The 60,948-nt window shown below is 30.7% G+C and overlaps 4 protein-coding genes across 25 annotated transcripts; 2 read left to right on the top strand and 2 right to left on the bottom strand.

Annotated features, from left to right (window-relative positions):
• The first annotated feature begins 16,456 nt into the window (after positions 1-16,456).
• Positions 16,457-18,838, top strand: LOC114318749 (transcription factor MYB3). 2 transcript variants are annotated; one of them, XM_028265693.2, is made up of 3 exons: positions 16,457-16,919; positions 17,067-17,196; positions 18,443-18,838. In XM_028265693.2, the coding sequence occupies exons 1-3, from the start codon at positions 16,781-16,783 to the stop codon at positions 18,753-18,755; spliced, it is 582 nt and encodes a 193-aa protein (XP_028121494.2). In that variant the 5' UTR covers positions 16,457-16,780; the 3' UTR covers positions 18,756-18,838. The 2 variants fall into 2 exon arrangements, with proteins under 2 accessions (XP_028121494.2, XP_028121495.2); XM_028265694.2 differs by having other exon boundaries at positions 16,634-16,919; positions 18,521-18,838.
• Positions 18,839-19,099: 261 nt separating this feature from the next.
• Positions 19,100-30,256, bottom strand: LOC114318750 (putative glycosyltransferase At5g03795). 21 transcript variants are annotated; one of them, XM_082902303.1, is made up of 10 exons: positions 30,023-30,227; positions 29,079-29,154; positions 28,853-28,968; positions 28,487-28,764; positions 28,250-28,386; positions 26,794-27,142; positions 24,266-25,202; positions 23,990-24,022; positions 23,440-23,540; positions 19,100-19,403 (listed from the first exon to the last, which is right to left on the bottom strand). In XM_082902303.1, the coding sequence occupies exons 4-7, from the start codon at positions 28,727-28,729 to the stop codon at positions 24,513-24,515; spliced, it is 1,419 nt and encodes a 472-aa protein (XP_082758429.1). In that variant the 5' UTR covers positions 28,730-28,764; positions 28,853-28,968; positions 29,079-29,154; positions 30,023-30,227; the 3' UTR covers positions 19,100-19,403; positions 23,440-23,540; positions 23,990-24,022; positions 24,266-24,512. The 21 variants fall into 21 exon arrangements, with proteins under 21 accessions (XP_082758429.1, XP_082758426.1, XP_082758425.1 ...); XM_082902300.1 differs by having other exon boundaries at positions 23,440-23,549; XM_082902302.1 differs by lacking the exon at positions 19,100-19,403 and adding an exon at positions 22,854-23,303.
• Positions 30,257-53,197: 22,941 nt separating this feature from the next.
• LOC114318752 (Tryptophan RNA-binding attenuator protein-like protein) lies at positions 53,198-58,648 on the top strand. Its single transcript, XM_028265706.2, has 10 exons — positions 53,198-53,390; positions 54,929-54,988; positions 55,110-55,149; positions 56,054-56,232; positions 56,401-56,439; positions 56,641-56,727; positions 56,852-56,912; positions 57,393-57,517; positions 58,167-58,258; positions 58,368-58,648. The coding sequence occupies exons 1-10, from the start codon at positions 53,343-53,345 to the stop codon at positions 58,480-58,482; spliced, it is 846 nt and encodes a 281-aa protein (XP_028121507.1). The 5' UTR covers positions 53,198-53,342; the 3' UTR covers positions 58,483-58,648.
• Positions 58,649-59,660: 1,012 nt separating this feature from the next.
• LOC145805418 (uncharacterized) lies at positions 59,661-60,116 on the bottom strand. Its single transcript, XM_082900551.1, has one exon. It carries the CDS (start codon positions 60,114-60,116, stop codon positions 59,661-59,663), a length of 456 nt encoding a protein of 151 aa, XP_082756677.1.
• Positions 60,117-60,948: the final 832 nt, after the last annotated feature.

Genomic DNA, 60,948 nt, shown 5'->3' on the forward strand with positions numbered 1-60,948 from the left:
TGACTGTCCTCGCTCGAGCGGACTGCAAAAGTACTTGATGCATGAAATTCACACTTGACGGATGCTCGACCCCCGCTCGAGCGTGAGACACAAGTCCTCGCTCGAGCGTGCATTCCCTCGCTCGAGCGAACTGTAAACACATGCAAAGTACTAGATACACGCATTTCAAGCTCGAGCGTCACTTTACTCGCTCAAGCGGACTGCATGAACTCAGAGTATACGCTCGAGCGTGGAGTTCCTCGCTCGAGCGTGGATCCAAAATCTGGAATTTCCAGATTTGTCTCCAAGCATGAAACTCAACATTCAACACATCAAAACTCAACCTCTTGGGCCCTTTTCTAGAAAAAATACTTTAAACCCATAATATAACATGTTTTGAAGATCAATTTGTAAAAGCAAAGCCCAAGGGTGAGTCAATTGAACCCATTTTCAACCAAAACTTCAAGAACATGATGTACATGTAACATGCATGAATTCAATTGAAATCAAAGCTTCCAATACAAAAACAAATGAGTCAATACTTCCAAAAACATGATGAATTCATGAACTATAGCTAGAATATAGACATGTATGTGAAGATTTTCATGAAATCAACCTCAAAACTCAACAATGTGTATATGTATGCATGAATTCTTACTCAATTCAACATATTAAGCTAATTCATGCCTTAAATCACTATCCTTACCATGAATTATGCAAGAACAACTCAAACTCACAATTAAAATGGTGAGTCTCCTACCTCAAGTCCTCAATTTCAAGAATGGAAGCTCAAATGTGCAATCTACTCTTCAATTCTTCTAATTTTCCTAGCCAAAACTTGTTGAAATCAATTCTCTCCTAACTCTCTCTCTCTCTAGTCGGTTTTGTCTCCAAAATGATGAAAGATACAATGCCAAATGTGTATTAATCAAGTCCAAACAAGTACTGACAAGGTGGCCCACTAACATGGCAAAAGGGTAATTAACACAACTAATGTAATTTAGCTTATTTAACCCAATTTAATCATACCAAATCAAATTTCATTTAAACATACCATAAAATCACGTAAATTCTAATTAGCATGAAACACTAATCAATTTCGGATTCGGCCACCAATAAGGCCTTCAATTTGCAGTTTAAAACATAAAATATGAACAGATCATTTAGCAGTCAAATAGATAGATTTGCATTTAAACTAATACACTCAATCAATCAGTTCAGAATTTTAGTCAATCAGTCACTTGACATGCTTAATCATAGATTAGCACTAATCAGTGGTGAGAGTTGTCACATGGACTCAATGAGATTTTTCCCACTCCTCTTTTCAGCCTTTCGGTTATCTTCCTCAATTCTCAGTCTTATAATAAGCTCATCCATGGTCATCTCTTTGCGTTTATGTTTTAAATAATTTTTGAAATCTTTCCAAGCCGGTGGTAACTTTTCCACCAAAGTAGCGACATGGATTGACTCGCTCAGAGACATACCCTCATAATGAATATCATGTAAAATTAATTGAAAACTTTGAACTTGAGAAATTACCGATTGAGAGTCTACCATAACTAAGTCTAGAAATTTACCGACAACAAATTTCTTCGTGCCGGCATCCTCTGTCTTGTCTTTCTTATCCAAAGAATCCCACAATTCTTTTGCTGACTTCAAAGGACTGTAAACATTATACAGTATGTTGTCAAGGCCATTGAGGATGTAGTTTCTGCACAGGAAATCTGAATGTTTCCAAGCATCTACAACGGCAACAACTTGCCGATCACTTTCACCCTCTTTAAGTGCTGGAGCCTCTTCATGGAGAAACCGGGCCAAATTTAGAGTTGTAAGATAGAACAACATTTTCTGCTGCCATCTCTTAAACTCAGTACTGTTAAACTTTTTCGGTTTTTCTCCATGATTTATTAGTACATGAACATGGTTCTGGATAGGGACCGGTGTTGGTGTACCAATCGGAGTACCACTACCAGATTCAGTTTCAGTTGTAGTAGCCATAATCTCTAATTACAAAAATCAGAAAAAATTAAAACACAAATTAATTTTTTAATTACTAAAACCAGAAAATAAATTATAACACAAAATAATTTTATTTTCCTTGTTACTAAAAGTAGAAAAATAAAATGCCACAATAATTTTCTGTAACACAAATTAATATTCTACAATTGTTAATGACACCAGTATATTACTACGAGTTGTCAAAGAAAATATACAGTATATTACTACTATCTGTCAAATAGCATAAACCATTATTTGTTTTTCCAACCAGAATATGTCTTTATGAAATTACAAAAAATTAAATACAATGAAGATACCAAAATAAATCTGTCTTAAGATTGTTGAACAATCTTCACTGTATTTAAATAGATTAATTATGTTGTGTACTTAACAACAACTAGAATATAAAAGAAATAACGGAAAGGAGAGAATTTGTTTGATTATAAAAATCAAACTAGAAATAAAATAAATAAATAAAAACATATTTTATTTTGTTACAAAAATAAAATTAAAATCTAATTTAAATAAATAATAATAACACCGAAAATAAATTAAGTAACTTACTCGATTAATTCTTGAATAATAATTTGATCAAGTCCAATGTTTGGCACTGTGTCTTTAAGACAGATTCGGCCTCTCCACGGTGCTTTCAGAATGTGGACATCTATCTCTCAAGATGAAATGATCAACTACAAACAATAACAGTACTACAAATTGTTTGTCTAACGAACACACTAAGTGTTTATACTCTTTCTTACAAAAATTAAATGCAGCAAAATGAAGAATAAATTTGCAGAGGTGAAGTACAAATTTTCTGAATGTCTAAACATCAAATGAGGGCTGTCTTATTTATAGATGGATTGGTGGCTGCAGGTTTTGAATTAAACAGGTGCAAACCTGTTGGAACAGGAATGATACCTGTTCATTTTGAATAAACAGACACAAGTCTGTTGGGTTCAAAATTTGAACAGATAAAAACGGGAAAGACCCTGTTTGGGTGTACAGTAAAAACCGGACCAGTTTATTTCCGAAATTAATTTGAATTCTGGATTTTATTTTTAAAAAAAATAAAATTTAATTCAAATATTTTTTACCCAAAAAATTAGTATTAGGCCGAACAAGCCCAACCCAACCTCACACCTAGGCAAAGCCCGCCCGCTTGGGCATGCGTGTGTGGTGATTTTTGGGTCCAATGGGTCTAGCCCATTTTGCCCATAACTTCCCTCTCTAAAACACTTGGGTACCCCTTGGGCACACCCCAAGTTCCAATCTCATGCCTTATAAATTCATTCAAAACTTCTCACCAAATCAATGTGAGACAAGCCTTATTCAAACCTTTAAGGATTTTTCACCAAAACTCCATTTCCATGGAGCATACTTTGGCTTCAATTTCTCATTCACTCGGTAATGGTTTTGAGCAACTAAATATACCGCGTGAATCACAATGCGGCATAAAACGCGTTACCACTTTGACCCGCGAAAATCGACGCTCGGGTCTCACCTAAAAAGTAGACCAAACTTAGAAAAAAATTCTAATTTATCCAGAATTTTCCAACCATTTCCAACAATTTTTTCGTCTTGCCTTTTTTTTTTTGATTTTGTGACTTTGGTTTGTTGTAAATCCAACAAATTTACCCTTCCATTCACTCTTTTGATAATTTTCTTTTAAGACTTTTCTTACCTGTTTTGCATTAAATTTCATAATCTCTCTCTCTTTGTTGTTGTGGGTTGACCCATACATGCTTTGCTAGATAAAAAATTCATCGTCTTGCTTTTTTTTGCCTTGTGACACAGTTTATTATAAATCCAATAAGTTAACTCTTCCATTAACTTCTTTAATGGTTTTTCCTTTCAAGATTTTATTTGAATTTTTTGTTTTAAATTTCATTTTATATTGCTCCCCTTTGTTGCCACGGTTTCAACCATACATACTTTGCTACCTGATGAGCTTTTTAAATTCTTCGTTAAAGATTAAGTCTTCCTTCTGCTCTTTTGATGATTTTGCATTTAAGAATATGTTTGAATTTTTTTGTATTAAATTTCATAATATATATATATATTTTTTTGCTGTCATGATTCAAACCAAATGCGTTTTGCTAGCTGGTTTATTTATTTATTTATTTATTTTGTGACTTGGTTTGTTGCAAGTCAACAAATTCATATTGTGGAGTTTGGAAATTAATTCTTCAATTCGCTCTTTTATTTATTTTTCTTCTAAGATTTGCTTGAATTTTTTGTTTTAAATTTTAGCCACATCACAAGCAATCAGTCATCACATCGGATGGTTGATAATCGCTTTTGACAACTGCTGACCACCTTTTATCAACATAACTACCTTTTCCTTATCTAACTTGTTTTCAAAATAAATTTTTTTTGAAAAAAATAAAACATGCATATACCGTAAGAGTTTATTTTATTTTATTTTTTAAGAAATAAAAAATTATAAATGTTAAAATGATCACTTGCAGTAATCACATTTGATGGTTAACAATCACTTTTAACCACTACTAACCACCTTTTACCGATAATTATTTTTCCTTCTCTAACTTGTTTTTAAAATAATTTTTTTTATAAAAAAAATGTATATATTAGATGAGTTTATTACCTTTTATTTTTTAAGAAATAAAAAATTATAAATGTTAAAACGATATTTATTTTTACTTTTATTTTTAAAAGAAAAATAATACGTCGGTCTGAAGGGTAGCAGGAGAGCAGGGTGGCGGGGCACTATCAAGTGATAATTGCCAATTTTTGCGAGGAAATGTTGTTTTCATTTTTTTGACAAATAGTGATAAATTAATGTAGAAGATTAAGATTACTACAGAATCCACTGATGAGTTTACATCATGAACAAAGAAATTTGACTTTTGCTGCTCTGTTGTTTTTACTTTTTGCTTCTGTGTTTCTTTGGACGGATGAGGAAATTAAAGGGAAGAGTGACAGAAAAGCAAAACATGTCGAGTTGGGAGGTACTTCTATAGCAATAAAGGCTCACGTGCCTCTCGCTTCTCCATTTTGGTCACTACCTTATTGCATCCACATGCGACAGCAGGTGTATTCCAAAGGCTTTAATATTATATATATACGGTATTCTTCTGTCCAGTTCGGATCGGATTGGACCGTATTATTAAGCTTATGGAGGTTCATTATGGGTTTCGTTTTGATAATCTGAACCGTCCAAGGTGTAGAACTCGTCGAGTACTATATGCCTATAAAAAATCACCTCGATCGGATATCGATGGCTACATAATCAAATCAGTTTCGTATTAAAAAAATTGGACGGTAAACAAATTAACGGTTGACAAAAAACTGTTTTGATCACATAACTATTGATATCCGATCAACGTGATTTTTAACAGGCATATAGTACTCGACGATTTCTACACATTGAACGATTCAGATTATCAAAACGGGACCCGTAGTGGGTCTCCACAGATCCAACAACACGGTCCAGTCCGATCCCAGACTAGACAGAAGCCCTACCCATATATATATATATATATATGGGTAATTTGATTTACATATCACCAAATTTTTTAATATACACTATTTTTTAATACACACTACACACATTTTCAATTATTTGATTTCTTCTCACTTTACACTACTAATTTTAAAAAAATCTTAAATTGCCCTCATTCTCTTCAACTCTCCATCCCAAACCCTAACCTAACACTAACCCTAATCATCACTGTCGGTCACCACTCTCTCTACAACCACCTACCCTTCTCGTATTGTCGAACACTGGCCACCACCCTCCTTAGTCCATCACTTCTAACAACCTCCTTAAGGGGCTTTTCCCGAATTAAGCTAAATTAATAACTTAATTCCCAAACTAGGCCTAGTTTGGACAGAATTCTCAAACTAAGCTAAAACGCTATTACAAATCACGCTTTCACTGTTTCTAAGACCCTCCCGCGAAAAATTGGTGAAATAGTAAAAGCGTAGTTACAAACCACACTTTTAATTAAGAAAGCGTAGTTACAAACCACGCTTTTAAAAAGAAAAAAAAAATTCATAAAACGTGATTCCAAACTACGCTTTATAAATTTTTTGAGAAAACGTGATTTGGAATCACGTTTTCAATGCAGCACCCACTCTTCTCTTCTTATGCTCTTCTCTCTCTCTCTCTCTCTCACACACACACAAACACTCATCACACACACACACACCCACACCAAACCCCCCACACACCAAACCAATATAATATTTATATATAAATTTTATTTTATAAAATTAAGATCAATATTAAATATATATATATATATATAATAATTTATAATAGCGAATAATAATCAACTATATGAAATGAAAACCAATATTTTTAAATAATTTTTTTTTTCAATTAATCTTTTATTTCAATTAAATTTTTTTCAAATATTTTTTTTCCCAATTAAAAATTTTTTCAAATAATTTTTTTTAAATTAATTTTTTTTCAATTATAATATGTGTGATCCCATTGTTATAAATAATAAAAAAAAATATAAATATTTTAGGCCTGAACAAATATATTTTTTATTTTATGTTTTTAAAATTTTTTAAACATTTTGTTCAAACCAAACGCGTTTGTAATTTATGTTTTTCTAAAAATAAACAAAAACCAGTTTATAAATATTTTGTAAACTTAAACCAAAAACGTAAACGTTACCAAACGCTACCTTAGTGTTTAGGGATAAAATTTATTTTTTTTTATTTTAGGGTTTAGGGTTTAATTCTTAAAATTTATTTATTTTTATTTTAGGGTTTAGGATTTATAGTTTAATTCTTAAAATTTATTTTAACTTCAATTTTATAAAATAAATAAATTTTATCCCTAAACACTAAGGTAACGTTTGGTATCGTTTACATTTTTTGTTTATGTTTACAAAAATTTTATAAACTGATTTTTGTTTATTTTTAGAAAAACATAAATTATAAACGCTTTTGGTTTAAACAAAATGTTTAAAAAAATTTAAAAATATAAAATAAAAAATATGTTTATTCAGGCCTAAAATATTTATATTTATTTTTATTATTTATGACAATGGGATCGCACATATTATAATTGAAAAAAAATAATTAAAAAAATAATTGAAAATAATTTAATTTAAAAAAAATTAATTAAAAAAAAATTATTTCAAAAAAAATTTAATTGGGAAAAAAAATTGAAAAAAAATTAATTGAAATAAAAGATTAATTGAAAAAAAAATAATAGAAAAAAAATTAATTGAAAAAAATAATTGAAAAAAAATTAATTGGGAAAAAAAATATTTGAAAAAAATTTAATTGAAATAAAAGATTAATTGAAAAAAAATTAATAGAAAAAAAAATAATTGAAAAAAAAATTATTTGAAAATATTGGTCTTAATTTCATATAGTTGATTATTATTTGCTATTATAAATTATTATATATATATATATATATATTTAATATTGGTCTTAATTTTATAAAATAAAATTTATATATATATTAAATATTATATTGGTTTGGTGTGTGTGTGTGGTATGAGTGTTTGTGCGTGAGAGAGAAAGAGAGAGAGAAAGAGAAGAGCATAAGAAGAGAAGAGTGACTGCTGCATTGAAAGCGTGATTCCAAATCACGTTTTCTCAAAAAATTTATAAGGCGTGGTTTGGAACCACGTTTTATGAAGAAAAAAAAATTCTTTAAAAGCGTGGTTTGTAACCACGCTTTTACTATTTCACAAATTTTTCGCAGGAGAGCCCTAAAAACAGTGAAAGCGTGATTTGTAATAGCGCTTTAGCCTAGTTTGAGAATTCCGTCCAAACCAGGCCTAGTTTGGGAATTAACTTACTAATTTAACTTAATTTGGGAAAAGCCCCCCTCCTCAATCCTCATTTCCTTCCGGCAAATCTCCATCACCACCGTTGCTCTTCGCCGTTGCCCTCTTTCCTAACCCCGTTGTTCATCGTCACCAGCTTCCTCACCACCACCAACCTTCACCTCTTGATCCCCAACTATAGCCGCCATCCCCAGCCACCATCGTGAACAACCCCGCTTCCCTATCTCCATTCCCAACAACTCTGTCCTCGCACCTTCGCCATTGTCATTGCCATTGCGATTTGTCTCCTTATACCCTCCATCACAACCCACACTACATGGAGAGAGAGAGAGAGAGGGGGGGAAAAGAGAGATAAAAGCCTAGGGTTTTCAAATCTCGGACGAAGGTGTCAGTTGCAGAGAGACAGAGAGGCAACAAAGATGAAGGCTGGAAGAAGAAGAAGAAAAAGAAGAGAGAGAGAGAGAGAGATGCGACAAAAAGGAGAGAGAATTGCCGGAGAAGAAGGAGTTGGCACGACGGGGCTGGTAAAGATACTAGAGGTGGTGTGGCTAGAAGGGTCTGTTGGTGGATTTGATTTTAGGATTTTTGTCCAAAATGGTAATTTCATGCAAGGACACAATGGTAATTAAAATAAAAAATAAAAATAGAACAATGGTGTGTACTGAAAATAATGATGGTGTGTAAATAGAATTACCCAAAATATATATATATATATATATGATATAGTTAGGAGACATGCAAGTTTATTCCCTCTGAACCCTCTCAATTTTTTCTATTTGAACCCCCTATTTCAAACTCTTCTTTATGTTCTTTAGTTTATAAGATCGTGTTTGATTTAAGAATTTGGGGAAGGATTTGAAAAAATGAAAGAAAAAGGTAAGCGAAATGTGAATAAAATATACATATATTTCACCTGATTTTACACATATTTTTTCATTCCCTTTCCAAATTTCTTTCCAAATTTATGAACCAAACAAGCCTAAGGAAGAAAAGTAAACAAGGCCCAAAAATATATAATGTATGTATATTTATTATCTTTTTAAATTATATTTCATGTATCATTTCAAGTGTTAATAGTGAATTAATTTAATAAATTTCCCTATTTGTATATATTATCATATGAAGTGATGACAATAAAATGATAAACAAAATATGATAGTACAGCGTGTTTCAGATGGAATGGGTCGGACTGATCCACGCTTTCCAAACCAATGTCCGAGGTACCAAGTCCACAGTGGAACCTGCACAAGAGTTCAACGGGGAACGGGGAGTCCCCTAGCGAACCCTCTGACGAACAAGTTAGAAAGAGAGATGGAATGTAAAGATATATTAGAGGTGAAAAAGCTTAACCTTCTTCTTGTTTTCGACGTCTGCTTATATCCTCTGGTAATCATTTCGTTGTCCCTTCCGACCTGTCATCTTGGCCAAAAGTCTATGCTCTAACTTGCCTTGTTAATGGTGAGGCCGTTCTGCCTCGACAGGGAGGGGTTATGGCAATAAATGCTGTAAGGGGTTTCATTAATGGCTGATTTGCAGTGCAATAACTTTGCAGGATCTTTGTCTACTCATGTGGCTTGTCCTTCTCTTACCACGTGTTTAGATGTTATTGGTTCTTAATGCCATGTTGAGTTCCAGCAACGTTGAGTTTTAGTAGTTGAATTATGTATTGGGCCCTAAATGATGGGCTATAACATTTATAGGCTTACCCATGCCAAAATAACATATAAAAATGTGATAATCATAATATTATTATTAAAAGAAAGATTTTTACAACTATCGTTTAATGGGTATTGATAAAAATTCAAATAATGCAAAAAATATATAATAATAATAATTTTTTCTTACAATTATACATATAAATATATATATTTCATACTTTTTAATATATATTTTATAATGCCAACCAATGATCATTAATTAGACTAACTTAGTTGACAACCCTTTTTTTTTATTTGATATTCTTTATCAAAAATATTTCATACCCCCTTTGACCCCCTCTCTTTCATTGGTTACATTTTCTTTTTCTTTTTTCTTTTTTTCCTGCTCCTCCAATCACCACCCGCCACGTGTTTGTGGGAGTTGTGGGGGTGATGATTAGAGGGGGTGGTGATTAGAGGGGTTCTCTATCATGGCTCATTTTTTATTCAAACCACACTTGCACCTCTCACTTATGAAGTTGCAAGGAGAGAACCTTGGCTCATCACTTATGAGCCACTAGAGATATCAACTACTTCAATCCTTACCCAGCCTAATTACTTATTTAAACCCATTAAACTTTTTTTTCTGGAGTTGTCACTGATTGCATCTTATTAGCTTTCAGTAACACTACAGCCTCATTGACAGCACTATAATAAGTTGTTTATTAATTTATTTGGATTATATTATTTCTATAAATTTTTATATAATTTTTTGTAATAAGTAAAAAAAAAAATCAGTTTATTAGTTATATCCAAAACAACTTGTACTTATAATTAACTATCCAGAAATTACTCAGATTTATAATATTTTATGATTTAAATTTATTCTACACAAATCTCGCACAACTTTCATTCGGGATAAATTCGGAACACTTAAATGAGATTCATAATATTTTTCATTAACTATAGCTTTCTCAACATAATATAAAATAATAAATTAATTAATTAATTAAATTAATGATCTGATAATCACATTCTTTCAATTTATAATTATCAATCACAATAATATATATATATATATATATATAGGGCTATTTTACTAATAGTTAAAATGGTCACACAACACACAAAAAGTCAATAAAAAAAATTAACTCTCCTTTCTACTTTTGTATACGTCGTTTCATAAAAAAAATAAAAATAAAAATAAACTAAAATAATTATTTTTCAAAACAACTTGTATTATAAATTGAATTGAATTAACTATAAATAATTAAGTTATTTTATATGAATTTTTTGTATAAAATTATAATTATATCTTACGTACATAAAAGATTTTCACAAAATAAAATATAGATGCGAAACAAGTGAAATGCTGGTGCCCCTCATAGATAAGAAGAAATTGGCGCTGTTTGGGAAGCGCAGGTTGGGGCTATTATAGCCTGAAAATGAAAATTAGCCCAAAAGCCTAACTGTAGCAACCTTTTTTATTGATTTTCAAAAAAAAAAAAATTAATTTGACTTTTGACCAGCTGCACCAACCGTGTAGGCTGCAGGTTTGTTAAATTACAACATTACCCCTATACATCAATTTTGGAAAAAATAAAGTCAAGGGTAAATTTGTCATTTCAATTTAAATTATCATTTCAACACATTTTTCAATACAACAACCCAATTAAAAATCCATCTCATCTTTCCAAACACAAAAACTAAAATAGCTTACTAAAATAGTTAAAAAGTCAAAAAATTTCTAAAATAGTCACTTTCCAAACAAGGCCAATATTTGGTTGTTGAAAATCATGGTGAAGTTGTGTAGGAATGCGTAAGAAACATAAATTAATTAATTTCAATTTTATGAAATTCATATAAATAATAATTGAGATTTGCAATGTCACACATTATATTGTATCATCATGTCTCAAACAAATAGTTAAAATTCATTTGAAACAATAGAATACTACATGTGACATTGAATAATTTTTTTGTACATAAAAAATTCATAATATTCAGGCTTTTTTTGAAAATAAGTTATTTTACTAATTTTAATTTTTTAACTAAAATATGAAATAAAAAAACTACTATATTTAGAAATAATTTTTTAACTTTTTTAAAATAAAAAAAAAAAAACATAAAATGAAATAATTTATAAAATAAAGAAATAGGTTTATTGACAGTTTGGCCTTTTGCAATTCTCCGTGAATTTGTACTCACCTGACCTTTTGTCAGGTGAATTGATCGCTGATGGTAAATCACGGTTCCTGTTTGGCTGTGGGAGTCAGTGGGTTGTCGAGACTAGACCATGTGGGACTTGGCTATTTTTTTATTTGAAAAAAATCCTCATCAGTATTGGTTAGTGTTTTTTGCTATTTTAATCTAAGGCTAAAAAATTTAATTTGAAATTTTTTTTTGATTTTTTTGAATTTTTTGTAAGAGAAAAAGTGTGATAATTATATGTTAGATATGATTGGATTAAAAAAATTATTTTACTTTTTGTAATTATTTTAACAAAAAAAACTCTAAACCCATCCTGCCAAACGTAGGCATTATTATTTTTAGGCTAAAATCATGGATGGTAGGATTTTATCACACCCACGTGATTTCAAATTATAAATACAACAATGCTAAAGGGTCATAATTTTTGCAGTCACAATGGCTTAAAACTGTCAAAACGATGTCATTTTTACATGTTTTGCATCCAAAACGACGTCGTTTTGACAGTTTTAAGTCATTGTGGCCACAAAAATTATGACCCTCAAATAGTTTCCTTATAAATAAGTTTGTAGGATAAAATGATAAATTTTTTAATGACTTTTTAGTTTTTAAGTTAAAATTATGAAATGCCAAACGAGATCTTAAATCCCTAAAATACCCCTAACTCCGCTACATCAGACAGGAAGATAAGATTTTTGGGGTGAATAGAAAGATAAGATTTGTATGGCAAAAACATCAAGTCTGACAAAACCTTCGTTGTTTCAAAAGACGACCACATATTTGTTTTTTATTTTTTTCCTCTCTCTCTCTCTCTCTCTCTCTCTCTCTCTCTCTCTCTCTCTCTATGTATATTTTGGGACCATTAAGGGTTGGTTTGGGATGTCCTAAAAAAGTGCACTTTTTGACTTATTTGTGGGTTTGGATTGAGTTTGGGTTGTGTTTGATGTGATGTGTTAGAGAGGTGATGTGATTTAAATAAGATGATGTGACTTAAATAAGATAGTGACTTTTTGACTTTTTGACTTTTTGACTTATTTAGTACATGCCAAACTAGCCCTAAGAATTTGATGTTATCTTTTGTCTATTCACCCCAAAATTTCTAGAATATTATGAGACGAAATATAATTGAGTGACATCATAATCCTTGTTCACGTTTTAAGGCCTCGTTTGGGAACAGGCTAATTTAGTAACTTTTTGGTTATTTGGCTAAAAAGGTAGGTAAAAAAAACTTGTATGTTTGGGATGACTTTTTGGCTAATTACGAAAAGATGTGCAAAAAGTAGAGAGAAAAGAGAATCTTTGACTTTTTGGTATGAGTTGTTGGCTTTTTTGGCTAATTTAGTAACTTTTTGGCTAATTGGCTAAAAAAGTAAGTCCCCAAACGAGGCCTAAGTATTGCTCAATTTTTTTTAATTTTTTTTTTTTTCATTTTTTGGAGTGTTCTCACATGTTATAAAATAAAATCATCTTTAACGTTGTATTTGATTTGAGGATTTAAACAGAGATTTAAAATAAAAAAGAAAAAATATGTATGAAATTAGGTGAAATGTAGGTATATTTTATTTACATTTCACCTACTTTTTTCATTTCTCTTTTTGAATTCATTCTCAAATCCCTCAACCAAACACAATATAAGTAAATCACTTCTTTTTTCTTTTTCTTTTTCTTTTTCAAATTTTGGAGATTTGAACTGTTCTATTATGGCTCCATTTGGGAAGAGCTAAATTGGGCTTTTTTGGCTATTTTAGCCACAAAAGACAAAATATGTTATTTTAGTCACAAAAAACAAAACATTACATCTAACCCATAATCATTACACTCTTTTCTCACAAAAAAAGTCAAAAAAGCTAAAAAGTCAAAAAGTCCTTCCCAAATCAAGTTTTTTAGTCCAGGCTAAAATAGTAAAAAAAAAATTAAAAAATCAAAAAGTCAACCCACTTCTATTAGTATTTAAAAAAACAATTTAAAGATTATGTTCATGACCCACTTGCGGAAGCTAAGCTTGAACTTTTTTATTTTGGGGGATTCAAGAGGGGAAGTTGTCCCCATTCATAAGTCTGAAATTTAGATTTTTAGTTTTTTATTTTGCCCCTCTAAAATTTCATACATCTTCTTTTCTTAACAAAATCTCTACAAATTATCCTTTAAATGTTTGTTTTACTAAAAATTCTCACTGTATATTCTCTATCTAAATTTTATGGTACGATTCAGGTGCTAAGAAAAAATAATTTATCATACTTCCCATAATAGAGTATATTTAACATCTTGTAATGTTTTCTGATTCTAACAGAGTATATTTAACATCTTTTAATGTTTTTTTAAATCATGATCATGTGTGACAGCAGGTTCATCTTTAATTCCACTCTCGTTTCATACTAGTTTTGAATTTCTTTTTTAGATTTTCTAATTCCTGGTTACATGCACATTAACCTTAATAAGAACTTATGAAGTAACTCTAGGTGGTCAATCATGTGAACTAGGAGGCCATTTTCATGTTATTTTGGAGAAATTTTCACAAGATTAAACATGCTTGTAAGTCGTTCCTCAATAGTTAAGTTTTGTGCATCAATTTGGCAAAAGTCAAAATTACCTTGACTAGATTGGTAGCATTTTGTTTAAAAAATTATTCTAGGCATTTCTCATATTATAAAAGTAGATAAGGAAAAAAAATATTAAGTGAAAGAATTATATATTTTCATATTTTTACACTTTTATGTATTACTATACACAATTTTCAACCTTTGCTACCTTATTTTCCAACCTTAACCACCTTCCCTTGAAGGATATGGTTAATATTCTCCTTTTAAGTAGTAAGATTTTTCCTCTAAATAATTAAATAATTATGCTTTGAATATGATATTTTTTAACTTAAAGCTAAAAAATTTATTTTATCTTTTTATAACTATTTTAATCCTAATAAAGTTAATATTATATAAATAAAAAATTTATAAACAAAATGATATTCGTTGCATGTGCATTTATTATTATCGGTTATTTACTTTCATTCAATACCTACATTACAAATCATGAATTTATGATTTAAGCAATTCCTGCTATTATTGTTATGAGAAAGAGAATTTTCAATTTAAATAATATATACATCGGAAATACTCATGTCATTTTTTTATTTTTTTTTATTTTCTTTTTTCACATCCCATGTAAATGGGATTTAGAGAAATTAGAGTGATGCTGTTCTGTCAGAATTACACACCTCAAAAAAATAATAATGATTAATAATAATAAGAAGAAAAGAAGTCCTCCAAAAGTAACAACACGATACAAAGGAACTTTTTAAAAATGACATTGCGAGTCCCTTCTCTCATGATTTGTCTTTCATGGGTAGACATAATGGGTCAAAGAAATGCTATTTTTTATTATTCAGAGTCAAAACAACAAGAAACTGAGGCACTCCGCAATGTCGGTGTTATCATCTCCCAATAAATTAATTAGGGCAAATTACATATACACCCCTCGAGGTTTGGCTAAATTACGGATGCCCCCCTGAGGTTTGAGAAATTACGAATTCCCCCTGAATGCTATATTTGCATAAGAAATTAGGGGGTAATTTGTTATGAAATATAAACCTTAGGGGGCAAATTGTTATGAAAATACAAACCTCAGGGGGCGGGATGTAATTTCCGAAACCTCAGGGGGTATCTGTAATTTAGCCAAACCTCGAGGGGTGTATATGTAATTTGCCCAATTAATTAATACCTAAAAGTTATTTTAAAGAAAAAAGAAAAAGAAAAGATGTTCAAAAAATTAAATAACACAAAAAAAAAATTAAAAAAAAAAACATTGAGAATACTCGCATGAAACCCATGAGTGTGTGGTTGTTTTCTTTTTTGGTGGTAACAACTGTGTACTTGAAGTGTTATTTTTTAACAGCTTTATGAGAGGGAAAAAGTTGGGAAGTTTTAAAAAATAGTTTGAAAAGAAACTAGGAAATGAAGATCTTGTCTGGTTTAACTCTTAAAATATAATTTTTTAAAAGAAAATTTAAAATTTTGTTTGATTGGAAATTAATTACTTTTTTTATCCTACACATCAATCAATCAATCATTTTTTCTCTCTCATTTTTTATTCTCAATCACTTTTTCTCTTATACACCTGTTCAACTATAACAAAATATCATATCATCTCAAACTCTCGTACTTCAAAATTATTTCCAAAATATACAATCAAACAAACTAAAAAAATTTCTAAACTCTTTTTCTAAGATTTTTTTTGAAAATTTATCTCTCAAAAATAAACCAAGATGTTTAGTGCAAACTTAGGGTTGGTTTGGCATAACCTATATAATTCATCTTTTTATCTTTTTATCTTTTTTCCATCACATCACATCTCTACTTTTCTGCACATCTTTTCGTAAAAAGACAAAAAGTGCATTTTTTTAGGACACCTAACCCTTAAACTTGGTGTGATGTAGATCACTTTTTAAATAAATATGATTCATGCACTTAATTTTTTGGTTAAATTTTCAAGCAATAATTCTACAGGCTATATTTAGGTCAAGTTTGGCATGATTGAAAAAAGACAAAAAGTCAAAAAGTCACTATTCTATTTAAGTCACATCATCTTATTTAAGTCACATCACCTCTCTAACACATCACTTCAAACTCAACCCAAATCCAACCCATATTTCATAAAAAAGTCAAAAAATACACTTATTTAGTGTTCCCAAACTAGGCCTTAGACTATGGATTTATTCTATATCTAGTGCCGTGTATTTTTAAACTTTTTCTATGAAAAGGGATTGGTTCGGAAGCAAAAAGGAAAAAAATTGCACGTTGACTAAAAAACTACTAATATAAATCATACTTTTGGAAATCAATTTCTACCAAATTGAAACACATGTTCTTTTAGATCCAAGTTGATTCAGTGATTTAAATTATTAATGACATATAACCAACCTCTTTTTTTCAATGAGTACACACAACATACGTTCTATTCCACTTCCCTTTCTTGCACACAATCTCTATAACTGGTAGCTGGGGTTGATTTTCACTCTTCATTTTCTCTTTTCCCAAAAGGAAAGGTAGATAGAACAATTGACTGTCACATTCCACCCCCTAACTGACAAACACCCCCTCCCTTCACTCACCGTTCCTTCATTTTTAAGCCTCTCTTCACTCCCTCACTTCCCCATTACTCTCTCTCTCTCTCTCTCTCTCTGATATGGCTCCGAAGAGCAGTGAGGGACTGGCTAAAAAAGTTTACAATAAAGGAGCATGGACATCTGAGGAGGATAGAAAGCTGGCTCAGTATGTTGAAGTTCATGGAGCAAAGAAGTGGAAGACTATCGCTACCAAGTCAGGTTATCGACAGTACTACATGCACAGAATTAAAATACAGAAAAATGAGCAGAAAATTTTATCATTTCTCATAACCCAATTCATGGGCTACACATTTTGCTTATTTTGATCTCCTTAGGATTGATGGGTTTTTTATATTGATCTTGTAGGTTTGAACCGATGCGGGAAGAGTTGTAGATTGAGATGGTTGAATTATCTTAGACCGAATATCAAGCGAGGCAACATTACTGATGAAGAAGAGGACTTGATACTTAGGCTTCATAAGCTATTAGGGAACAGGTTAGTAGTAATTATGATTTTAAATAATGATATCAGGTAATGTATCAACCGATTATCAAAAATTCAAAATCTCAGTACATATTGACAGATAATTAAAAGTCAACTCTAATAGCAAGTAATTATAGTAACTTCGGTCCAAAAAAAAAGATTATAGTCACTTGTGAACACTATAAAGCAGTCAATTTGAGTTTGATTATAAAAGAAGCTGTAGTCCTATACCAGCATTGTTAAAATAAGGAGAAATATCCACATACACAAAAGTGGAAAGTAAAAAATAATTTCAATCTTGTGAAAGTACAAATAATTTATGCACTAAGACCTCGTTTGACAAATGATTTTTTTAGTCAAAAAGTCAAAAAGTTACTTAAAAAAATTAAAAAACTAACAACCTAAATTAAAAAGTCAAAGATTTCATTCTCTCTACTTTTTGCACATCTTTTCGTAAAAAGTCAAAAAGTCATCCCAAACATACTATTTTTTTTACATTACATTTTAGCCAAAAAGTTAAAAAGTTACTAAAAAAGCATGTTCCCAAACGAATCCTAAATCATGAGTTTGTAATTATTTTTTTAACTTCTCAATTTTTCTCTTCCTTAAAATAAAGAAAACTAAGAAGTTGTTTGGGATGATCTAAATAAATGTACTTTTAAACTTCTTATGAAATATGGGTTGAGTATGTGCTAGGTTTGAAGTGATGTGGTAGAGAAGTGATATGACTTAAATAAGATGATGTGACTTAAATAGAATAGTGAGTTTATGACTTTTTTAAATTATGACAAATAAGGCCTAATTTGGTATGTCATGTGGAAGCTCTCCACCTGATATGTCAAATCTATTATTATATTATTTTTAAAATTTGAACTCTCTAACAACGAAAACTACCATTTGTACCATTGGCCAATGAATTAGAGAGTCTACAAACACACAACAACACCGACCTAATTCGTTATGGAGAAACTCCAGAGTCCACAAATATCATATCAAAGCCCAACATATATTATTTAGAATACATAACCACTTGAAAACTTAAATCTATAAGTGGAGAGGCCATCTAATGTATATGAAGACACATCTCTTTTACTTTTGATCTGATGTAGAACTCTACCTTTACCCATACTCCAACACTTTTGGCATACCGGGTGGAGTTCATGTTTGATGCCTAGTTGGAATGTCATATCAAATTTAAAATATTTGGCGGAGGTGTTCTAAGCGTGATTAAAGTTGACATTAATTTGTGTTCGTTTAGGTGGTCCTTGATTGCTGGGAGACTTCCTGGACGAACCGATAATGAGATTAAGAACTATTGGAATTCTCATTTGAGCAGGAAAATAAATCAGAAGGGAAAAATGACGACAACTTCGCCGGAACAAGAAAGCACGCCTGAGAAAACTGCAGACTCTGACGTCAAAAGAGAAGGCACCAAAGGAAGTGGAGACGGAGAGTTTATGCTTGATGTGAATGAATTCTTCGATTTCTCTACCGGAGGTACCTACGGGTTAGATTGGGTTAATAAATTTCTTGAACTCGATGATGATCAGGGACTTACCGATAAATGGTAAGATCTTTGTTAAAAATGTAATAATGTGTGTGTGAAGTTGGTGTGATTTTCTCTTGGAATTTTGAATAAATTGCTTTTCTTGTTGATTTGGTCTCAAATGAAGGTGGGACTGTTGAATGGACTATGCAATGCCAAAAAGAGAAGGCCTAAAACAGACCCACAAAATTTCTATAGACTTGAACGAGAATAATGTCGTGAAAAGCGGGTATCCTGAATGTTAATCTAGAAAAAGCAATGAATGGATGTGATTCATTTTGGGGGGGATTACCTGTCAGTGGAGCAGGAGAAAAGTTCTTACAAATCAATGAAAAAGTATAGTTAAAAATCTAAAAATTCTCGAGATCATGTTTTAATTTTTAAACAATAAATAATTATCTCAATATAAATCGACATAACGATTTAACGTGAAAAAATCACAATCGGAGCGTCTCCAATTGTAATAAAAAAAAAATCACGAGTCAAAGTCACAAAATAATCCACTAAAAAGACAAAAAAGAATTACACAAGTATACTCTCAATTACCTAATGAATCCACGCTCGAATTGAACTGACCCCAATGTGTTTCTTCCACCACCGTCTTCATCTCGAAATTGTCTTGTCTAACGTTGAATCCACAACACTGATGTTGAATCTACGACGATAAGCCACTCTGGAATCCACCAAAACTTTAAGCCCAAGTTCCCCGAAATCCACCAAAGAACAACTCTCTCTTTTATGAATAAAACTAAATAAACAAACCTCTTGATGATGTTAATATAAAGTTCATGTATCCATTGATTACTTTTAAATCATCAAAAAAACACTCATGAAGTATCTTCCAATATAAAATACTTTGTTTTTTCTTCCTTTTTGAAAAGTTCAAACCTTAAAAACAGCGAACAGCACACTTTGTAGAAACTAGGATTTCGCAAACCACTCGAGCACACATTTCACCGCTCAAACAGTGTGACTAAAGGCGGTGCGAAACATATAGGCTGATCGCTCGAGCGCAACTTTCACCGCTCACGTGGTAAAACTTTCTTCCCAGAAGTTCAAACGTTTTGCAAAAATACTAGATGATCATTTTCTTCGCTCGAGTGCACAAATGATTGCTCGAGTGGTCAAAATTTTTACTTTTTGTTTCGAGGGTGCTACCCCTCAACCCCACCTGGGCACTGCTTTGGACCTGCCATGGGGTGTTTCCCCCTGGACCCTCGCGAGCTGACCGTACTCAGTCAGCGAAGTAGCAAACATGAAATGATTAAAATCACAAACTCTTCTACATAGGCACAATTCGGGTTAGATTCGCATTTAAATTTTTTTTAACTTTACTAAAATAAAAGATCAAAAAAAATTATAATTGAAAAGAATTTTGTCAAGCGAAATTGCTAATTACAAAACCTAATAATAGCATTTTTATACACATTTTTTCATGATTTTGTAATTGTGTTTTTCTGACACGACTGGATTGTTATTTCCCCTTTCATTGTTCTGTGAGTCCCGTTATTTAATAATTTGATGTAAGCCATACATCAATGCTGGTTGACTTGCTGAATAGTTTTTCCGGGGTTTTATGCTTTCTGTGTTGTGTTGGCATTGTTCTGAAATTTTAAATGAAGTCCACATATTATACTTGATTGGTGCAGTTTATTAAAGTTATTTATAACTTTATTTTTTCTGGAATTTTAGGAACATCTGCTTATAGCTAGCTTACAAGGTAAAAGTACTAGTAAACTGAAAAAAACAAACAGATTAATCTAGAAATTGGGGAGGGAGTCTACTTTCAAATTGTTAACTTTCAACTTAAAAAAAGATAAAGAAACACCAAACGTGCCAATTAACAAAATAAATGCAATGTTGTCACACTACAGTCAGAACAATTTTCTGTGAAATTTTTTTAATCATGTAAGATGTGGGTTCAATTTCTTGGAGCTCAACTTGAACCAAAAGCTATTTGAATGGTCTTTAATCACTCCTTCCTTCATCTAGCCGACACTGACCTATTTAACTAATATGTAATCATGTGATTCATTACACAGAGATGAAAATACGAAGGGAAGCTTATTCAATAAATCCTCACCAAAAAAAAAAAAAGACAAAAATAAAATACAATAAGAAGAAACTTTCATGTTTACAGTAAATTTAATGTACACACCATTTAAATGTAGGGTGAAAAGAACTATTAAAAATTGTTAACATTTAAAAAGATTCTTGAAATTCATTATAAGTATGACCAAATGGGTTAATAGATTTCCAATAAGATTTATCGTAAAATAAAAAAGTTTAATTTTCATTTTCTTTTTGGGAAAATTAGTCTAAGGTTCCTCTCCCATTTTTAGTAATGGAAGAGATCCATAAAATTATTTTTTTATGTCTAAGGTCCCTAAACATATATCAGAGAAATTTGACTCTCTCTCTCTCTCTCTCTCTCTCTCTCTCTCTCTCTCTCTCTCCTACATCAAACCAGTGCTTCGTCTATCTCCCACCGCTGCCGAGGATCACCATCGTTTGCACACCGCCCATCGCAGCAACTCCGAACACACCAACACCGAAACCCAAGTCGCTGTTGGCTCACACCGACACCATACCAGCTCACCAATCAGCACCGTCTTCGCCGACCTTCCAACTTATATACCTATATATATGTATGTAAGTATAGAAATTGTCCCTCACCTGGACGAAATTTGCAAAAATTTCGAAGCAAAGTTGGAGCATAACACCGAAAATTGAATCAATTTCACAAAAATGGTCTTTAAGATTGATGAATTACAGGAATAATATATATATATATATAATTGTGTATATATGATGAATATGTGAAGATGAGGTGGTGATCAATAAGATGGATCAGGCTCAGCAAAGTGTGTGGGTTCAAATACAAGTGCTAGCAATATGGAAAGGTTTGTCTGGGATTTTCTCTGAGTTGTAGAGTTCAGAGAAATTCTTTGGGTTGAGAGAATTTCTCTTGAAATATTTGTCTGGGAATTTTCTCTGGGTTGTGGAGTCCAGAGAAATTTTTTGGGTGAGAGAATCTCTGGAAATGTTTGTCTGGGAATTTCTCTGAGATGATGAAGATACAATACTGTGCTTGAAAAGGGGAATAGATGTGGTTTAACTTGGTACTTATCATCAATTAGCATAGTATGTTGTGGATGAAAATTATTTTTCACTTATTTTTCACTAATTTTCTCTGGTTTGAACCCCTCTTCAAAGGAGATTGGGTTTTAGATAATGTGACTCATCCAATATACAGAGAAGATGAATATGAGTTCCTCACAGCTCAAGTTCATCTCTCTCTCTCTCTCTCTCTCTCTCTCTCTCTCTACTTGATCTCTACGCCATCTCACTAATCTTCAAGCAGTTCGATTTCATCTCTTATTCTCTTTAGAGAAATTCTCATTCAGAGAAATTCAGGAATTTCTCTGGAGAGAATTTTTCTGGAAAAGGCCAGAGAAATTCTCATAATTTGCTTAACACCAAGAGTGAAGGCAAGCAAAGCATGTTGCTCAGACGTCGGACCATCCTTTGAAATACCGACTTCAAAACTACCAATGGTGGAGTTGATGAAATCACGATGGCCAGGAGCATCAATGACAATGCAGTAGTATTTGGTGGTCTCAAACTTCCACAAAACAATATCAATGTTCCCTGTTGAAAAATATTTCTCCAGCTGCAAATCATGCATGGATATACTTTGCCTCAAGAAATGATGTTGAAAAGAGAAAACATGATGGGATGAAGCGCACAAACATGCCTGTAGAAGTATCCTTGATGTTGATACAATAGTTAAACATGTTGCTGTTAGGGGAAATAGAAGCAAGTCAGTGTTGTTTGATGCTTGCATTCTTACCATGTTCACATTCAGAGGTCCAGAGAAATTCTGGGAAGAAATTTCTCTGGATGAAATTTCTCTGGATGGGAATTTCTCTGGAGAGAAATTTCTCTGGGAAGTCCAGAGAAATTCTCTGGATGAAATTTCTCTAGATCAAATTGAGGGACCTTAGACATTATGGAAATATTTGGTGTCCTTTGCACTATAAAATCTTAATACCAGAGACCTTAAAAAAAAAATCCTCTTTCTTTTTACATATTTTCACTTTCCAAATTTAAAATCCAAATATAACCTTTAACAAATAATTACTCATTTAAGACAACTAAATTGACTTACAGTTTGGCAATGAATATTCCCAGGTCAACAAGAAACTACCCAGAAGTCAAAAGAGAATAATGTTGTAGAGAATTACAGAGCAGCAACTGTTGAGTGCTTGAGAGTCCCAACCAAATGAACACCAAAGTGGGACTAAGGCCCTTTGGGAAGTGGGTGATAATCCACTTTCTAGATTATAATTCACTTCCTCTTTCATAAAAAAACTGTTTATAAACAGTTTTTAATCAAAAAGCTGATTATAATCATCTCTCCAAAATAGTCCTAAAAATAAAGGCTAAAGCAGTAGCTTTGATTTGTCCTTGTAGGTACCAACCATTAATCCACTGGTTGTTGTGTGGATTAATAAATTCTGAACAAGATTTGACTGACCTTGGGCCACTTGATTCACAGGCCAGACCCCCCCTAGGGACCCAACAAAAATACAAAAAATATTTAAAATTAATTTTTATTTTGTTTTATTTTTTATTTTTTGTGCCATCATGGCAAACTAGAGTAATTCTAAACAACCAAAAAAGAGCATCAGCATACGGAGGATTACCTGAAATGGTGTGCTAGCGAACTTACATCCAGAGCTTGTCTTGAGTTAATGGACATGGCCATCACAAAAAGCAAGAGTAAAATTCTTTGAAAAGAATATTCCTGCATAGGCTGTATGAGTCGGAAAAACCGTTCACAAGGCAAGTCAAAAACTCAAATTAAAATACATATATACCAACAATGAGATTACAATCTGGTTCTCCAAATCATTTTATAAATAAAAGAAAGTTTACATTGTTGAAAAAGGACCGAAATCAAGTGTATTTTCCTTCTTTCTCTCTCTCTTTCTCTCTTTCTTTCCTGCCTCTTTTTTTCCCCACTTTTTTGGTTTTGTTGGTGTCTAAGTAAATGCTGCCTATGCCTTTTACAAGCAGCCGTGAAAATATAATTTGGTACATATAAACTTGCTTCTTTTTCTTTTTCTTTTCTTTTTTTACACAGTCTCTCTGTACATCCTATAATGATACAAAATAACTTGATTTCATAAACAGTGTGGCCTTCTTTGCATCTAACATGTTCTAAAATCAAAATACTGAACCTTCTTGTCATACCTGCATTTGAGGAACATGACTGGAGTGGAGCCCCTGAAAAAACAAGACACTTTTTGTCAACATTTCTTTCATTGTCATTTCAATGTCAAGTTGAATACTAGACTCCCTACTCTTTTTTCTTTTTTCTTTTTCTTTTCTTCTTTTTTTTTATTTTTTATTTTTTATTTTTTATATATATTAGGGCATATAGTAATAAATTGTGTTGACGGTGACAACGGTAAGCAATTACAAAAATAAATAAATAAATGGAAATTAAAACCAGCAATTTAGGAATACCTGCATCACATTCCTCATTGTGGCTGTCACGAATCATCAGACATTCAACCCTGTCTCAGTTCAGCGCAATTTGATCTCCAAAGCCCGAAAACCCACAGATGGTGTCCCATATTCCATAACCACGACAAGGTAGGCCTCTCAATTCATGGAATAGGTGTTGCCAATGCAAGTCATACTCTATTTGGCTGACATTCAAAATCATCTAAAGGACTAGAAGTTAAAACCCACAAAATGGAATTCCCAAAGTTCACAATGACTGCGTTATTTGAATCTGGTTTAGCCTGGAATGCCAAATCGAATGCAAAATCATGTGGAACATATCGAATCTGATTGGTCTTGCATTCCAACGGAAGTGCTTCTGCAGCATTTTCACATTAATTTGCATCTTAAGATATCGTCTCAAAGGAATAGCCGATAAAATCTCCTTAAGTTTGGGAATATCCTTCTCGTCCACAATCACAGAAAAAGCACTCCAATCTAAAACATCATTTAATGGAGGGACAAAATTATCAGCAATTATCACTGGAACACACTCATAATATATTGCCTCAACAATCCTGGGGCTGTTCACTTCATAACCCATTGGACAGAGGCAATATTTGCTCGATTTCATGTGTTCAACATAGGACATATTTCGAGAGACTTTATTGGGTAGAGGCCCATAAATCCTCATATCATCATCTTTGTCACCCCAATACTTGAGAAGCGTTGGACGGACCCTACCATGCATGTTTCCAGCAAAAAAGGCAAGAAGTGGGCGCTGTGACACTCGTTTCCCTCCGAGACCTCTAAGAGGTCTTTTCGGATTCCTTATGGTGGTTTCTGGCAGCGAAACATCCTTTCCAGCTTTGAAGATTCCTTCAGACACATCGGCATTGCAGAGAACTTTTATAGTGTTTTGTGTTAACTCCTCATGCTCTGTCAGTGTATAAGAGCCCTAAAAAATGTGAGATAGAAGAGATGAAAGTTAGGTAACTGGGAATGGGAGCTGAACAAACTGAAATTCAATGAGAATAGAAAGGAACAAGCCGAAAATCCAATATGGGATTGATTTAAATCTCTCTCTCTCTCTCTCTCTGTGTCTCATGCACATATGGACTGCAATTCTTAGTCGTTACTCTTATGCTCTATTTGGTTCATTGGAATCAGAGGGAATGGAATGGAATGATGATTCCTTAGTCTTTCTTATGGATGACCATTCCGTTAAAATGGTGACGGATGATTCCATTTGTAATGTATTTGTCATTATTTTTTCAGTCTAACCAAACATGAGAATGAATATTTTGATGGAATAATTATTTAATTTCAATTCATTTCAATGAACTAAACACTACCTTAGTTTTAATCCCAAATGGACTGACAGTTCACTAGGTGAATATTTGAGATGGCTGGTAACTTTGGAAAAAGCAAAGCCTAGTACAGCCATAGACTGACCAATTAAAGAAGTCAGCTCCTTCAATAAAAACCCAATTTATACATGCCACAAATCTAGGTAATCCTCTAAGGTATTCTTCAACTAAATTTTCTTCTTATCTCATGTTCCAATATGTTAAATAGGCATCACTTTTGTCGTTCTATATTGTAACAATGAATTCCACACACTGACTTGATTGCTGGTCATCAGCATCATATTCACTGGTTTTGTTGACTACTCTCTGATCAATTTTGAGCAAATTTGATTTTTTAAGTTTTAAAAAGCATTAGAGCAAATCTGTTGCCTGTTTGTTTTTAGAGTTAGGTTGGATGGGATTATTAAGTAGGCATCACTTTTGTCGTTCTATATCATAACAATGAATTCCACACACTGACTTGATTGCTGGTCATCAGCATCATATTCACTGGTTTCATTGACTACTCTCTGATCAGTTTTGAGCAAATTTGATTTTTTAAGTTTCAAAAAGCATTAGAGCAAATCTGTTGCCCGTTTGTTTTTAGAGTTAGATTGGATGGAATTGTTAGTGTGAGGATTGTTAGTGAGGGGATTAATAAAAATTGTTTTTGTTTGTGTACTAGTGTGGTGATATTAGTTGGTAGGGACTAAAAATATAAAATTACGTAAAAGTCCTTCTATATAAAATATAACTTTGTTATCTTTGTAAAATGGAGGGCAAAATTGTCTTTTCCCCTCCAATTCTCCAATCCTATGGGATTAGAATCACAATCCCACAGTATTAATAATCCCAAGGGACTATTAGTCCTAAGCCTTTTGTTCCTAACCAATACAATTTATGTAGGACCCATGGGATTACTAATCCAATCCCATGGCCCTTGGAGTAAAACTAACAACTGTATCAAAGTATTGCTTTCCAAAAATTTAACAAGCATATTCAACCCTGTAACTAATGCAACCATGAATTAAAGAAAATTACTCCCCTCAACTGTCAACAGTAATCCATGTTAATAAAATCAAATTGGTCACACCTAGGATTTTAAAAGGATAGGAAATGCACAATTAAATCAGTAATGTCTAAGCATTTGAAATGATAGGAGGTGCACAACTGAAGCATTACGAAAATCAAACTACCCACCCAATCGTGGCAAGCAACTAGGAAATGATCTGATCCATGAGTCCTGTTCCAAAAAGGGTACGTTGCAGCAAGCATGTTCACATGATCCCTCAGGAAGATTGATAGTCGTCTTATATTATGTGAGCCAGGCACATAAAGAGCCATCTGCAGCTGGCGTGCACTGTATGGCAGATAGAATAAGTGAGCCTTTTCAGGGTCCCTGGTGACGAATTGCTTGTTTTCCTCCATTAACTTCATAAACCATCCTTCAGATGAATAAATTCCTTGGAGATGGGGTTCATGGAAAATAGGTTTCGCTCCATCTTTGTAAATGTAAACTTTGAGTATGACTTCCATCAGCTCATAGCTCCTGGAATTTAGTAATATTTATAATTTCAAACATAATAATTACGCTATATCTGGTGTCTATGATTGCATGTATGTAGTCAGTAGGTGTTTAAAGTTTTTAGATAAAATGAGCTAAATTTAATATCACCTTTTTTTTTTTTTTTGGCCAACCCAGACTATCGGTGCTGCTTAATAAAAGAATCTATTGGACAACATAATCCCATTTTTTTTCTTTCCCAACTCTGTAAAATCTTTATAATAAGTAAGCTCAATGAACTTGTAAAAGATCAAATAATGTCCTTCAACTTCAACAGATATTCTGTTAATGTCTGTCAAAAAGAAACAAAAATTAAATATGCCTTTCATAATTATGAAGAGGCAAAATTAGCATATAAGTAATGGTATATTGAATGTCGAGCCTTAAGAGTTCCTTCCATTTTTCAAGCAGTAATTTTAATTGCGGGACTAGGATAACAATTTAAACATCCCAATTATGCATCCAAATCTCCACTCGCCTCCAGAACATTATATAAACGTTACAATTTACATTTCAGGCAAGTACTTACTTTATTAATTGTCCAAGCTTGTCTCCAACAACAAATATATACATGGTTAGCCACTATGAAAGACAGATAGAGACAAGTGACACGACACGGCACCTTTTTAGACCTGGGGACACACACAAAATATAAAAGTTTATATATTTATTATATGTCATATATATGAATATATCATTCTAAAACAATAAATAAATGTAATATAACACTGATTTTTATAATTTGACATTATTTTTCTTTTATCATCTATTCTAAGTTATTTTGTTTAAACTTATAATTAGTTTTGTTTGTCTCATCAATGGACATGTTTGTCCTCCAAGTATCCAAAGAGTGTCCGAGTCTAAATTCTTTTTAAAAAAATAGGACATGTTTGGATGAGTGTCGGATAGATGTCGGGAAAGTGTCCGACAAGTGTTGGTGTCCAACACGGACACGATACCTTTTTAAAAGTGTCCGTACTTCTTAAGTTAGCCAATTAATTTGTCATAAAGAACAACCACTATGAATCACAATTCTAAGTCAACATAGTAACCATATAAACAATAAACCATACAAGAGCAAATGATATATACCTGTCAAAAATAGAAACATTTCGGAATAAAGGGGCGTAGAGATCTGGATCTGGATCGTTGAGGACAGATGAGATGTTCTCCATCTCTTTCTTAGCATACACAAGCACCTCATCAGATGTCAATGACCGTATATGTCTCTACAAAGTTAAAAATGAAATTCAACACCAAAAAATAAAAAATAAATAATTCACTAGGTAAGAGTTTCCTGTAATACAATTAGAACCTCGGCAATCTTACCAACAAGTGAAGGGGCAAGGGTCTATGAGGGGGAGGAGGAGGAGGAGAAGGATTCTTTTGCTTCATAATCCTCATTCGCCTTCTCTCTAAGCGAGCTCTCTGCCGAGTGGCTTTAGCTTCATCTTTCACAATTGATGCCGACTGATTTAAGTTTGTAGAAGTATTCATGGAACCACCAGGATCAGCTGGATGGTTTTCAAACTCTTCAAACCTCGCCAAGGGAGTCTCTTTGCTCAAATGCATGTTAGTATTCAAGGATTTGTATACCAGACGGGTTTCTGGTGGAGAGAGGATCCATATGGTCAGTGGAAAAGGAAGTGTATAAATTTGAACTACAACACCAGCTATTGTAATTATGGAACCAACCAAAAGCAGTTTTCTCCAATCAATCCTGAACATCAGGATTATAATGATCTGCTTCAACAAATTATTCATCTCGCATTCTCCAATCAGAGTACTTGCTTGTACTAGAAAATTCCAACCTTCCAAATCAAGAATTGCAATATAAAACAAGTCCCAGTGGCTATAATCATGAGCTTATCTTCATTACCTACCCAAAAGAAACAAAGCTTAAAAAATTAGAAGAACTCACTCCAATTAGTAGCCTAACAAATTAACAATGCCATCCCATGCTTTCCAATGTTTCATTGCTCCACACCAGGCAAGACCTAAAATATATAACCCAATACAAAAAAAAAAAAAAAAAAAAAAAAAAAAAAAAAAAAAGTCATATGATTCATGTTACGCAACTAGGCATGTTTTGGCTACTTGAATAATGAATTAGGGTCCTCTATTATTTTTCTTTCTGCAATAATTTTGTTGTGGTAATTCAAGTGTCCAAATTTAAAGTTGAAGTAAAACAAAGTCAATTTAAGATATGCAATTTTAAAATAAAAATACAGTATTTTAATGCCATTTTATTTTAATTTTAAACTTAACCATTAGATTTTGTCTTTCGCTCACGTGTATTTTTATGGTGAAAATCACAATAATTTTGGCCAATGATCTTGATCCCTGGTTAGTTGCCAATATTACTCCAGAAAAAACAAAAATAAGTTGTTGTATTGGTCTCTCTCTACAACTAAAAAGACAAAATAAACCCACAATAAACGGTGTTTTTTGGCACATTCAAGTGGATGAGTAAGTTTATAAACAATTTAGGAATTAAAATCGTTTTTATTTTCCCATCTTTTCTCACAAGCCAAACAGATAATCAGCCGAATTCTCGGGTTTATAAAAAGAATAATTGATTACATCAATCATCAACCTTCGATTTGTCTTCTTTCCAGTGGAAACCAGCTGGAACAAACTTTAATGGATTGAGACAAACATAATCAACAAAACCACATGACATGACAACGAAACCAAAAATAAAATAAATAAATAAAATTATGAAATTCAAATTATGGAACGCAAAGTTGAACATACAGTACAAAATATCAAATCATAATCAAGATTAATTTTTTTGGGTGAATACTATCAAGATAAATTAAACATATATAAAAGGCATAAATAACAGGGGAAAAGATATCATACCTTACGTGAAGAAATGAAAGACAAATCTGGAAGAAAAGGAGGAGAAAGAGGAATTGGATCTGAGGAGAGTGAAGAACGAGAAATTGAGAGAGAGAGAGAGAGCGGGGAGAGAAGAGTCGAAACGCCGGTCGGAGAGAGAGAGGGGGAGAGAAGAGGACGCGGGGTTGAGAAATGGAGGGAAAGAACAGGCGCACGCGACAGCGACGGTTACGGTTCTTAATTTCCTATTTTTATATTGTATGTCTGTTTGGTATTTGAATATTTGAATTTTTTTTTTTTTGAGTAATGATATATAAATAAAAATAAAAATAAAAATTCATACATAAGGTGATTTATTGTGAATTTTTCATTTCAAGATAAGATATTGTTGAAGATAAATTTATTTATAATAATGATAATGTCATATTATTCTTTTCAAATTTTTTATATGAATTTTATGTATATTTAAAATTTTCCTTTTAATTTTATAAAATTGTCCTACTACATCTCTTAATTAAGGCCTCTCAATTCCAATCCAATAACATGGCTAAGACTCATGTGAAGTAATAGAAAAATAATGGGTAAATTACATTTACCTTCCTTGAGGTTTCTGACAAATACAGGAACCTCTCTTGTGGTTTAAATAATTACAATAATCTCCTCTGTTTTACCTGACAATGTCAAGATTCTCTCATTCTGTCAAATTATTCCAAACGGTGTTAACTTTTTTTATAATAAATTACCTTATTGCCCTTCCTTTTAAAATATTAAAAAATGTTTTTGGATTGGAGGATAAGTATGGAAGACACAAACAGTGTTTGGAACAGTATTTTTGGATTTATTTTTTAAAAATATTAAAAAATGTTTTTAAAAAATTATTTTTTTATTTTAAATATATAATTTTTATTTAAATATTTTATTTTATTTTGTAATATTTTAATTTTTTTAATTTTAATATTTTAAACTCAAAACACAACTTCACACTCAAATCGTAACCAAACACATAATTCAAAACTCAATTCAAAAATTATTTTCAAACTTCATAACCAAACACATAATTCGACACTCCACACTACTTTCAAAACTCTACACTTAAATCGTAACTAAACGCATAACAAAAAATTTAACATATTTAAAAATATATTTATAAAATATTTAAAATAAAAACTATATATTTAAAATATAAATTATATATTTAAAATAAAAAAATAAAATTTTTCAAATTTTTTAATATTTAAAAAATATATTTAACATAAGTTTGTATTTTTTTAAGTTTGTGTTTGATTATGAGTTTTGAAAATAATTTTTGAATTGAGTTTGAGTTTTGTATTTGGTTAAGACTCTATGAGTTTTGAAAAGATTTTTGAAAATTTCTAATTGGAATTGTGATTCTAAAAGAGAACCAAACATGTTTCTAAAAGGAATCTTTTTTCGAAACATGTTTTACTCAAAACTCAATTTAAAAATTATTTTCAAAACTCATAACTAAACACAAATTTAAAACTTAACTTAAAACTCTTTTCAAAACTCAAAACCAAACTTTTTCAAAAACTCTATTTTAAAAGGAAAAAAAAAATTCAAAATTTTTTTTTTTTAAAATTATTTTTAGAATCATGATTTGAGTGTAGAGTTGTATTTTGAGTCATGAGTTTTGAAAAGAAAAAATTTGTTTGGTTATAAATTTTGAAATTTTTTGAATTAATTTTTTTAGGCTAAATATTTTATATTTTAAATATTTATTTATTTATTTTAATGTGCATTATATTTCATACATCTATGTGTTGTATTTTTTTTAATATTTTAAATATTAAAAAAAATAAAAAATTTATTTTTTATTTGAAATATATAATTTTTATTTTAAATATTTTATTTTATTTTATAAATATATTTTAAAATATTTTAATTTTTTTGTTATCCGTTTGGTTACGATTTGAGTGTAGAGTTTTGAAAGTAGTGTGAAGTGTCGAGTTATATGTTTGGTTATAAGGTTTAAAAATAATTTTTGAATTAAGTTTTGAGTTATCTGTTTGGTTATAATTTGAGTGTGAAATTGTGTTTTGAGTTTAAAATATTAAAATTAAAATATTTACAAAATAAAATAAAATATTTAAAAATATTTAAATAAAAATTATATATTTAAAATAATAATAATAATTTTTTTAAATATTTTTTAATATTTTTAAAAAATAAATCCAAAAATATTGTTCCAAACACTGTTTGTTTTTCCATACCTATCCTCCAATCTAAAAACATTTTTTAATATTTTAAAAGGAAGGATAATAAGGTAATTTAATATATAAAAAGTTAATACCGTTCGGAACAATTTGACAGAAGGGGAAATCTTGACATTGTCAGATAAAGCAAGGGAAGTTATTATATTTGCCAAGAACCTCAGGGGAGGTGAATGTAATTTCCCCAAAAATAATTCATTCTCTGATTTTATTCCCTCAATTTCATTCTTAATGATATAAAATTATGAGACTAAAGATGAGAGAGAGGAATATAAGACCACTTCATCTTAGCATTGAGGGTAGAATTAAGGAGTCACAGTTAGGGGATGTGGCAGCATTGATAAAAATATTCACTCTTTTGGTTTTAATTTTCAAAATTCATTTTTCAAAAAGTTTTACTTCTTCACTTTCCGTATTTTTTTTTTATTTTCACTTAATTTTTTTAATATTTTAAGTAATTTTTTTAATTTTTAGACACACTTAACATAAATACACTTAAAAGTATAATATTTGTGAAAAATCTTTAAAAAATTCACTAAATGCTAAAAATACAAAATATATATATAAGTTTAGTATATTTTTCATATTTTTGTGTATTTATTATTTTTTTAAATATTTTTCACAAATATTTTACTATTTAAATACATCTAATTAAGCTACATTAAAATTACTTAAAATTTTAAAAATATTCACTAAAAATAAAAAATACGAAAAATAAAAAACTCAATTTTTAAAAACTTAAATTAAAAAAACTAAAATCAAACACACTGATTATTATTATAATAGTTATTTCATCATTTTATTTATCTCAGCAATTTTATGTGTATATATAAGACTCTTTATATTTTGGGAAAAAATAGAATCTACCATGTCAAGTAAAAATAATTTTTTTCGATAAAAGATTCTGATGAAATATAGAAGCTCTCTTTATTTCAATGACCTTTGATAAAGTGATTGCTGATTGAGGCTTTAGTTGGAATTATCTTTTTTTACTACTAGTTTTTTTTTTATATAATGAAATTTGTTTCCTGTGAATTTTAGTTTGTTTTTGGAAAATAAAATAAAATAAAAACTTATCCTAAAAGTTGTCAAAATTTTCAAAGTTAAGCCTATTAGAGAACGCGTACTAAAGCCTATTAGAGAACGGGTGAATTGAACATCTAGAAGGACGGAAGAAAAAACAAGCACGTCAAGCAATTCAATGCCATCATTACATTAATTAATAACTAGTTTATCACCTGCGCTATGCACGGGATAATTATAAATATTTAATTTTATTTTAAATTTTTTTAATATATAAATTATATTTTTAAAATATTTTTATAAAAATAATTTAACAATTTTATTACTAACCATAATATATGAGAGAAGTTAAAAAAGGTACTGTAATAGCTAAGCATGAATTGTATCTATAATTATTTGAATGAGGAGATTTTAAATGTTGATCGAGAATTTTGACAAAATCAATAAATACAGGCAAATGGAAAGACATGTAGATTAAAAAAAGTTAATAAACGCTGATCTGGAGATTTTAACTAAATCAATAAATGCAGGCATGTAGAAAGACATGTGGATTGAAAAAAGTTAATAAATGCTGATCAGAAGACTTTGCCTAAATCAATAAATACTGAATTTTTTTTTAAATAAAAAATTTAGAAAATTTAGATTGGGATATTAAAGCTCCCACAGGCCTTGGGGGTTAAAAACCCCTTTTTGCTTAATATATAGTATAGATATAAATATAAATATTTATATTTGTTTTGGATTTTTTTTAATATACAAATTATTTTTTTTAGATTTTTTATAAAAATAATTTAACAATCTCATCGCTAACCATAGTGTATGGGAGTAGTTAAAAAGGGTGCTGCAATAACTATGAGAGAATTCAAAAAGGTTTGTGAGTTGGGAAAAATCAATAAATACTGAGGTTATTTTTTTTTTAAATCATGAAATTAGAAAATTAAGATTGATATATTGAAACTCCCACAGGCCTTGAGGGTTAAAAATCTCCTTCTGCTTAATATATAGTATAGATAGATTAGTCGTTGTTATTTTTATTTTAAAAGTAAATTATATTAGCGATTCTTATAGTTTAGCCTCGGTATCACTTTGATTTTTAATTTTTCAATTATAATATATTTTATTTTAAAATTTGAATCTTATTCTAAATAAGAACAATTGAAGATACCATTACTCAATTTCAAGAATAAAATCGTCAATTTGATAAAATATAAACTAATTTGACAAAAATGAATGTCAAAAAAATAATTTTGAATTCTTAAAAATTATTTATATCCATTAAAGATAAAATTATATAAAATTGATCAAAAAAATGTATCAAATTAATTTTTATTACGTGTTTGGATAATGATCATGTAATGGTGGTTGTTTTTATTTTCATTAAATTAGTTTCTATTTTTTCAAAAGTCAAATATGGCGACAACTTTGATATCATTATTAAATCAATCCATTAAATTAAGAAATCCAAACCAAAAACAATTCATATATTAAATATTGGGGATTTTTTTTTAGGGTCCTTAGTATTAAGATTTTATAATATATGGGACATCTAATATTTTTATAATGTCTAAGGCCCCCCTCAACATTGATCCCAAAAAAATTTGATATAGAAAATTTCTCTCGACTTCCCAAAGGAATTTCTTTGGACTTCCCAAAGAATTTATCTGCAGAGAAATTCTGGTTTTCACAAGAATTTATTTGTGTTCAAATTAGAAAATTTCTCTACCTTCTCAATCACGATATGCAATACAAAATCGATCACCTAAATAAGCAGCAACAACAACCAATATACATGCATATATATATATAGAGAGAGAGAGAGAGGGAGAGACTGACTGAAATGAGAATTTCTCTGGGTTCAAATCAGAGAAATCTAGAGAAAATTCAAATTTCTCTGGCTTTGTTAACAGAGAATTGAAATTTCTCTAGATTTTCAAATTTTCTTTGTGTTTTGACCAAATTTTATGTGTTTATAAAATTTCTCTGCGAATATAGCCTAAGAAATTTTACTGACCAGTTCTCACAATCATAACAACAAACGCCTTCAATGCATAATCAAACAAATTGGGAATATACAAATCTCATTGTCAATTTCTTTGACAAGTTAGAAAATACAAATCTGGAAAATAACCAAGTTAATATATGTATATTTATATTAACATAACTAATAACATATAAATATCCAATTAGAAAAAACCACAGCACTGTTTGGTTGATGGAAAATGAAGTACACAGACAACCTACTTTATATGGATCTGATGCGAATGGACAACTTCTTCTTCCTTCATACGTTGTGTTTCGTCTATTCTCGCCTCATGATCGAACACTGACCTTCCACACCGTCAAGCCCATCGCAGGTGAGAGCTAGTTGTCAGGAAGACAAATCAGTAGAGAGAAAGAGAAAACTCCAGTTCATGGACGAACACGATGAGCTCCAAGTCACTAAGCTCAAAAAGAGGTTCATCGATACGATCTTTCAAACAAGAGGTTCGTCGGAGGTGCCAGTGGAGAGGTGGCGACGGTGAAAGAAACAGTGGTTGAGATGAGAAAGAGAAGAGAAGAGAGAAGTAGCAACAAAGAGGAGAGTGCAGAGATGAGAGAGAGAGAGAGATAGACAGAGAGAGGAAAAGGAGAGAGAAGCAGCGACAAAGATGAGAGAGAGAGAGAGAGAGAGAGAGAGAGACATATGGGATGGGTGAGAGACCTTAGCAATCACAAAATAATATTGTGGATATTTCTCATTACTAAAAATAGGAGAGAAGCCTTAGACTAGTTTTTCCTTAAATATATCGATTACACATTAAAAACTTAACAGCCACCCATTATATTATTATCATCCAAACACATAATAAAAATTAATTTGGTAAATAAAATAAAATAAATGTCTAAAAATTTATAAATTTTACATAATTTTATCTTTGGTGGGTAGAAATTATTTTTAAAATTTTAAAAATATTTTTTTGACATTTATTTTTATCAAAATAGTTTACATTTTATCAAATTGACGACTTTGCCCTTAAAATTAAGTAATGGTATTTTCAATTGTCCTTATTTGGAACAAAATTTATAATTTAAGATCACATGTGTCACAATTGAAAAGTCAGGGAGTAAAGTGACACGAGCCCCAAACTATAGGGACTATTAGTATAATTTTCCCTTTTTTAAAAAAAAAATATTTGATGGTACAATGTGCGTTATAAAAAAATAATTTTAATTTTAAATTAAAATTAAAATTAAAATTAAAATTAAAATTAAAGTATGATTTTAATTATTTATTTTGATAATATTGGCGCTATTGTTCTATAAAATTGTTCCTTGAATAATTATATATATATATATATATTAATTTTAGTTAAATTATTTGTGTATTTTGATAATTGTAGTTATATCATATTGTAAAAGATTAATTATCATATAATAATTTTGTATAATATATATTAAATTATAAAATAGAAAAATAAATATTCATTTTGATATTAAAATAATAGTTAAATTAGAAGAAGAATTAGTAATATAAAATTAAAAGTAATTTTAACTATTTAATTTTCTTTTATATTCATTAGAAAAATAAAAATATGTAGAAATAGAAATTATACAAAATTTATTTAAAAAATTAAATATAAATATGTTGCAATTGGATTATCATATAATGATTTTATATAATATATATATATATATATATATATTAGATTATAAGATTGTACTCTTAATTAAATTAAAATGTCAAGTATATAAAAAAAAAATCAACAATGGCTAATGAAGAAAGAATTACATAACAATATCTAAACACAAACAGAAAAAAATAATGAAAATATTTAAACGATACATACATTTTAGTGTGTGAAGTGATTAATTATTTGTAATATGATGTCAAAATATTTAAAAAAAACTTGTTATTCAACAATTGAAAAAGTAACTCAAACAGAAAATCTAAACTTTAGAGGTTCCTCAAAAGTATCATTGTTGTGCAAGTTTTTCCTCTTATCAGTTGTGATTATATAAAATAATATAGGGTAAATTATGTCAATAATCCCTTTACTTTACACAATGTGTCAATTTGGTCCCTGTAGTTTCAATTTGCTCGATTTTGCCCCTTAATTTAATGGATTGTGTCATTGTACTCCAATAAATAACAGTTGTTAAATTAATTTAACGATATGTCAAATAATGTGTCAATTTGGTCCATGTACTTTACATGACGTGTCAATTAGGTCCCTGTAGTTTCAATTTTTTCGATTTTGACAATGACTAAATGGACACATTGTGAAAAAAACAGGGACCAAATTGACACATTGTTTGACCTTCCGTTAAATTAATTTAACAATCGTTATTTATTGGACTAAAATGATACAATCCGTTAAATTAAGGAGCAAAATCGAGCAATTTGAAACTACATGGATCAAATTGACACATCATGTAAAGTACAGAGACTATTTGTATAATTTTTCCAATAATATAAAAATATATATATAATTTCATATATAGAATCACTATAAAATTTAAACGACTAATCCATATTATAGAGTAATATATAATTGGTATTGGGTATAGAATAATGCACGGAAAAAATAACAAAAATAAAAATTTAGCATTAAAAAAATTTCTAATACCCTTGAAAGAGTTAAAAAGAAAAACATGAAACACAAAATTGGTATTGGATTTGTGGATTATATCAATTTACTATGAAAAATATATGGCAAAAAAAAAATATTTGTCAAATAGAGTTCATATAAAATAAGTAAAGTTAATATAATTTAAATTAAATTTGGGTTTGTGTAAACTCTATATTTAATTAAAAAAATACATACTAACGTGCCTCTCTTAAAAAAAAAAAAACCCTTTTAATATACCACCTAAGTATGAGAAAAATATTACTTTTAATATATATATATATATATATATGATATTAATTGAGAAAGTTGATAAAAAATGAAAATATTTATATAAAAAAAAAAAAGACCAAAAGTATGTTTGAATCGTGTCTCATGAGCTGGTTCATTAGCCCAGCCCATCTTGGCCGAGCACGTTAGGCAAGGCTTTGGTATAAAACTTTGGAATTTTTACGAGTCAGTCTTATTTTTAAGGGTTATCATTCAATAGCTCCTTAAAGAGACTTTTGTACCTATAAGTCCTGAACATTTTTTATTTATTCCATTTTTGCCCTCATGTGTTTTATACTCAGATCTAGAGATGAAAAAAAGAAAAAAGAAACTCTCTCGGCGACATCATGGATGGTCCGATCGAAGAAGAAGATCCACCACCATCACCGCCACATTCAAGGAGAATGTTCACTACGAAGTCTAGATTTACAACCACCATACTCTACCATCGCTGAGCTACACATGGATGATTTCCGAGGAGTTTCAGGTTGTGCTCGGCCGAGCTACGCAGGGATGGTGAGATCGTCCACACTGAGATTGCGCAACGTGGACGGTGGAGTGACGGAGTACAACGGACAACGGCAGCGGTGGCAATTCAAATTTGAGATTGATGAGAGAGAAATAGAAAAGATTGAAAGTTTGTTTTCTCTATATCAATGAATGTCATTTTCTGATGAATATTCCCATATTCGCGTCACATTTGTGAATGAATTTGGAGTGGCGGAGGCTGGTATTGACGGTGGTGGGATTTTCAAAGATTTCATGGAGAACATTACTCAGGCGACTTTTGATGTCCAGTATGGGTTATTTAAGGTTGTAATTTGTACACTATTGTTGAGAATTATTCAATCTGCTCTCTTTCTCTCTCTCATATGTTTATGGTAAAGAAAAATGATCCATATGAGTATTAATGAAGAATGTGATAAATTTATTTAAATCAATGATAAATTTGTTTAAACTAGTGATAAATCCGAAATAAATTTGTTTAAACTAGTGATAAATCAGTGATGAATTTGTTTAAACTAGTAATAAATTTGTTTAAACCAGTGATAAATTTGCAATGTTGAGTCTAGGGGTAAAAATGAAAAACACTGTTTGATTTTTTTGGGTAAGACCTGCTGGGTAATAAGACCGGTCCATTGGACCGGCCCATAACTTCCCCTAAAACTTTTGGCCTTCTGTCAATATTCAATCCAGCTCAGCAAAAAAAGGTTCATGGGACTTAGCATTCATTTGGCATATAAGTTTGAGAGGTTTTTTTAGTTATTTTAATTACAATAAAATAAAATAAACTAAAAAATTAACAAGATAAAATGTCACATCCAAATCATAATCATTATATTTTTTCTCTTATAAAAATCAAAAAACTAAAAAACTCATCCCAAATGAAAGCCCCAGGCTCAAATAACAAAAAAGTGAAAAAATCAATCCACATCCCAAACGAAACCCTCAGACTATGGCTATGAAAAATATCATTCAATTCGCACTCATCTGGCAGCTAATCACGGATTAGTTTGATTCATGATTTGAAATTTATAATTCACCTTTGAAAATGTCTTGCCTCAATAATACATACATACATATATCTATATATATATATTATTTTTAATAAAATGTCAAAGTAAAAATCAGTGTGAGATTCATAAGTCATTTTTCAGACACTTATACTAGGCTAAGTCCTGTGTAATTTTTTATAGAGTCTCAAGTTCTATTTAGATAGGAATGTATTCCACAAGATTCTATATAAACGTAACGTGACGTGACACTTACATAAACTTAACGTAACATGACACCTACATAAACGTAACGTAACGTGACACCTATATAAACGTAACGTGACACCTATACTTAACGTGACACCTACATAAATGTAACGTAACGTGTCACGTTACGTTTCGCAAACTTAACGAGTTTTTATTTTTTTAAATTGAATGTAAAAATGTTGCTGGTTTATGTTAGTGTCACGTTACGTTTCATATAAATATGATTTATGGTAACATTCAATTTCCTATATAGGAAATTGAATGTTGCCATAGATCATAGGTGTCACGTTACGTTTATATAGGTGTCACGTTACGTTACGTTACGTTTATGTAGATATGATTTATGGCAACATTCAATTTCCTATATAGATCATAGGTGTCACGTTACGATTATGTAGGTGTCACGCTACGTACAGGTGTCACGTTACGTACCAGTGTCACGTTACGTTACGTTTATATAGATATGATCTATGTTAACATTTAATTTCCTATATATGATTTTACTATTATTTATGATATCAACAACTAATATTAAGGGTAAATGCGTCAACAAACTTCCCACAGGACTTATGGGAACATAAACTTTTTAGTAGGACCACATGTAGCATAAGTCTCCCTAATAGGACTTATAAATAATTTTCTCATTCATTTAAGATGTGAATTTGGTTACAAATTAATATTATATGGACAAAAAATATTGTGTAAAATTAGTTAGCTTATATATATATATATATAAAATATTATGCTAATTAGTATTTTATATCATGCAAATACTTGATAATTGTTTAAGATTATTCTTCAATCAAATAACAAATTGAAACAGCCAATACCACAGTTTGATTATTTACTAATCTGTCATTTATGATTTGGTTAATAATTTGGGAATGACTTGTCTTTAGTTGAATTTTCAATTAGACTAGGCAGTTTAGATCTTTGATCGGTAAGAGTCATTAAACAGAAGATTCTGACTGGTAGGAGTCATTAAACGGAAAACTATTACCGATCAGAATTTTTGAAAAAATTCAACTAGACCATGTTTTTATAAAGAATAATACTATATGCGCTAATTAGTGTACACATTAGTATAACAATAGATGATGTGACATAATTTTAGAGGTTTTGGGTATTTGTAATTTGTATAATAAATAATCATTAATAATATCATAACACTAATCAGTACATTAATGTGTACACTAATTGGTGCATGTAACACCACCGTTTTATAAATTATTACCGATTAGAGTCTTTCATGTGTTAGTCCAGCTGCTCGCCCACCTACTTTAAACTTAATTTTGGCCCCAACTACAACCTTTTTAATGACTCTTACTGGTTAAAATCTTGACGTCTGCTCCAATTCAACTTTCAATTAGAAACAAATCAAATCTTATAATTTTATCTTTAAACTGCACTAAACTACACAGCAAACACTCCTACCACAAATGAAATTATACACCATTTTTTACCCCCACCTAATGTGTGTCCATTAAAATTGTTGTTAGTCAATATAGTGAGATCTACTCTATTTATAGGTGATTAAGGCCTCTTTGGGTACACAAACAAAAAAATTAACTTATTGATATATTGATTTATTAGTAGTAACCTGTGCTATGCACGAGATTTTATAAATTAAAAAAATTATTATAATTATCTTGAAATAATTTAATATTTTATCTTGTGATATAGGTAGAATTTATAAGTTAACTTTTATGTTTATAACTTTTTAAATTATGAGTTTTAAAAAATTAAAAACACATATATATATAAGTCTAATTAGTGCAATTTTGATAATTTGAATTAAAAAAAAGTTAAATCTAATTAAATGAGTCATGACTTACCTCTTCTTGTTATGAAAATATATAAATTTAAAAGTTATAATTAAGATAAATATACAATTTTATTATTAAATGTGAAGTGAAGTGATATTTAACAATAATTAATATGATGTTTATATTATTAATCCAATAATTTAAGTTACATTTCTTTTGATTTCAATTTCATAACTAAAAATACAATATGAATATAATACACACATAGATTTCTAGTTTTTAAGAATAAGGAGCTTTCAAAATATTTTCAAACTTTCATCATTTTCTTTTAATTTTTTTTAATCTAATTTGATTTCAAATTTGAATAAATTTTTTGATTTTATATGAATTACTTTAACTTTTTCATTAAATTTTTATCATTTTTTAAAAGAATTTCATTCTTATCCCAATTTTTTTTTTCCCTTTCACCAATTTTGATGGAAAAAATAATAATTTTCAACATGTCATCATTTTAAATTTTTATCAAATTATAATTTGATAAAAAAAAATATTAAGGGTTGAAGATTCTCTTAATTAGAATTATAGTGAAATAACATATTGAAATAGTCAAACTCTGAGTATGTGGTTGGTTAAAATATATAATTTAATTAATTATCTTCTCATATTTGTATAAAAATTGACACTTACGACTACATCATTATAAGTCTGATTATGGAAAAAAATTTGAGGTGTCAAACATTTTCCATTTGTAAATATCCTACATATTAAAAAAATATAGTTGTTGGATATGTGTTTATCAGTTTTGTTTTATAGACATAAACAATTAATGTTTCAATTTAAAAATTAAAGGGCAAATTACATATACCTCCTCGAGGTTTGGCTAAATTACAAATACCCCCCTGAGGTTTGAGAAATTATAAATTCTCCCCTGAATGCTATATTTGCATAACAAATTAAGGAGTAATTTGTTTTGAAATTTAAACCTCGGGGGACAAATTGTTATGAAAATACAAACCTTAGAGGGCGGGATGTAATTTCCGAAACCTCAGGGGGTATCTGTAATTTAGCCAAATCTCAAGGGGGTATATGTAATTTGCCCAAAATTAAAAAGTAAAAAAAAAATAGATTGGGTTTTTTAGAGATAAAATAAGTCATCTAACTCTTCTATACACTATTTCAGATGGACTATTTAATCACATAAAAAAATATCAATTATATTTAGAGATTATTCCTATATATTATGCTATTATATACAACTATAGCGGTAACAAATTAACTATAATATATATGAAAAGTTATATTAAGCTTTCATTTTCAATTAATCGAATTATAATTAACAAACTAGCAAATAGTTGTAAATGTATAATGGGATAGAAAGAGAATAAAAATAAATAACACAATGATATTTAGAAGTTTTAAATTTGCCTAATGTTATAGTAAAATCTTGAATTCTCAATAAATTTTCACATTTTCTATAAAATAAAATGACAATAACAAATAAAAAATTTTGATATCCATTTTTTACTTCAATTTTATGGTCTTTATTGAAGAAAACAAAATCCGATCAAAATCCTTAACACAGAACGGACATAGATATTTCGATTGCAATCATAATCACCAATAATTCTTCTCCACCATGCAAACCTGTAAACAAACACATAAACCTCAATGGGGGACTACTGACATGGATAGGCCCATAAGGCTTACAGCCCACAGCAAACAACCCTAAACCCATCGCTTGGGACCCATAGCATAACCCAGTTGGCAAAGCCCAGGACAGCTGGAGGCCATCTGGGCATGGGGGGCCAATGACATTCGGGCACATGGCAGGTGAAACACAGGCCACATCAGCAGACAAAAATCTGTAGAGTTATTACCACAACACATCACCATTAATGCAGCCCATCACAGCATTTATTACGACAACACCTCCCCGTCGGAGCAGAGCCCTCTCACCCTGAACAAGGTAAGCTACGGCACAGGCTTTCGGCAGAAGGGGACACGTCGCAAGGGACAGTGAAATGATTACCAAAGGATATAAGCAAGAATCAAAGACAAGAGTAAGGTTAAGCTTTTCTATCTCTCTCTCTCTCTATATTTTCTTTTTCCTCTACTGATTTGCTCGCCGGAGGGTTCACTGGGGGACTACCCCGTTCCCCTTTGGACTTGCTTGCAGGTCATCTGGTGGAATCATCCGCCTGAACCGGAACTTAAAGAGCTTGGACCAGCCCGACCCATCCACCCAAGACGAACAGCATCATCAAAACCGAAACCAAAACCGAATCAACAACAGAGAAAGAGAATCACACATGGAAAAAAAAATTAAAAAACAAATAAATTTAGGGAATGAGAGAATGTTACCTCCAACAACTTAGATTTCACCTAACCCAATCTGTTAGCTCATCAGTCAATGCCCGTGAAGTCTAGGAGTTGGGATAACTAATCAGATTATTCTTTAAATAAGGCTTAAAATTTGATTAATTTGTCCTGTTAAGTTATTTTAAATTTTGATAGATATACATAAGAAAAATAGATAATTATATTACTAAATCATAATTCAAATTTAGATATTGTCATATTTTTTTGAGATCCATATCTAAATTCCTATATATATATATATATATATTTATTTTTGTGTGGTTTTTATTTTTTATTTTTTTTCAATTTATTTAAGATGGAGTTGTGGGTTTTTATTTTTTTTTCCAATTTAATTTATCTATGGTTTCTATTTATTTTTAATTATTATTATTTAGGTAAGTTATAATGTGAGTTAGATATATGATAGACATGTAGGTTTGATTGATTTAAAGTATAACGGTGGGAGATATTTTCAAATTAGATTTATTTAGATAAACTTTAAAGATTTTTAAAATTTAAAATTGGATATTGAGATGCAAAAGAAAGATTTTAACTGAATAAATAAAAATTAAATTTATTAATTTTATCTGTTTGTATATCTGATTTTTTTTTATGTTATAATATAATATATAAGATATAGATATTCACAACTTTCATAAAAAATATTATCTGATTTTTTGGGAAAAAGAGAAAGCAGGCAAGTTTTAATATTTTTTTTGAAAATCGGAGAGAGGGATTTGGATGAAGAGATTATGAAATATTTTTGTTATCTTTTCATTTGAAATTCATAAATTAAAGGATAATTATTATTTCTAAAATAATTAAATAAATAAATCAGTCAATAGTTTGTTTTTTAAATCTTTTTATAAATTGAAAAATTAATAATTTTAGAAAATTAATTAATTTGTCCGTGATTTAAATTTTGATAGATATACATAAAAAAATAGATAATTATATTATTAAATCATAATTCAAATTTAGATATTGTTATATCTTTTTGAGATCCATATCTAAATTCTTATCTTCTTTATTTTTGTGTGGTTTCTATTTTTTTTTCAATTTATTTTAGATGGAGTTGTGGGTTTTATAATTTTTTTAAAATTTAATTCATTTGTGGTTTCTATTTGTTTTTAATTATTATTATTATTTAGGTAAGTTATGATGCGAGTTAAATATGTGAGTTTTATTGATTTAAAGTATGATAGCGGAAGATATTTTCAAATCAGATTTTTTTAAATAGACTTTATAGATTTTTAAAATTTAAAATTGGATATTGAGAGACAAAAGAAATATTTTAACTGAATAAATAAAAATTTAATTTATTAATTTTATCTGTTTGTATATTTGATTTTTAATTTTTTTTATTATGTTATAATATAATATATAGATAGATATAGATGATATTATCTGATTTTTTGGAGGAGAGAAAATGAATGCAAGTTTTAATTTTTTTTTTTTTTTTTTAGAATTGGTGAGAGAGATTATAATGAAGAGATTATGAAATATTTTTGTTGTCTTCCCATTATTATTTCTAAAATAATTAAATAAATAAATCAACCAATAGGTTTTTTTAATCAATTTTATAAATTGAAAAATCAATAATTTTAGAATGAAAGTTTGAAACTCTTAGGAGGCTTCTCATTAGAAACTCTATTTTTCTTATATATATATATATATATATTTGTTTTAGATATTTTTTTAATATACAAACTATTTTTTTTAGGTTTTTTATAAAAATAATTTAACAATCCCATCACTAACCATAGCGTATAGAAAAAGTTGAAAATTGTGCTTCAATAACTATGAGAGAAGTCAAAAAAGTTTGTGGGTTGGGAGAAATCAATAAATGCTGCGTTATTTTTTTAATATACAAATTATTTTTTTTAGATTTTTTATAAAAATAATTTAACAATCCCATCACTAACTGTATTGCATGAGAAAAGTTGAAAAGAGTGCTGCAGTAACTATGAGAGAAGTCAAAAAGGTTTGTAGGAGAAGTCAATAAATGTTGAGGTATATATTTTTTTTAAATAAAAAAATTAGAAAATTAGGATTGGGATATTGGAGCTCTCACAAAACTTGTGGATTAAAAATCTCATTTTCCTTATGTAATACTAGCCTATCATCCGTGCTATGCATGGGATAATTATAGATATTTATATTTGTTTTAGATTTTTTTTAATATATAAATTATGTTTTTAAAGATTTTTTATAAAAATAATTTAACAATCTTATCACTAACTATAGTGTATTGAAGAAGTTGAAAAGGGTACTGCAGTAACTATACATGGCTTGTATCTATAATTATTTGTATGAGGAGATTTTAAATACTGATCAGGGGATTGTATCAATAAATGCAAGAATGTGGAAAGACATGTAGATTGAAAAAAGTTAATAAATACTGATCAACAGATTTTGACCAAATCAATAAATGCTGAGTTTTTTTTTCAATAAAAAATTTAGAAAATTCAGATTGGGACAGTGAAACTCTCACAGGCTTTGGGGGTTAAAAACCCCATTTTGCTTAATATATAGTATAAATAAATTTAAATTATATTATCTCTCTATTTTTTTATACATCTTTTTATAATAAATATAAAAAAATTAACTTATATGTGATATCAAAAATAATTCTAAAAAAAAATATTAAAAATAATATTTTATCTTTTATTTAGTGCTTCAACAACTAGATTTTATTAGTTCACTCGAAGCAAAATATCTTCTCCGCTTTATTTTATTAGTTCACTCGAAGCAAAATATCTTCTCCGCTTTAAGTCTCCAGCAAGAAATGTTCAACTCCCATTTCATCATTTTCAATTGCACTTATGAGGAGTAGTTTGAGGTGATTTAAATAAGTGTATTTTTTAATTTTTTATGAAATATGAGTTGTATATAAATTAAGTTTGAAGTGATATGATAGAGAGGTGATGTGACTCAAATAAGATGATATGACTTAAATAAGATAGTAACTTTTTGACTTTTTAATTTTTTTACGTTACGACAAATGAGACCTTAATGAGATGACAAATAATATCAATCAATCAATTTTGAAAACCTCTTCTCATTCTTTTCAAAACCGCATTAAAAACATAATAGAGGGTAATGAAACATGGGAGGTAACAAAAACAAAAAAACAATATTATTAATCACATGCATCAAACAAAGTAATTGTGTTCTGTCAATATTTTAATTTATATAATAGGTATTTACTGTTTTTTATTAGTAATTTGTTAATTATGTAGATAAAAAAATAGGTTTGATTTCTCTTAAGTTTATTATCTCAAATTGAGCGATGCGTTTGGGTTTGATAGGCCTATTTTTTGATCGATTTTGGTGATCTGAACATTTCACATTTTAGGACTCGTTTAGTAGAAAGGAGATCCATGCAAGAAGTTGGTTGGGCTTTTTTGGCTATTTTAGCTACAAAAAACAAAATAGGCTATTTTAGCCATAACAAACAAAACATCACATCTAACCCATAATCATTACACTCTTCTCTCACAAAAAAAGTCAAAAAAGCCAAAAAGCCAAAAAGTCCTTCCCAAACCAAGCTTTTTAGCCCAGGCTAAAATAGCCAAAAAAACCAAAAAGCCAAAAAGCCAACCCACTTCCCAAACGGAGGCATATTACAAAAATGTTATAGATTTCAAAAATTCTATTAAAAATTTTACCAAATGTCACACATGGGTGTGAGATCCACATGAGACCCATATGTTGTGAGTCTCACACCCGTATGAGACATTTGATAGAAATTTTGATAGAACTTCTACGGTTTCTAACATTACTCTACATATTATATTTTTTATACAATCAACTAGTCACAATTTAATATATATATATATATATATATATATAAATTATGTAACTATATCAAAACTGTTTAATTTATTATATTTTCTCAAAATATCAAAAGAGGTTAGCGTAATTCACCCTTAAATTAACTAACATTTAACACAAACACAAAAATAAATAAATAAGGGGTTGTTTGACATTGGCTAATATAATCAATTTTTTTTTTGTGTTGGGACTTTTTTAACCTCGTTGGTTTTTGTTTTGGGACTTTTTTAACTTTTGTGAGAGAAAAAGTATAATGATTATGAGTAAAAAATAATATTTTGTCTTAGGAAAATGCCTCGTAGCTCGACTTTTAGAGGCTCGAAACGGCTCGAAATGGAGAAAGAGGGAGAGAAGAGAGGAAACAGAGGAGAAAGAGGGAGAGAAGAGAGGAGGAAGAGAAGAAGCAAAGGAGAAGCAGAGCCTCGCCACCGCCACCGCCGCTGCCGATCGTCGCAGCAGACCGTCGCCTCGCCCAGCCCCGGTCGTCTGCCCAGCCCCGCCGACGTCGCAGCACCACCGTCGTCTGCCAGCCCCGGTCGTCTGCCCAGCATCCCCTCCTCCTCCAACCGATTTTTATGGCCCCCTCCCCTCCTCCTCCTCCTCCTCCTCCTCCCTCTCCCTTCTTTTCTTCTCCCTTCTTCTTCTTCTTCTTCGTTCTGCAACAAAACCAGGGAAGAAAAAAAAAAAAAACCTCGACACCAAAACGACGTCGTTTTGGTGTCGAGCCAGATTTCGAGCCGTGTTATTCGAGCTACCAATTGGAACCGTTTGTCTTATTGACTTATATAGCCTATTTTGTCTTTTTGTACTTTTTTTTAGCTCCAATGAAAAATCAAACGAGGGCTAAATAGATTTCATTTTTACCAACTATGGCTTCTCCAACTCTTTGCTACTTTTTTTTCTTTTTCTTCTTCTCATCAATTTTTTTCCAGATTTGCAGCCCCAAAAAAAAAAAAAATGTTCCAGAATTTACTCTAGAATACCTGATTTGATATAATTTAAGGGTACTTACCAATCAATTTTATAAATTAGATTGATAAATTTATGGGAGCTTTATTAATAAGTCTCATTTTTAAAAGTTTATTCCATTCAACTCATGTTCTTTTTTATTATTCTATTAGGTCTTATTTGAAGTAAGAAGACCAAAACATCCTAAATCTCTCTTGGCCCCATTAATGCTGATATTTAATGTTGATTGCCATTATATCTTCATTCCAAAAAAATGCATTAATTACACACCACTATTTAATGTTGATATATATTGCGCACAAAAAATTAAACATGGTTCTTTATTGATGACGTGAATGTAAATATTTATATCAGATGACGTGAATGTGAATGTTCATATCAGATGACGTTGTGATAAAGGTGATGTTCAGGTTCACATCAACATTGCATCAAATTACACAACCACAAGCCTTAACTTGAAATGAAGTTTTGTCATTGTATTGTCAATTACATAATGTGAATATTCATACTAAAACATACGAATATGAACGTTCACATCACTACATGTTGTGAATAAGAATGTTCTGTCAATTAAAAATATAATGAACGTTATTTTTAATATGTTGTCAATTAAAAATAAGAATGTTCACATATTGTGAACTTTCATATCACTACATTAGATGAGAGATAATTTTTTGAAAAGTGTTGTAAACGTTTACATCAGATGAGAGATAATGTTCATATTATTTTTAGGGTGAATTACGCTAATGGTCCATATAGTTTAGGGCTTATGTCATTTTGGTCCATGGCTTTTCAATTGTGACACATTTGACATTGAATTTTAAATTTTGTTCCAAGTAAGGACAATTGTAGATACTATTGGATTTTTTAAGGACAAAATCGTCAATTTGATAAAATATAAATTAATTTAACAAAAATAAATGTTAAAAAAATACTTTTGAATTTTTAAAAATTATTTCTAGCTACTAAAGATAAAATTATATGAAATTGATAAATCTTTTAGACATTTTTGTTTTACCAAATTAATTTTTATTATGTACTTGGATGATAATCATGTAAAATTAATTTTTAAAAATTAATCATGTAATTTTTATCAATTTTACATAATTTTATTTTTGGTAGGTAGAAATAATTTTTTAAATATTTTTTTGACATTTATTTTTGTCAAATTAGTTTATATTTTATCAAGTTGATGATTTTGCCATTGAAATTAAGCAATTGTATGTTCAATTGTCCTTATTTGGAATAAAATTCAAAATTCAGGGTCAAATGTGTCACAATTAAAAAATCATGGACTAAAGTGACACAAGCCCCAAACTATAGAGATTATTAGTGTAATTTTCCCTTATTTTTAATGTATTGTCAATTAAAAATACATTTACACATCAGATGAGAGAGAATGTTCACATTATTTTTAATGTGTTGTCAATTCAAAATATATTCACATTATATAATAAGTTATGCTAGAGATCTCAAATGAATTACCAAATATTCTACCAAACCTCTCACATAGACTTCGGACTCACACAAGTCACATGTGTGTGGGTCCAACATCCGCGTGAGAGGTTTGATAGAATATTTGGTAATTCATTTGGGGTCTATAACATTTTCTTTATATAATAATATAAAATAATAATATCAATGTTATTTAATTTGTCTATGAAATTTCCTATACCTTGGTCATTTCCCTTCTCTCTCCTTCCCCAACATTAAATATCAATATTAAATATAAGGGCATAATAGTCTAACAAAACAGTGTAAATAAATAAATAAAAAGAGACTTTATGAAATAAAACTATAAATATATGGGAGTAAGTGAGTTAAAAAAAAATTTCATGGACTTCTTAGGTTAAAACACTTCTAAATGAGATTTATCAATAAAAGTTTCTAAATTTATTACTATAAATTTATTCATAAGAACTAGAGAGATTAATAAATTTATCAATAAATAATAGGTAATAAATCTTGAAAGTAAAATCTATTGATAATTTATCCTTTAATTTAGTTATATAAAATAAAAGGGGACTTACGTATAGTTATTAATAGGTGAATTTATTGTTCAGTAAGTCCCATGATAATTAATGGCATTTTTTTATTAAATACTATTAAAAACGTTACTAATTATTAATTTTCAGTGATAATTTAAAAATTTTGCGAGAGTAATTCTATAAAGGGCCAAGCTTCTCTCCAGTCTAAGATTTGACTGGGGCGTGCTGTTGGGCCCGTGGGGTTTATCACGAGTCTTATTTCGATAATACAAACTATTTAATGTGTAGAACTCGTAGAGTACTTTATTCTTCTAAACAACCACATTTATCGGATATCGATAACAACTTGATCAAATCAGATTTTTGTCAACTGTAAATATAATTTTAAAAATAAATTGTTGACAAAAATCTAATTCAATCAAATAGATATCAATATCTGATCAATGTGATTTTTTACAAAGATAAAATACTAAACTCTACACATTAAACAGTTCAAATTATCGAAATACGATCTGTGATGGACCCTACAAGCCCAATAACACCGTTTAGTACACAAAGTGGCCTTCACAAGCTGCCCAGCGGCAAATAAAGCATAGACTTTGAAGGAAATCAACAAGTTAACAAGGGTATTTTTATAGGATAAAGCTTGGGAGCTCGAATTCCCTCCCCCCGAATCCCCCGAAAATGGAAACAGAGGGAAAGAGGGGGAAGGCAAGAGAGAGAGGGAGAAAGAGAGAGGAGAGAAGAGAGGGAAGCAGAGAGAGAGAGGGAGAGAAGCTCTGCCGTCGCAACAGCTCGGCCGATTGTCGGCCGATTGCAGCTCTCCGTCGCAGCTCGGCCGAGCGTCGGCCGATCGTAGCTCGTCGCAACAGCTCTCCGCCGCGCCTCCGCCCCTGGTTGATGGCCCCTCCAGTCCAGTGCTTCTTCTTCCTTCTCTCCTTCCTCTTCTTCTTCTTCTTTCCTTCCTTCTTCTTTGTCTTCTTCGTTTCTGATTCAACCCCCCCAAAAAAGAAGGCAAAAAACGACGTCGTTTTTGCCTTTAGGGGGATTCGGGGGGACTGGTTTCGAGCTACGTAACATTACTCATTTTTATAATTCCATTTTGCATAATTTGTCAAAAAGTGAAAAAACAAGAAGGGTCTTGTGTGTAGATTCTAACAAGGATACTTAAGCCTTGTTTTTCATCTACTATATAATCCATCTTTTTATCTTTTTTTCATCACATCACCTCTCTACTTTTCTGCACATCTTTTCGTAAAAAGACAAAAAGTGCACTTTTTTAGTATACCCCAAACCAACCCTTATTGTCTAATATGTTTGGTGAGAATTAGTAAAATTTTTCATCAAATACTATTAAAAAATGTTACTAATTGTTAATTTTTAAACACAATTTAAAAAGTTTATTACAAAAAATATTACTAATTATAAGTTTTAGCGACAGTTTAAAAAAATCGGCGTAAAAAATGTCATTAATTTTTAACTTTCAGTGACCATTTAAAAAATTAATCACAAATAAATATCACTAATTATAAATTTTAGCGATAATTTATAAAAATTGTGATAAAAAAAATTATTAATTATCAATTTTTAACAACATATTCAAAAAATGTCATAAAAAGCTTACATTTTAGCAATAATTTTATTAATGGGACACTTTTTCATAAATTCATTTTCATTTACTTATATTTCATTTAGTTCACATTATTTTCATATATTCTAATAAGTTCTATAGGTGAAATAATTATCAAAATACCCCTAATAATATTCACATTTACAGTGCGAATGTTTCGTGATGTGAATGTTCACACCATCAATGTGAATGTTAACATATCAATGTGAATGTTAACATATCAATGTGAATATTTATATTGTCAATGTGAAAATTCATATTGTAAAATATGAATGTTCACATCACTAAAGTGCTAATCATTAAAAAAATATTTGTAAGGATAGAAATATCTATAAAATACCGTAAATATGAGAATTATGATTTGATAGAACAAATATTCAAATAATAGGATTTATTAAAAAATAAGAATATCTTATAAATTAATTGAGAAACAAATACTTGAAAAAAAAAATTCTAATAAATTTCCTTTTATTAAAACTTATTTTTAATAAAATTTGATAGAAATTAAGGATTAGTTTGGAATGGTTTAAATAAATACATTCTTTGACTTTTTATGAATATAGGTTGGGTATAAGTTGGGTTTGAAGTGATGTGTTAGAGAGGTGATGTGATTTAAATAAAACGATGTGACTTAAATAGAATAATAACTTTTTAACTTTTTTAAATCATGCCAAACAAGACTTAAATTTACCCATTAAGATCTACGATTAATTTATCCAAAATAAAAAACCAATGAATAAAACCAAAAATCTTTGGAAAAATTATATATATATATATATATTTTATTTTTCAATTTGGATTTGGTGCGTTGCGTACTACGATCTAAAAATCTACGATGGCTTCTTGATCTTACTGCTCTTCGATTTTAGTTCCGATCGACACTTGTCTGTCTCTCCGCCATGGCCGCTCCTTTCTTCTCAACTCCTTTCCAACCTTATGTTTATCAGGTACTCTCTCCCTCTTAAAAACCCAAATTTTATAGCCAAAGTTAGGGTTTTCACTCACATTTTATTGTTGATCAGTTGTGATGCACATATATGTGTGTGTGTTTGTATATATATTTGGTTTCTCAGAAAAAGAACCAAAAAAAAAAAAGTTAGTTGGAAAAGTAGATTTTTTTGAAGAGATAGAACGTTAGTATGTTAAAGGTTGATTACAACTTAAAGCCCGTGTTGCTGATCCATCAGCTTGAACCCAGACCTTTCACTCATCGCACCGCGGCTACGTGTCACTCGGCCACAAGGGCCTCGGCTGGAAAATTAGAGTTTGAGTGCTAGTTTTTGTTATATTTGTTGGACGGGAGAGAGCAAAAGCTCCCAATCAAGTGATTTGATGGAGATGGCATTGAATTGTTATATGTTTGATGAAGTTATGAGTGAGTTTAGGTTTGTGGGTGAACTTAATTGTAGTAGATGCTGATAAACTTGCAGGTGTTCAAATGACAGTGGCAGGCAGGCATTTCAAAAAGAGTAATGCTAGAGATCTCAAATATTCTACTAAAAGTTTTACCAAATGTCTCACATGGGTGTGGTGGGTCCCATGTGGGTGCCACACCCATGTGAGATATTTGGTAAAACTTTTGGTAGAATTTTTGGGGCCTCTAGCATTTTTGTTTCAAAAATACTCGTCATTGGTACTTGAAACTGTCAAATACAGAATCATCATGCCTTGTTTTCTTTGAATGGAGCTTAATTAGTTATTTTATTTACTGAATTGGGTATAAAATTGGTAAATTGATTGGTGTAGTTCTTTATAGATTTTTTTTTTAATTTTTTTTTAGAGGAGAGTAGAAAATGGAGGGGCAGGAAGTTTATTAAGGTTAAAAGATGTTCAAATAATGGAATAGAGAAAAAAGAGTAACATTTAATTTCATAGTTACACCGAGGTAGCTATTTTTCACTTAAAATACTGTTTTTTCACTGTTTGCAGCCCTAAACAGTGACCAAACCGTTGTTCCTATCTTCCCAAATTTCAATTGCAAAATCCATTCACCTTCTTATATCATCAAACCCAAAAATCCCAAATCCAATTTGGCGACTTAAATTGTAGAAATGCGTTTCCCTCACTTGTCCTAATAACTCCTTCTCTTCAACTTGTTGAGTTGGGTGACCTTGTGGGTGCACAGAATTTGGGGTACTAAACTTAATAGGCTACTCTTTTTGTGTGGCGTTCTTTATGTTCTTTCCTTTTGTTATTTGTAAAATACTTAGAAAAAGAACAAATTATGTCCAAATTTGCCTAGGCTTGTCGTTTGTGGAAAGGTGGAGACTGGCTGTTGCTCCCGGCTTTAAGCCTTTTTCTCTTTTGGTTGTTTCTATTTCCACCTTATGGAGTATAATTGGAGAGGAGCACATTTTCTTGTCTTCCATCTCAAATTTTGAATTTTTCTTTTTAAATAGTCTGCACTAATCCTTGCTTCCCGCGTTATTTATCAAAACAAAAAATTCTGTAGTGTGGGTTATCTCACTGTGATAATGTATTGTAGAGTCCACAAGAAGCTATGATACCTTTCCAGATTTTGGGTGGAGAAGCTCAGATAGTTCAGGTATTAATAGTACTTGCTAAACCCCCCTTCCGCCTCTTTTAAAATCAAAGCAAAAACTCTTGCTTTTGTTTGTTTATATTTCTTATTTATTGTATTTCGGTGGTGTTGGTCTCATTGCCAGATTATGTTGAAGCCACAAGAAAAAGTTATTGCAAAGCCTGGTAAGTTGATTTGACATGGGGTTTTTACATATGGGTTAATGTGATTTTTTTATTGATGTGTACATGGCTGCTCCCTCCTTGGAGCCACTACTACTTTACCCATTAAATGAAAAATTGATTGTGTTGTATCTGAAGAAGAATCAATTTTGGGTTTCAAGTCCTAGATCCTTCTTGTTTTTTAGTTCACATCTATATGACAATATTCAAATTATGTTTCTTATGTGTTGGGAAATAACAAGCCCATGTGATCATATTCCATATTCAATATTATTGTTGGTTTGTCTGAATGCCTTGAGGAATAGAGTTCTCTTCTACTCATTGATGCTAGTAATGCTTACATGTGGTGTAAGTTTTCATTGTCATGGGAGTGGCGTAGTTAAAATTTTTATCTGTAATCATGGTGATGCTTCTTTCCAAAAAGAGGAGTGTGACACTTGGGGATGTTATGGTGAAAAATGCCTGCATTTCTGCTTTGGGCAGAAGATGGGCAGCAGATTACTTATTGCACTTACTTCCATGGCCATCAACAATCCAGTCTTGGGACCTGGTTGACCTCAGGTCTCAGGGTGTGAGACTTGGAAGTTGGAGCGTGCGTGTGGTAGTTTCTTTACGTTGGATGGGAAGGACATTGATTGAGTTGGTGATCAATACTCTAGGCTATATTTGGTAAGCAGGAATTGGCTGAGTTAGGAATGATATACTAGTTAGTCTATAGGTTGACACTTGGGGAGCTTTCCAAGGATCAATAAATTCTTACCAGAGGTTGCTGGTAGTGGAATATATTATGTCTGCTATTTTAAAGCTACCTGATACTGATTTCGGTGCATCCTCTTTTTTTACATTCTAAACCATTTTTTATTTATTTTTTCCACTGCAATGTGTGTGGAATTTGATTGGCCTGTAGGTTCCATGTGTTACATGTCTGGGTCCATACAAATGGAGAATGTTTACGTCCCCGAAAATGAAGCAGGTATGTGGCAGTGGCTATTTGGCAAGAGTATGACTAGCATAGTTCTTCTCAATACCGGTTCAAGTGATGGATTTGTCGGAATTGCTGCTCCTTCTTTAGCCAGAATTCTCCCGGTTTGTATCACGCCAAATTTTGGGTTATTAGTTTTTTTTTTTTTTTAGGTTCTAACTCTTGGCATTTGATCATGACTGTGAGTTCATCTCAGATGTCACAAACTGGTTTCTTTTTATGTTATTTGATTTGAATTATCTTATTTTTACTTATCAAAATTTATTTTGTAGATTGATTTAGCAATGTTTGGTGGTGAACTATTGTGCCAGGTACAGCTAATTTATTATCTATTTTTCTCTTGTTATGTTAAGAAATTATTTGAAATTCTCTTTCCCCGTGTTACTGTTGCCGCTTGGGATATTTTTCTTTTCTGTCAATGCTTTATCTCAATTCTGTTGAGATTTCTTCATGCATTTCTCTTAAATCTCAGTCCTTTAAATTCGTATCTGACTGATAATATTATTTTATAGCCAGATGCATTCCTTTGCTCCATCAACGATGTGAAAGTCACTAATACAGTAGATCTCAGGGCACGTAACATTGTTGCCGGTGCAGAGGTGAGATGACTACTTTGAAACTTTGTCCTTTTTGCTTAATTTCTGAGTCTTGAATCTTGATGATTATGCATATTTGGTTTCACTGTGATCATCCAGTTGACATACATGCTTATGCTGTTTATAGGGATTCTTGAGACAGAAACTATCTGGTCAGGGACTTGCATTCATAGTTGCTGGTGGATGTGGTAAGGTTCTTTTTTAATTTAGTCACTACCTATTAAGTTGTGTAAGTTTTTCAGAAAGCATAAATCCTTCATTAGTCTAAATGCAACTCCAGACCAACCAAACAGTTGGTTTTGACTGGTGCTTGGCATAGTAATTTCTTTCTTTCTTTCTTTATTTCTCGCTTTTTTCCGTTCTGTTTCTTTGTTTCTTCTTATTCTTTGAGGCATTTCATAGACTGTAGACCTACCACAAGGACAAATTATATTTTACTTCAAATTTGGCATTTTCATGCTGATGCTTTGCATTAACTTCAACTTTGGTTTAAGTTCTTTTTTATACGGAACTTGTATTTTGAGTTATAACATGAATCTGACTCAGTAGTTTGAATCATCTCTGAACTTTAACAAAAAGAAAGGAAAGTTTGAATCACGTTTTAATCCAACCCTTCAAGGCAATAATCATGGGATGTCCATGTGACATTTTCTTTTCCATTCGGCTAGTTGCACAGAAAAATCTCGATGTGGGTGAAGTACTTGCTGTGGATGTTTCCTGCATTGTTGCCTTATCAGCAATGGTCAACGTTCAAGTCAAATACAATGGCCCCATGAGAAGGGTGGTCTTTGGGGTAATTAGCTTCCATTTATTTTATTTTATTAACATTTATATGCTGCTCTTTTATTTTTATTTGTTCTTGCTTGTTTGTTTCTTGGATTTGCACTCTTATATAGCTACTTTAATAAAAAAAATGCATAGGCAGTTTTTGAAATAAATGTTTATTCATTTTAATTATAAATTGTAGTTAGTTAAATAAGGATATAATCAACTGCCATCTTCAAATTTCTAATGATTTGAGTCATGACATACATCTTGATACTTTGTCCATGGGTTAGCAAAAAACAGAAGCAATCCTAGCAAAAGTTGAAACTCGATAGGCTTCCTCATACATCTTGGTACTTCACCTTGCATGAGTTAGGAGCTAAGAAGCATGGGTACTTCTAAGTTTGACAAAATGACTTGGGATACAATGATAAAAGAAAATGGGGACTTCTAGAGTTTCCCTTCCTCTTTACCGTGTGAATCTCCCAGTCTCTTTTGACCTCTTCTGTTATTGATTGTTCTATACAACAACTTTAAACATTGGTGCCTTTGGTTGCTATTGATGTCTTGATTACTCTTTCCAACTTCCTGATTTTGCAAGCTTTCTTTTTCTTTTTCTTTTTCTTTCTTTTTTCCTGGAAAACTTGTGTCATTTAACTGTGGGTTTGAAATTGCAGGGTGACAATCTAGTGACAGCTATTTTAACAGGACCGGGCATCGTCTTCATTCAGAGTTTACCCTTTCATCGGCTTTCACAGCGCATTGCTAGGTAATTTCTCATAGTTGCATGAATGCCAGAAAATCAATGAAAACATAATCAGAAAATCAAATTCATTTTCTTCTAGGTATTGACAAAATAAGTGGCTTCTGGTTTGCAGGGCAGTAACATCTCCAACCATGAGGGACAATCCAAAGTTCTTTATTCAGATAGCCCTGTTCTTGTTCATTGCTTATGTCGTGATTGTATCGTCACTAATCTTGACTGATGTATGATTTGCTTCTTCTTCTTTTTGTTTATATATATTATTTGTGCTTCTTTTTTTTTATAAATTATGTAGGGTCTTCTTACCTCTATTTCTAGTTGTAATGTTGCAGTTTTCCTTTTAATTAAAAAAATAAATAAATAGAAACATAGTGATGTACATTGTTTGATTGGAAACACTTGTGGTCTTGAAATTGTAAGAGACAATTCAGTTTCTTATTTCTACATTACTGATATGATCAATTATATATATATACATGACGTTTGTTGTGTATATCAATTTAAAAAAAAAAATCATCTCCCACCAAAACTATGAAAACAAGTGAGTATTTACTACTTTCAAGTTCAACAAAATAAAAAATAAAAACTCAGTATCTATCATTTATATTGAAGTCTCACTTATATAAGAGGAGAGGAGGCTGCAAATTCAATCAAGTAGGCCTAAATTCGACAATTTTCTTCTTAATTGTTATTTACGTGTTCAATAAAGGAAATTTTGTTATTTAATCATGTTCAATAAAGGAAAATTTTCAATTTCCAAACTCAATTCCAGAGCTAGGTTTGGATCCACACACTTTCCTGAATCGGGTAACAATCCAAACCAAACACTATTTTTGATGGGGTAATTTTACTGGATGCAGAGTCACGGCTGTCTAAAGCACAGTGGTGATTGTTGTGCGGTTTGTGAAACTCATTTCGGATTTTATTTTGATGATTTAAATCGTTAAAATTTTAAGAAATATCGATAACAATATATTTGTAAAAAATCAAATTAATCAGACATTAGTAATTTGTTTATTAATTAACATCTTTATATAAAAAAAATAAATATGTGTGTATTAAACTAAATATAAATATTATTTGATAAGGAAGTTATTAATATCCGATCAGTTTATTTTTTACAGATATATTATTCTTGATATTTTTTAAATTTTTAACTATTTGAATCACCAAAATATAACCCAAAATAAGCTTCACGGACTGTGCTTCACGTACCGCAGTGTCACTAGATCCAATTTTACTTGAACATGCGTCGCTCACCATTGCACATGTCCATGCCACATGTTTTATTAAAAAAAAATTATTTTAAACTTCTCATGCACTCTCATAATATATATATATATATATATATATATATATATATATATATATATTTTGATATATTGAAAGTAAAACAGAAACAAGGAGGCTAAGCTCTCTCCCTCCCTAACTCAAGCAAATCTGCAACCAGCAGCTCCCTAATCTCAGCAGGGGGTTCATGGACTACAAGGATATCTTCCGGTTGTTCCGCTCCCAGCTTTGCAAGAGCATCCGCACAAAGGTTGCCTTCACGATAGACATGTTGGGCAGTGCACTGGCAACCATTAAAGATGATTCTTGCGTCTTCCACCAGACCGCGGTAGGGGTGTTTCTCAGCAGGTCCTTCGACTAGCAGCTTCACAACTTCTTGGGCATCAGTCTCCACTATCACGTTGGTGAAGCCTTTTTGGAGATCGATTGTGAGGCCTTTATACACTGCCCATAAACTCCGTTTCAAGACTAGTGCAGCTTTCCATCCTACCATAGTAGCCACGTATCCAAGCTCCCCTCTCATACTGGATGAGGCCTCCAAATCCATTACGACCCCTACTCCATTTGCTCCCATCGGTGTTTAGCTTCAGGGTACCTGTAGGAGGAAAGGACCATTTAATGAGTCTAAATGGAGTTCTAGGATTAATAATTGACATGCTAAATGCAAGATCAATTTTAGTGGAGTAGTCAAGGATGAACTTTAAACTTTCAAACGGGGTAACCAGTTTGCTTTCAAAACTTTTAAGGTTCCTATTTTTCCAGATTTTCCATAGTGTAACCAAGAATACAGTGCTCCAAGCGGATTTAGCACCAAATTTGGCCTTTGATTTGGAGTTGGAGAACAACAATTCCTCCAAGGTTCATCAAGCATTTGTAGGTACCAATGTTGATTCTGGATAGCAGTCCAAACTTCCTTGGCTTTGTGGCATGCACGAAAAAGATGGTTTAGATCTTCATTCTCACTGCAAAAAGGGCAACATGAATTATCTGATAATCCTCTTTTCAGTCTCATACTATTAGTAAGAAGCTTCCCATGTAGGATGGTCCACAAAAACCCTTTCAATTTTTGTGGGAATTTCTTTTTCCATAGCCACTGCCAATCAGCCTCTTTTCCATCATAAATAGATGCAATGTCAAAGGCACTGGAAATAGAAAATGTACCATCTGGGGACCCTTTCCATACTGGATGGTCCAAGTTTGAACAATATTTAGGGGGTTGTTCTTTGAAAATAGAAGCAGCCACCAATGGGGAAAAGAGTTGATTAATAAGAGCAACATCCCAATCACCTTCCATGTCAGTGATATCTTTTACCTTCTGAATAGAGAGATTGTGTGGGGGGAAAGAAGAAGATGATATTGAGGGCATGACTTCCTCAATAGGTTTCTCCTCACACCACTAATCTTTC

This window comes from Camellia sinensis, chromosome 13, assembly GCF_055761805.1.
Source record: "Camellia sinensis isolate YWXY chromosome 13, ASM5576180v1, whole genome shotgun sequence".
NCBI lineage: Eukaryota > Viridiplantae > Streptophyta > Magnoliopsida > Ericales > Theaceae > Camellia > Camellia sinensis.

Coding starts and splice junctions, on each gene's coding strand:
- LOC114318749 (XM_028265693.2), top strand. CDS start 16,781: ATGGCTCCGAAGAGCAGTGAGGGACTGGCTAAAAAAGTTTACAATAAA. Junction 16,920..17,066: donor GACTATCGCTACCAAGTCAG/GTTATCGACAGT, acceptor TTGATCTTGTAG/GTTTGAACCGATGCGGGAAG. Junction 17,197..18,442: donor CATAAGCTATTAGGGAACAG/GTTAGTAGTAAT, acceptor GTGTTCGTTTAG/GTGGTCCTTGATTGCTGGGA.
- LOC114318750 (XM_082902291.1), bottom strand. CDS start 28,921: ATGAATAATTTGTTGAAGCAGATCATTATAATCCTGATGTTCAGGATT. Junction 28,387..28,486: donor CCTTGCCCCTTCACTTGTTG/GTAAGATTGCCG, acceptor TTAACTTTGTAG/AGACATATACGGTCATTGAC. Junction 25,203..26,793: donor TAGTTGCTTGCCACGATTGG/GTGGGTAGTTTG, acceptor CACATTTTTTAG/GGCTCTTATACACTGACAGA.
- LOC114318752 (XM_028265706.2), top strand. CDS start 53,343: ATGGCCGCTCCTTTCTTCTCAACTCCTTTCCAACCTTATGTTTATCAG. Junction 56,233..56,400: donor CTTTAGCCAGAATTCTCCCG/GTTTGTATCACG, acceptor TTTATTTTGTAG/ATTGATTTAGCAATGTTTGG. Junction 56,913..57,392: donor CATAGTTGCTGGTGGATGTG/GTAAGGTTCTTT, acceptor CCATTCGGCTAG/TTGCACAGAAAAATCTCGAT.
- LOC145805418 (XM_082900551.1), bottom strand. CDS start 60,116: ATGGGAGCAAATGGAGTAGGGGTCGTAATGGATTTGGAGGCCTCATCC.